General features: G+C 40.7%; 1 protein-coding gene across 2 annotated transcripts; it reads left to right on the top strand.

Annotated features, from left to right (window-relative positions):
* The first annotated feature begins 15,379 nt into the window (after positions 1–15,379).
* On the top strand, positions 15,380–60,723 carry MDFIC2 (MyoD family inhibitor domain containing 2). Of its 2 annotated transcripts, XM_059823555.1 has the most exons (5): positions 15,380–15,467; positions 41,858–41,896; positions 50,660–50,728; positions 55,746–55,967; positions 60,464–60,723. In XM_059823555.1, exons 1-5 carry the CDS (start codon positions 15,380–15,382, stop codon positions 60,721–60,723), a joined length of 678 nt encoding a protein of 225 aa, XP_059679538.1. The 2 variants fall into 2 exon arrangements, with proteins under 2 accessions (XP_059679538.1, XP_059679540.1); XM_059823557.1 differs by lacking the exon at positions 41,858–41,896.
* Positions 60,724–72,089: the final 11,366 nt, after the last annotated feature.

The following is a 72,089-nucleotide window of genomic DNA, read 5'->3' as shown; positions in this document are numbered from 1 at the left end:
CTAGCTATGGTTCATTTCTTTTCCAGTTATTGATCAAGTTGTAATTTACTAGTTCTTTGTGAAGGAGACAAGACCATTACTACGTATGTCTGAGAAATCAAAATATCACCAGCATATGAAGTAGTTGGATTTCCAGTTATGAAACACACATTTGACTCTTAAGAATGCTGGAGGCTGAATAAAGGTTAAAAACTCAGAAATAATATTGTTCCTGCAACTTTTGCAAAAATCTTTGAGAGATGAATTTAGCAATATGTGGCTTTTAATGGTGTTACATTAAACAGCAGGATTTCCATATGGCGTGAATCTGCTGAATTGTATCGAAGATGGGGATTTTGTTCCAAATTTCTATGGCATTCTGTGATTGTGTCATTAGATACCCGCAAGCCTTTGCTACAATGAAGAGTACAGAATGTGCCAAGTAAAACAATCTTGAGTGTGCCTTCCAAGGGAAAATACTGAGACTAACGTTTAAAATTTCCTAGCCCCATTTTCTTTGAAATGCAGTAAGTTCTTTTTGTTAGAAAAGGGTTAAATGGAAATGTGTCATTTTCATAATAATAATGTGTTTTATATTGAAATTTGTTCTTCGCGTCTTTTCTTTTCAGTATAAGTGTTGGTGTGTATGAGTGATATGAGGATAAGTTTGTGAGGGCAATTACCCATTATTGTTGAGTAGCTGAGTAGTCCCCTGAGCAAACTCATGCATAATTTGTTTGTTCATAAGATACTGTAGAGCTGAGGCTGCAGTATCTTCTATGCCCCAGCTTATGGGAAAATGGAAGCTTTTTCCCACTACTCTGCATTTCTTACCCTATTGTTTGAACTCTGATCATCCTTCTTGCCCCTCTATTATGGGCACCTTCACTGAATAGGAATCGCATATCAAGTGGGTTAAGGTCAGAAATACATCATATAAAAGGGGAAACAGTGAATTCCTTTTACAAGATTCATTATGATAATCATGTCCAAATACATTATTAGAAGCATTAAAGAAATCCTTTTCTAATTTATTTTTGTGCCTCTTACTATCCGCATATCCTTGTTATCTAAGAGAAACAGTGTGGTCTGCAAAGTTGAGGTTACAAACGTGCAGCGGTCTTGGGATAGACAGGACTGGCTTGAGATACAACTTCAATGTTAAATAATTTTCCACTTTTTAAAAATCTCTAATCTTCCCTTGCATGGTTTTCTCCACTTACAGCTCTCTTCCCTTATCTCTAAGAGGACTTGCCTTTTTCCTCAGGTAGCAGCATCCCTATTACCTCTTTCCCTTACACACACTAGAGCAGTGATTTCTTGCTTTACTGATCAGCTCTTCTGTAGCTTCACTCTGGAGAAGCCCCGCAATTTAAATGTTGCCGTCTGCAGCCCTTCTCCTCTAAAGAGCTGCACACATTTAACATCATGTTGTATGGGCAAAGTATTTTGTTATTAAAATTACTGTAATAGGAACGTGAGCATTTCAAAATGATTCATGTACACTAAGAGAACCGTATGCCTTCATTTGTAAGGGTTTTCCTCCCACCTTTTTTGGTTTTAAGCCAAGGCAGTTCTATGCTATACCACAAGGAGGGAAGCAGGCTGATAAACAGGATACCTGTATCAGGAGATACGGGTAACTGTATCAAGACATCACTTTCTTACATGAGTTAGTATTTACTGTTACCCAGAAAACACTTATTTTTGCACAGGGGTTCACAAATTTTTTTATGAGTAGTAGCTCAGAAGCTGGAGGCAGCACCAGAAGCAGTAACAGGGACATATCAATCTGTGTGCCTATCTGGTATGGCTGGCATGCCATATTCTGGAAACTTTTGTTTTAGGATATAGACATTTAAAGGGTTTCTCCCAAAGCTGTTAAGAGATTACATATAACAAACATACCTATAATTCTTGAGTAGATGACAATATTTCTGTAACCGATTTTTGGGTAAGAGTTTCACAAGAGATTAGCTTTACAAAGCCTGCAGAAAAGCTAACTCTAGTTTTATCCTTCCATAAGAGCAGTACTAGACCAACACAGGACATTAGACAATCCCAGCATTACAGTCTCATATTTGGACAAAGCATTATTATCTGGAATGAATCATATTTGTGTTCCACCTGTACCTAGCACATTTTTTATTGTGACAAACCGCTTCTTTCTGAAAGTAATGGTACAAATAGGAGGATGAAGCATTGATACCTAGTTGTCAAAAGTTTATATTTTTAATTTTTTTAATAAGGCAACTGTTTGAGGAAGATTCGTATTTCTTCTTTAGATACTTTCCATGTATTCTATCTTGTTGGTAAAGTAGGTAAGAATTTAGTTGAAGCACGATCGTAGGATAGTTCTAACGGAATTTTCATCAAGTCTTAATGCTTCAGTTTGGAAGAAATGCTAGACCAACATGTGCATCTGTTCCTATGTAGCTCTCCTTAGGGAACTCCAGCATAAAGCATTTGTAAAAGCAGTTCCCAAACTCACTCAATACCTGAACAGAATGAGTTGAACATTCAACAACATAACCCCATACAAGAAAGAAAAAACCCCAGAGTGCCTGAATTCAGGTACCAGCCTCTGCTCCACAGAAATTAAATATCCTAAGAAGTTCCAATGTAGGACTCTCAGACTAGCTTTTTCCTGATGAAGTTTTCCTAAAGAATAGATACATTAGGGTTCCAGGCTGATTTAAATTACAAAGCCAGTTATTAATTTTGGTACAAACTTTGGATGGGCCCTCCAATACTTTATGACACCTTCCTTCACACATGGAACTCTGCCACCAGTGCTTTTATCTTCTCTTTTTCTCTGGCTGATGTTATTAGTATCAGAAATGCTGTTTGGATGGAAAGAGGAAATGGAGGTACAGCTAATTTCTTAAAAGGTGGGGCCATTAATCCTGTCAGAGGAATATTTGGATGCTAAGGAAGTAGATACTGTCAAGCTGGTAGCTGTCAGTTATAGATGAGCCTGAACACACGGTCTCCAAAGCCAGTGCCATCACCTCAAAACCCTCAGGTGCAAGGTGAAGGCACAGTCTTTGTGGAAAGGATAAAAATATATCCTGGGAACACATGGCACACCCAGCGCTGGTGTAAGCGCAGCCTGCGCTGGAGAAGACTCTTTGACCACCATAAACGGGGAGGGAAATGGTTAAGAAAATAGCAGATTTTAGAACCTCATACATTTGAAGAAAGGTGTCAGTGGTAGTATGACCTCCTGGGGTCAGGATAGCCTGTCTGAGGCCCAAGAGGAACTGGGCTGCTTGTGAAGAACTGCCTCTCTTTGAGGTCTGCTTCACCAGCTGACGATGAGCTGCCAGTATCAAATGTAAATGTAGCTATAGGTGAGCAAATATTTATAAAATGCATTGATTACTTATAAGAAGGCAACTTGTGCCAAGAACTGAGAGATCTGTTGAGATCACAAGCAAGGAACAGGGAACTGGTGGAACAAACGGGCCTTAAATGGAGAAGTAAATACTGAGAAAATGGGCATTTTTGCCCAGCATCCTCTGGTGACCCTAAAATTATTCTGGGAAGGGACTGATGTGTTCTTCAAAAGAGAGTGAGTCTCAAAGAGCTGTGCTGCGCTTCATGTTTCTTGTGTCCATGGCTCTCTAGGACTTGGTATTACTTGCAACAGCCAAAATTTAGTGGCAGTAAGAACAAACCCTGAGGTGCATGAGACCTTTCCTGCTCTTGTTCACTGTCCTGTCATCTTTTCTTTTCACTCTCACACAGCTTTAATTTAAACAAATAAAATGTCCAACAGCCTGAAAACAGATATAGTACTAATTATAATAGTCCTAGGGTCTCTATAGATTTTTTTCCTAGCTAGATCACAATATATGATCGCTGTCTCTTTTAGAGATGGGGAAAATATGATGATTTACCTAGATCGCTCACCATGCAAATGGCAGAACAAGGAAATGACCTTGTATTTTCAAAGCCCTTAGCTGGTAGTTAGTATTTGCAATACCACAACTTAGCTCTAAATCATTATTAGATACTTGAATTTTTAGTGTGTTTTAGTACATTAGTGTATCTTTATGACCATGAATCCTGAAGAGTGAAAGGAACATGCTCCAAAAGATGTACCAGGAAGACTTGCTACTGAGGAAAAGAAAAATATTTAGATCACATCATACAAAGTCATATCTAAAGACTAGAAACTTCTGTGCTATGGCTATGCGGGCTAAACATCAACAAAAACACCCTGACATCTAAGATACTGTATCTGAAAACTTGAAAGTAGTTCTTGATGTCCAAGACAGTTCTGTTCCTCAGCAAGAACTCATAAGAGCTGAGAGGACACTGGGGAATCACTTGGAAAATATGACTTGCAGTTAAGCCCTTGATCAATCAGTATAGTGAAAGGAGCGGTATCACTCTTCGGAAGTTAATTAGACACTAAGAGTAATACTCTAGAAAGCTTTGAGAGCAGATTGTGTAAAGACAGCTCCCCATATAAATCATTACTATACCTCAACTCTGAATTTCCATTAATTATTAAAGCTTTCTAGGCAAGGCAAGCTAAGCAGATATTCTAAGATGCATATTTCAGAAATTTCCACATGTTAAAAATTAAGTACTGTTGAACAAGCCGGGCCAGGCAATGAGAGCCTTTGGAGGCCCCCATCGCAATGTACTCATGTCACTCATCATCTCAAGGGCTGCGTCAGGCTCCCTGCTGATACACGTGCAGCCCCAGACCTGGCCAGCTCCCTCCATGCATGTCACCACCCAATCCAACCGATGAGTTTGGGCTTCTTTTCCATGTATTTGGGACAGACCTGGTGGTACAGGTGTATCTGAGGATGTTCAGAAGTGGTCCTGGGTGCTTCAGTGTACTTTGTGTCAGCAGTGTTTTAGATCATGGCACAAACTAAAGGAAATGGGGGTGTGAAATAAAGGATTGGGCACAGGGAAGCTAGGGAGAGAAGCTTGTGTGAAGAACCAAGGCCTGGCTGTATGGTAGGAATGAGGCTCTTCCCCTCATTCTTCAAGTTTGCCTATGATGTTTTCCTTAGTTTTGTGATCAGACACGGAAAGAAACAGATCTGGACCAAAGATGTAATTTGAAGGGACTCTTGTGACATTCTCAGATGTAGAGAGAAGTCAGATTTCACTGACCCTTGGCTTTGTTTTGGAGTTTAATTAGAAACAGAAGTCCACTGAAGTGCTTTTATTTGGGATGACTGCATTAAGACCCCTCTAAGGTCAACTTCCCAATAAAGTACTGGGAGCAGGGGTCTTGTTGCTGTTTTCAATTATATAAATTATTTTCAATATTTCCAGCTAAGACTAAGAAAAGTGCAGCTTAAAATATTCTGAAATAGATCTACATCATATTCCTGCAGTAAAATAGAAGAAAATCAAGGGATCTTATTTAGTCATTGCAAAAACATGGGAAGACAATCCCCCCATTCTATTCTGTGGGTCATTTTTTTTACATTAAATGCAGGAGTTAACTTTATTTGTAAATAACATGCGGGCTTGTCCTTTTGTCAGAACAGACAAAGCAGAAAAAGATGGGCAATTAAAATGTTCAAAGGAATTGGAGGGAATGGCAGACTTTAGATTTGCAGGCAAATTTTTCAATATGATGAAATGTACCCAAATAAAGCGTCTCAATTTTCGATTATTCAAATCAAGATACTGCAATATTTTTGGACACTCAAGACTGAGCTGTTTATTTATTCATTTTCTTTCTTTACTGCCTTTGTCCCCTGAGAAACCTAACAACTGAAGTACAGCAACAGTGCAGAATATTTATCGGAGAAAACAAGCACTTAACAGGATTGCGAAATTCCAGGTTCTCAAGAAAAAGCAATAGACATTAAAACAAAAGCGGCTGATACTGTACTATTTTTTAGTGTTACAGATGAGAGACATCTTTTGCTTTCAAGAAGAAAACTAAGCATAGTTCAATAAGAGTGTTAGACTGCTTTTCGTCAAAACTGCACAGCAGAAGGAGACCTTTGCAAAAATACACAAATCCTATCTTTTACCACCTAGGTAATATTCGAAAACAGAGTCACTGTTGGATTAGCTAAGAACTAATGACTATTTAGGTAGAAAACCAGTTGCGAAAATAGAACAGCCATGGTGAGTGGTTTGAAACGTTTTAGGCAATGACTTCAACAGCATTTTCAATTGCAATTTTGACAAGGATAGATGGTGCTTTACAACTAAACCAAGATAAAGATTAAGAGCTGACCACTCCCCAGAAGTCAGTGGATACCTGTCTGGTCAGAAAGATGCTGCCCAATGCGAGAACCACAGCTAAAGAAACAGGTAACTGGGGCCATGGGTATAGAGGCTGGGCTGCCTGGGTAACCCTTGCGAGGGTAGAGGATCTCCATGCTGGGACCTCACAGACGAGCAGTTCTCAAACGAGATTTCACTCACATTTGACAGATTTTTCAGAATGGCCACATACCTCCCGCTCCTTGCGATTTCAGCAAAGCGTGCACAGTGTTTGAAAAGCACTCTGAAACCCTGTCCCCAGGCTTTCCACGGAAGGTCAAGCTGTCTAACACAAATCCTTCTCTAAACCCAAGATATGGCTTGAACTAAAAACTAGTAGCTTCAATTATATAATCACCTAGTATGCTAATGAATGAGGGAATAGAAACAAGGTTGCCTGAGCAACCTCATTTCTGGCATTGCTTATTATCAGAGTACTGGGCTAAGCAAGGAGAATAATTTTCTTTTACTACCAAGTGGGTTTCTTGGACAGATCTAGAGAGCACATTGCCTTCATACGCTACTAGGAGCAGCGATACAAACATATGTATCTCACTTCCACCACCACCTCGGCAAACTTGGAAAGGATCAGCCCAGCTTAGGGTCTGAGGTTGCCCACAGTGCAAAGCAGCACATCCAAAGCGCTGCCTGAGCTTGCACCAGGGCAAGTTCTTCCCCAGAATAGCTCCAAACCACATTTCCACTCTGCTCTTGCCTTTCCCTGGTTTGTCTCACCATGATCCACCTGAAACTCGTAGAGGATCGTAGCAGGCTTGGCCTATGAGAGATGAGTTGAAACTCCAGGGCAAATTTTAGTCTTCTTTGTATCGCTTGCATACTGTTAGGACTGATGACAATTTATTATCTATCTTCAGGTCTAGGGCTGATTACAGATATAATTTTGCTCTACTCTCATCTGCATGCTTTCTATATATAGCACTACTATTTTTTTTTCTTCCCTTCCAACAACTTTGACAAATTCTTTTCAAGCTCAAGCTGGAAAGAAATGCTGTCTTCAAAACAAAACAGGAAAAAAGAGCCCATTTCAAATAAAAATATGAATTTGATACTATTTCACCTGTGACACACCTTCCCCACCCTCCTCCAGCCTGTTACATATTTGGAAGAATTTGATACTTAAAAATACAATGAATACATACAAATAACTTTAAAGCCTATGATTGTTTTTGAAGTATCATGCTACATTGAATCAGACAATTCTCCTCTTTCATCTACACTCCAGAGAACTGCACTCTTTCTCTGAAATTCTCTAACATTTGAAAAGAAATGGTCCCGGTTCAGAGTGAGAGCGCTCCAAACAGTTCTTGTGTTTTCCATTAATTTTTGGTTGTATTGGTATTCTGTTCCAATTAGTCTCTGTTAGTGCTTCAAAGCTCTATCTTATCTGCAGATAACATCAAAGATGAGAGCTTCCAGTTTTAAATTTGGTTTGTAGTTATTTTAAAGATACAAAGGCATCATTTGTGAATAGCTGATCAAATAGAATAAATACTTTTTTGTTTTGGCTCCAAAAGGGCCAGAAAAATACTTTGCTGTTTGAAATTCAATTTCATTTAGACATCAGGCCTTATTTTCAGGGTGCTGAACTCCCAGAGCTCACGTTGACTTCAGCGGCAGTTGTATGTGCTCAGGCAGGAAACATATTTCCTCTTCCACAAAACTTTGAGACTTCACATTTTTTCCTCATTTCACTAGTCCAAATCACAGACCTTTACAAAGCAAGGTGTAGGTGTATTAGCAAGAAAGATCCCAAGTAACCCCCATAAGCACCAACCTATCGGTTCCTTTAGGACAAGTTCTTAATCTATCCTGTTAGAGCTGTTTTACTCCAGCTAGAAACTAACGTAATCATTCAGAAGGAGCTTGACCTGAGGTTTCTGGTACCCCAGGGAGATCCTACCCAAGAACTCACAAAGTTGCTGTTTTCTCTCTACTGCTGCCTTCTCTCTGGCCTGGTAAGGATTTAAACAAAGGCAAACAAACTTAGCAAAAAAACAAGAAACTTGTTTCAGTAGTGATTAGCTAAGAAATAGTAGTGTTGAGTACAAGGCAGCTACAAGTTCCCTTGACATATTCCTGAAATAAGACAGAGGTCTAATTTTGTCTTTTTCTTACAAGAGTAATTTAGACAAAACCCCTCCTCAGCTGTACTCAGCACCTCCGAGAAGGCAATCACATTTCAACCACTCTTGGGAAGCAGCTTATTTAAAAGCACAAAGGGAAAACACTTAAGTCAGTTTTCTCTCTGTTTACAAAGTGCAGTGCTTTCACTGACATCTTATCTGGGATGGTGCTGTTTAGGGAGGTGCTGTCAAGCTTTGCCAGTCAGCAAAGGAGTCCGTAAGTGCTCAGATTCCTCTTCATTAAATAAACTTGCCCCTGGCTTTTTACATACGATGGAAGACACAGCAAATCACTGTTGCGCCTACCTGGCTTGCAAATAACATTAAAGACAGTGTGATCTTGCTGTCAACAGTCCCAGTATGCACTCTGCACTTGCTGAAAACATGAGGGATTTTTCTCTATGGCCCCACATATGTACTTCTGCACACAGATGTGTCACATCGATACTCAACCAGCTGCCTCTGTAGTTCAAACCACGAAGAGCCAGACATTAAAGGTATTCATGAATTCCTGTGAGGGAACAAACTGTAGAGGCACATGTGCCATCCATGAAAGTGCAGTACGGGAAATGTAAAGCTTCATTTCTGACCTACTCCAAATGTCTATATTGCAGAGGCAAGTGACTTCCACAGGAATTCTGCAAACATCCACCAGCCCAAACACAAAAGGTTGGGGCTAACAAGCACTTCAGAGGACAGGAGGAGCATTTAAAATGGTCTTCACAAACCAGGGAAATAGTATGGAGAAGATTGAGATGAAGTTCAGGAAGCACAGCTGCACAATCCTATGCTTAGGTAGGAATAATCAGCTGTGTAAAAAAAAGAAAACAACTGGTTATATTGCTACACTGCAGAACAGAATCTGGGAAACAGGACAGATTATAAACCAAATGTAAGTCAACAATTTCATGCTGTCATGAAAAAGACAAACATCATGCCGGGATGTATAAACAAGAAGAAAGCTTGTAAAACATGTCAGTAACCTCACTGCTCTATCCAATGTGGGCAAAGTCTTAGGAGGAATGTGACCACTTTTGGACACCACGTTACCAAAAAGATCATAAGACTGACCATAAGCTAATGAATGTGATCTAAATGTAAGTGTTGAAAAAAGCTGAGGGAACGCGTGATAATATTCCTTTATCTGCTGAAAGGATTGTTGCAAAGGGATAGGAAACTCAGCTTTGCACAAGCAGAACGGAAAGGACTAGAAGTAATGGGTTGAATTTACAGCAAAGAAAGTTAGATTAGACATCAAGTTTTTGTATTTGTTATCAGGATAGAAAAGTGCTGGAGTAGACTGACTGGAAAGGACATGTACCTGGATGTCTTTGTGGGACTTCAACAACAGGTTGTCTGGGTATTGGCAATGAGACACACGTTGATCCTGCCTTGAGCTAAACAAGGAGTAAACGGTCTCCTGAGATTCTTTAAAACTCCTGTAAAAATATTCAACTAGGGGCCTTGCAATAATCCAAGATAGCCCGTTTCTAGACAGTGGTAATGAACTGTTGCAATGAAGACCTTCATTTTCTGCACCTGTTACACAAACTCCTGTATACTCCCATAAAAGTCTTGTTGATTACACCCATCTGCCAAAAGTCACATGCCCTCCATGAGACAGGCATGTTCCTGTCTTCCTTACACCAGCATACCCTTCCATAGGGCAGCAGTTACACCATTCAGCTTATTTTCTATCTCATCTTATCAAGTCTTTCTCAATTTTTGCTGTAATGCCCAAGAGGCTTTCAAATATTTGTCCAGAAAGGTCTCCTGCAGCAGTCGTCCCCTGGCCTGGAGGGCCCACCCAAGGGACCTGTTTCACCCACCTTTTCAAACGCACCAAACTGAGCCTTTAAAAGGGCAAATTGTCCCATAACACACTATGTATCAATTTTTTGAAAAGCTCTTAGGTTTAAGGTACTTTCAACCCAAACGCCTCCACCTAAATGCCAGAGCAATGCAGAAGCATCTATAAAGACAGTACACACAAGAGGTAATGGAGAACTTGGCTGGTGATGGACAAACCATGAAACAGCACGGAAGGATTTTCTGCTTGAAGCCAGGATATACAACAAAGGCACACACAGCTCATATTTTACTATAAAACCATTATAAAGCCTGGGCTTTAATTTTGAGTGGGGCCTCTAAGAGTTTGCTGCTGGTAGGAGGGAAAATGGCCAAAGCATACTGGTGCATTCAGAGGCCCTTCCCCAGCTTGGATGGGGCTTTCATCGCTTCAGGGTTAGAGGCTGGGTCCTTCTGCCTTCCCCACCCCAGCACCACACTATCATCCTCTCAACTTCATTTCACACTTGCCCTTCATCCTCTTTTCCTAACGTTGTCCCGATCATCACCTTTTAGCGCAGACACCAAATAACCCCCCTCTTGCCCTCTTGGAAGATGAAAGACATGCAGTCTCTCTCTTTTCTTTACTGTTCAGTAGAAATATGGAGAATTCTTAATCTTACTGGTTTGTGCTTCCTCTACGTTATTAGTGACCTCTATGCTAACCTGCCTTTGCAACCCTTTTGAAGCTTTTATCCCGTCCTCTAGTCTAAACATATTTGCAGACATTCATCGACCTACAGTGGCACTGAGTGGAAAAGTGAAATAAAGCCCCATGTCTCCCCTTGCAGGACACGGAGTTATTGAAAAATTATCTAGAGTGACTACGAGGCAGAGTGATGGGGAGTAAAACCCTACTGTCTTCGTACTGCTCAGAGCCTCTGCAGCATATAGATCATTTGTCAGTGCCAGTTTGAGGTAATCTCTATAAACAGGCTGTTTTGCATTTGAAGTACTCACAGGACATGATAGTTCGGCTAAAAACCATGCATTTTACATGTAATCACCAGGATAATTTGGCTGTATGTCATGTTCCCACAACTTAATATTCTACCTACAGATGCATGATCAAGAAGAGATTCCTTAACTTTGACAGGGCACATCACATTATATGCACTTTATTATTGGAAATGATCACCCCAGGGTGCAAAAGAAAGCAAAGGCATAGTTTCATCATATTTTTTTTTTAAACCAGATTTACGGCAGTGTGGGGTATTCCAAAGCTACAGAGCACCACTTGCCAGTGGACAAGTGGCAAAATTTTACCTGGGTTATGCAAAAAAAGAGAAATAACTGCTTAATCTACTGCTGTGCTGTGGAAAACTCATGCTGTTCTCTCTCCTGGAAATGAAACTTCTAGGCACACATTTCATATCCTCAAGTAAAAAGTCACTTTAGGTAGTGAAATACAGTGTTGTAAATGCTGTACCCACAAATGTAACCAAAAACTCTCCCGGCTACACGTCCTCCCTTAGACTCAGGACAGGATCTGATTCTGGACTCCTGACCTAACATTAAGTGCACAGGGAAACCTTGAAAATTTTGATGCTTGCTGGGACCAATAATGAGGTTTTTCCTCTGCTTTGCTAGTTATTACAACCTATTAAAGTTTCCTATTCTCCAACTCTGCAAAGACTTGAATGCACTCCCAGTTGAGCAGACCAGAAAAATATACTCTCGAATCTCAACAAGCACTTGATACAGTACATTTATTTGGCAACTGATTGATATCACATCTATTTTGGCATTATAATTTTTTTTTTTTTAATCCTCCATATAAATGCCCTATTTCACAATCTGGAAGGAAAAGGAACAAGTGATGGCCCATAGCTATCTAATAGCTATAAAATAAAACCTATAAAATAAAAGTGAAATGAATTATCAAACCATAAACTAAAGTTCGGTGTTTAAAATGGGCCATGGTTTAAAAAATTCAATTACAGCTTTAATAGAAACAAGTTTACTCAATATTTTAATGACCTTCTCTCATTGTATTTTTTTCCTCTTTTGTAAAGCCTGGCATTACAGAGGATGCATGGCAAGCCTACCTTTCCTCTAACTACTTTAAGATTGATTAGGAAACAGAAATATTGATGCATTTATCCAAAATAACTTAATTAAATGAGGCAAAAAATAGCACACAGAAACACATCTCAGTAGAAAACTAGAGTTGATTGAGATTAAGAAAGGTTACATTTAATGCTCCTGGATTCAAAACATTAGGACCATTAATTGAATGTCAGCCATGGAGAATACTCCAAATGGGAAACTCACTTAACATTTCCTTAACTTGCTGGTGGGCTGTTTCCTGAGGTTCAGGTTAGGTAACTTCTGCAGATTTGCATGCTGCCAACAGGCAGAGGGACCCTACAGGGCATCTCAGCTGAGAACAGCAGATGAAGAGATCATCTCAGAAGAGGAATCTGCATTATCTTCGTTGAAGCACAGATATAAAGTCAGGTTTACATTTACTTGGTTTTGTCAAATTGGTATTGCCATGGTTTGGGGGATACATTCAGCAATGGGCTGTCACGGTCCTGGTTTCTTGCACTCCTGGAGGCTGAGTCTGGACTCAGCCTTAGCTTCTGCTGGTTTCAAGGAGAGCTTAGCAGAGAAAAACCCTTAAGGACAAGACCTCAGGGCCAACAGCAGCTTTCAGGGCTGTGGTTTTGGAGGGGTTTTTGTCTGTTTTCCTTTCTTCAGGAGACATAAGAATTTTGACAAAATCTCTAGAAAAACAGGGAGGGGGTGCTGAATGAACTAGAGAGAAAGAATTTTCTCGCTAGTTTGTTTTGGAAACAACCCATATCTTCATTTTAAACAGAGCTTCTGAAATGCTCAGTAGCATCAGGTCCAAGTCACAATCAGATAGGTCTAGGCTGATCTGTGTGGAGCCCAGCTGATTTTATTAGGACCCACCAGGAGCTCTATAGCCTGCCCTGACAAATCCAGCTGAAGAATCAGCACCACTGATAGGTTTAAAACATTGCAGGTGCAACAACATGGAAAAAAATAGGTAAGCATTTCTAGAAGAAAGAGGGGAATTGCAATTGAAAAGACGTGATTCTCAAAGCTGCGTCCAAGGGGAATGGAACAAAGATCTTAAAATATTACCCCTACATGTTTCCCCCCCTGTGGTTGCAATTATTCCCAAAGTACCCTGCTTAAAATAGGCTTTCAAACCATGCAAGACTAATCATTGCAATTTGGAGATGTAAGTAGGCACTTACCATGCAGTTCACAATTAGCTAAAGATGGTAGAAGAATCTCAGTCATGTTGGCACAGGAGATTTAAAAAAAAGAAAGAAAACATTTTTTTCTTGTAAGAATGACATGTGATGGGAGAGTAGAGGAAGATAATTGTCATAACAAAGGGAATATGTTATTATTTATTGGCCACACTTAAGCACTGGGATCTTGGATTATAGTATCTGGTGACAAATGCGGCTTGAAATTTTGTAAATATCGCTTAAAAGGTAAGATAACTGAGTAATTCTGAATGTGTTGTGCAACCAACACTTTCAAAATTCAGTTCTGGGAAGCAGAGTGACATTTTCTTTTTGTCCTATAGAGAAAGTAAGGTGCAATACCTGAGCACCCTAAAATCTTGTTCTCTTTGGGCTTGACCGTGCTGCTACTAACGTTAAAGCAATATTGCTGGTAACTATGGCACAAGAATTTTTAAAGCCAACTAATAACCTTAAATTTTGAGTGCCTTCAAGGTCCGGGGTAGTCCAGACTGTCCCCCTGCCCTCTGTGCTGCTGCCGGTCAAGCCCACCCAGCACAAGAGCTGTCCCCACTTGAGCCCACTCAGCCTTGGTGCCACGGAGGTACCGACTGTTCATCTCTGCAGACCTGCCCTCCTGGGCGATGAGGGATTTCACCCTCCTGAGCTCAGGAGGGTCACAGTACTCAGCTCCCCACAGGATTAGACCATTCCTTTGCCAAAGTGGCAGCTGTAAACAGACATTTAGGGTCTAATTTCTACATCCTTCAGTATTTTAACTTACATTTACCCAAAACATTGACACATTTATCTGATGCGTCACTATTAATTTCCTGGTTCTCTTCATTTTCTTCCTCCTCTTGCAGATTCACTGGGTTATGAACTGCAGTAATAACCTTTCCAAACCAATTTTTCTTTTTGCAAACCTTTTGATTTTTTTATCACTCCACTAGTGCTGGGAAGGTCATTACCCCCCTTCCTTCCCTACCCTGCCCAGCTCTAGAAGTACATGCAAACAAAAAGAAAAAAAAAAAGAAAAAGCCCTCAGCACTAAGTTGGCTGATTCTGGCAGCAAGACAAACCCAGCACCACACAGCAGGCAGGCAGAGTGCACTGCTCATCCTTTCGCTTTTGTCAGTGTATGGGGATGCTGGACATCAACACACAGCGAGGGACTGGGCCGAAAACACTCCTCCTCGGCGTCTGAACCCTGCTGCTTTCACCCCCGGTTGGAAGATACAGGTAAAAAAAGAGAAATGCTTTAGCTAACTGGATTCAGTGAAAATATAAAGCAGTTAGAAGAAGCCCCGACAGCCTAATCTTATTCCTAGCAGGCAATGGAAGTAAACCACAGTGTACGGGCTGATAACTACTGTATACATAATACCCGCAGGTACTGTAACTTGCATGTGATTCTTCGCATTACAGCAAATAAATTGTCTCAAGTGTCAGTAAAGATTTTTTAATACACTTTTTTCAAGTTGCCTTTATAAATATTTAGCATTATTTACATAATTATACCTCTCTCTGACAGCAGGCTTTACAGCAACTTTGAACCACAATAAACAGGCAGACTGGATGCCTCCTTTTTAGCCAGACCGTATCTATTCTGTGTGTTATATGTATGTCTATTACCAGCATGCTATAAGCATATCACTCATTCTTTTCATAATGTAATTTATAGTTACATTACAAAAGAATCCATCTACAAACAGCTACTATGTAATATTGATAAAGCATTTAGGAACAGAACATAAATTTAAAGACTGAGATATTACATAGTATCAATAATCTGCAGAAAAAATGTGTCTGTGTAAGTAAGCACAATTTATTATAGCAGGAACCTAAACAGAGAACATATTTCTTTGCCAGAAACTTTCCTTAAAAGAACTTGACATCCCCAAATTCTTTTCTCCCCCACAGATGTCAAAAGCCAAGACAGACAAGGTAAAAATCAAACCAGCAGAAAGTTTTGAACATGACAAGCAAAATATTTCTTGGCTGAAGAAAGGTAAGTTACATTGCCGAGTTATTAGTTACTGGCTTGTGTTCAGAGATATTTCTCATTTATTAAAAATTCTGTTTTGAAGAAAAAGGCATAAGAATACCTTACAGGCTTAAATATGGCCAGAAATATCTACCACACAAATTCCATAGCTTGACTTCTATGAAACATGCATGTACGTTTTGCTTACGGTGCAGAAAGGCCTAGATTGCCAAATTTTAAAGTAACCTGAAAGCTCATTTTTCTAATATCCTTGCATTCCTGAAGAAGTTCTATTTGACCTGAAGCATAAGCCACTAAGAAGTATGGATCATCATCTTAATTCTGATGAAAAGTTTTTATTAACTCAAACTATTACTGAATTGGATTAATATTTGTTTGGTTTTCTCAAACACAAGTAAAGATAAACCCTGAATCTTTGGATTTGGCTGTGTGTTATCTTAGAATAAAGTAGCATCAGTTGTCAGCAGTTTATGAAATATAGACTCTCAGAAGTAGAGAAGTTATAAAAAGCAAGTACAGAAGACTTTTCCAGTTTTAAAGGCTGCAAAATAACATGTGTTAAGTAAATAATTTGTGGCAAATACTGGTATTTCAAATACTACATTCTATTAGTTAAACTATTTAGAAGGCAGACAAAGGTTTTATTGCATACGCCTGTACACCTAAAGAAGGAGGGTTCTTCGGAGATATTCCCTGCTGGAAAAATTGATTTGCCAAGTTAGTATATAGCTTATTAAGTCTTCATGTGTGTTTGTTGGTCGTATCAGAGTTACTTTATTGTATTTCATACACACACAAGAACAACATGAATTAGAGTCTCAAAGCAGAGACTTTCCAAATGCACGTGATACAAATTAAATATCTGTGCTTAGGTGCAAATTAAGATTTTTAGTGAGAATGGTTATATTCAAATCCTAAAAGTATTTTGGGAAGACTCAACAAGTGACCTCGTATTTTGAAAACATTAACTAGGAGGATATTGAGGAAAAGGCTTATTTATAGCCACTATTATGTCATCTGTAAAATGTGCATCACTATTTTAAGCTTGTAGTTAATTATACGTTAGACTGTGTAGCTGCAAGAGGGGCTGCAATAAAGTAGGCCTAAATTAATGTCTCTGCCTTGCAGTCTTCATTGTTTATGCAGCACTTCTGCAGAATGAAAATCGCACGCTCCAGCAGAGCTGACTGGCCAACAGACAGGCTTTGTTTGGCTGGAGACCCAAAATCCTCTGCTTGCAAGGTGTCAGCTAACTTCAGTAAAAACTCTGCAAGCAGAAGATTTGCAGTTTGAGCATCACAGAGAGCGATACAGCTGAGTGGGATCTGGGTCTGATCCTGCAAGGTAGCACTGCACTTCAGCTTGTGAACAGCAGACAAAACTGAATTGAATATTTATTCCATCAGAGTAGAGTAGAGCATGAGAGATTCACAACTTTACAAAAGGGGTATAAAGGTACAGTGTTTCTGTGGTCCGTGTCTCTGAGCAGGCTGAGACTGACGGCATGGGCTCCCAGAGTCCTGTAGAATTATTCATCCTCTGGTCCAGACCTACTCCAGTATGTTCCTGAGTTCATTTCACTTAAGTGATGCTAATCCAATGTTTTATTTCTCCAATTCCTAAGGAGAGGCACCATCCAGAGTTTCTAGATCATTAGTAATGTTTTCACTGTTTTGTACTTGGAGAAGCTAATCTCTTTCAGAAAGAGCCAAACGCTGTCTCTTGGCACCTCTTCTCTCTGAAGTGCCACAGAGCAGAATTGGGCCTTGAAGGTCTTGTACAGCAGCTGAGTCAATAAATAGCTGAAATGTGTCTCATAAGGAATGTAAATTTTCCTTGAGATGAGAATGTGGACATTATTTTATCTTATACTGAAGTTTGCTTTTTAAAATTTTTGTTATTGTTTCTTTGCTTGAAGCACTTCTGTGGTACACAATGGGTTTTTAGAATACGGTGAACCAAGTTGTCTGGAGCGGAAGCTTAATTTCTGTGTTTAAATGTTTTAAAAATACCTCATGTATAGATTTCAGGCATGCCAATAAACAATGAATTGTTGAGAATGGACTTGTACTGTTTCCGTCAGGCACAGTAAGAAGACTATATGTTCTTTTAGCATCCAGTTTTAAAGAGAAGTTATTTTTATTCATGGTTTTGTATTGATTATTTGTTCCTTCTAAAAGAAACAATCATGAACCACATAGTATCAGAAATGAACAAAAATACAAACTAGGCTGTGGCTTTAGTATCTTTCCTAGACTTCAGTTTTTTCCTAATGCTTTGCAAAGTAATAGCTCATGGACTGGTAGTGCAGTGGGTCAACATCAAAATAAAGTACCTATTACTTTTTTGTTGGCTTTCAGCATTAGAAGCTGTTTAATCAGGGCAGGGGCAAGGGGGATTTTAATCTGGCTGCCAGTTATCTTTTACTCTTTTTGGAAAAAGAAATTTTGTTTCTGTCTTTGAGCTCCTAAAAGTAGAAATCAAAGCCTCATTCTGAGGGAAAACTTGTTTTACAAAGCAAAACAGAAACTAAACCAGCCTTGTGAGAAGTATTATAGAAAAGCATTAGGCTGTACATATAGGATTGTATCTTATTGGATCAACAGGAAGAATATAATTGGTCCTACTCATACCTCTACCTCTCAGTAAGTCATTTGCACCCACTGCCGCACTCCTGCACCCCTGCCACAAATGCACCAGAAGAACGATGGGAGTTAAAGATGACATGGAAAAAAATAATGCTGCACAAGCCAGTACAGTTTTTAAGAGAAACATCTACATAATCATGGCCCTCAACTGTATTTTTAAAATGGATGTTGACACATTTGCCCTCTCCTTTTATTTCTTTGCTTATCCTACAAGCCTTTCTTTGGTGGAAGGCCTGAGGTACTCCGCAGCATCTAGCAGATTGTAGGGCTATAATGAAATAATAAAAAAGTAAACAGGGAAGCAGACTGGTAGATGCGTGCTCTAGGTTTGCTAGACTTTAAGAAGTCCTAAAACATCTCTGGACCTTGTAAGGCACTTAGCACTTAAGTCTGGATGAGGGCAACATGAGGGACTCCCTGGGTTGAGAGTGAGAACAAGGATGGTGAAATAATCACAGTCCTATCCCAAGATGTCTCAGGGAGAAGAATTTATACCAGCAATCTTTTCTGATAGTAGGTCATGTTCCTCAGGATTATTACTTCTAAGGATCACACAACAGATGAGAAAACCTGTCTTTGGAGGGTATGCATCAGATCATCACATGCAAATCAACCAGAATCGATATGACTGAGCACTGATAAAAGGCAGTTCTTGGCCTCTTTTCCTGCTTGTCTGACCTTAGCTCTGGAGAGAACCAACTCAAGGAAAGCCTAGGACATAGGAGTAAAGCCAGAAAATAACTACATCCACTCCTACACAAAATAGGAGTCATCTCTTCTTGCTTCTGGGAGGCAGTTTTGGATGGAGATAGAGAATTCCCCATGCCAACGCCTACAAAACATCAGGGCAGAATGAAACATGGGGTCATCTGCAAAAAAACATTTGCAGAGTTATCTGTATTTCTGCCCTGAAAAACTAAAGCAGAAATCCTCAGCACATGCATTATCTCCACTTACACACATTTTGCCCTGACATGCACAAAATTACATAAATGACTGTGTATAAAGTATGAATGTGCATGTATAAGTAAAGAACAACCAATGTAACTTGATGATAATATTAAATAAATGTCCTCCGCAAGGGCCTGCGTCCCCACCTGTTTCATGCACCCGCACTGTGTGACAAGCAGACCATCACATCCCAAGCAAGAAACATCTCTGTGGGCTTCTAATCACACAGTTAGAGGGCCCTGTGAAATCTGGAAGCTATGCAAGACATGCCTTTAGAAATGCAGTACTCAAGGATGAGTAACACTCCCAGGGGCTGAGTCAGGGATGCTCCCACCTTGCACAGCGCAGCCGCGACCACAGAGCTGCCTCTTCCACATGGAGCAGGGCTCTTTCCACCATGGTGGTGATTTAGTCCCAGATTAGCAGCCATCTGGTGGGAAGGGAGGTCAAAGCAGAGCTAAATTCACACCAGCCTCAGCATGTGGCTTTTGGAGTTCCTTACAAACATTTAATCTTTTGGTATCACTTGATGATTACAGCCATATGGATACGTGGGAGCAGGCAGGAGCTTATCTGACTGACATAAAGCTGTAAAAGGTGGCACTGATTTTGCACAGGGGCCAGCAGCGGTCTGTTCACTATTTCTGCATCCACTGCAAACGCAAGGGAAAATGCGTGAGGGCCTAATAGTGCCCTCCCACGGTTTCATCCAAAACTGGCCACGGCAGCCCAGGAACGCAGATCCAAGTTGCACAGAAACGAAATTTCATTTCAGGATATTTTCACACAAAGCCCTGCCTGTTTTATGCTGCCCAGCTGTGTACACAAATGCCCTCCATATATAACTTCCAGTGAAAAGTTAATGAAATGGCTTCCTTGCTCTCCTGCCAAAAATATAACTGAAATGCTAATCTCAAGACTTTCTCCAAAATAGCCCCTTTCTGCACTAAAATTCTCATAAATCAGAAACATTTTTGTCTAAAATAAGCCTGTTTTCATTGTCTTGCAAATAGTAAAAAGTCTAGCCCCAATTTCTTTAATCAGCTGCTCTAGCCAGCAGATTTTTGCTGTAGGGTGAAATTCAGCCCTGTACTGAGGGTCAGTACAAGGTCAGCACTTAAACCATAAAATAGGGCTTAAGTGGTAAATAGAGCCTCTGTTCAGGATTATATTTCACCCTTCCAAGGACTACAGTTCATATGAAAAGGGAGATTTACTCATATCATAGACCTGGCTGTAGTGACATTATTCAAATAATACCTTATTCCAGAAGTGATCCCATTGGGTGAGATTGTGCCACATTTTAGTGGTACACCCCAGAAATCCAATACAGGAACAGACTATTCCTACCTGCACCACACCAAAACATCCCGCAGCCTGGTCCTGGGCTTACAGTCCTGGGAGTAATAGCAAAACCTTCCTATATTGCAACACTCAAATGCCTTTTCCCCAGCACACCCCTCTCACTGGTTACTCATGGGCTGTAACAGACTTCTACAAGAAGTAATAAAGTGGGAAGGACATAAGGCCACGAGACTGGTTTTGCAGAAGGAGAGCTGTCCTGGAGACACTCCGGGAATTTCCCAGTTCTTCCACAACCTTCCAGTTTTTACCTGGTTCGCAGGGGCTGGAGTAACCATTACAAGGCTTGTACTTCGGTTTCAGGGAGATTATTCTCAGCAGAGTGTTCTGATCTGACATGCATCTCTGCATTTAGGGATCTAAATAGCATTTTTAGAATTTCTTTCTAAAAACTCAGAAAGTGAATGCAATTTTTCATACACACTTGGACACTTGTTTCCTGAATTTTGCTGACTTGGGTCCAGAAGCTTTTTTCACTCTCTTCTTCCAGCCTGAATTAAGTCATTGGATTGAAAAGCTTTATAGAAGACTGATAGCAAAGAAATACCTCTCAGTTTCATGTAACAGAAAATGCCAAATGCTTATAAGATGAATGCTGTAATCCAAGCAGACTGTTTCCAGATAAGAACACCACACAAAAAAAAGCACATTTAAAAACCGATGACAAGGATCCCAGGGGGCTCAAATTCCTGGAAGATGCCTTGTCAGCTTCAGGACTATGACCAAATGAATTAATCAACTTCCTTTAAGTTGTAAAATGGCAGATTTAAAGACTCTCTTCCAATGGAGAGGGAGTATATGAAGTCTGCAATGGTCCCAGCTCACCACTCCTAATTATAGTTTTATAAACTGAGTGGTCCTTGATCTTTGAACTGGAGGGTCCTCGGAGATGTAAGACTTAGAATACTACCACAAAAGTGGAATGAATGTACAATAAAGACAGTGGTACTTCTCTGGGTGATAGGGTTAAGTTTAAAGTCACACTCCTATGCTGGATATTGACTGTAAAAATGTAAGTGAAGGTTTATTTAGGTTTGATTGCCTTAAGTAAATTTGTGCCACAAAGGAAGAGAAAAGTCTATTTCGTTCAACTGCCAATGTTGGGGAAGACCTGAAGATGTTGTTTCATTCTCCTCTGGAAGTTTTCCAGACCAATTCTATTCTTTGCTGTACTTGGACAAAATATCCAGAATTTTGCCCTCAGTTGTTTCAGTAGAGTAAAACACGGAATAACAATATAGCCACTCATTAGTGGTTGATTTTCTTAGCACCATACATGTTAGAGCAGAATCCACATATCCGAGAGCCTCCGTAACGCTTCCTACTTAAGATGGCAAACTGTGGTGCACGGAAAATCTTAGCCTAAGGGTCAGTGTTAAAGCAACAAGCAATTCCACTAAAGCAACAGAGCTACATTGGCTTGCAAAAGATTTCATATTTCTCCGTAAGTTTAAGACAGGTACCTGTAATCATCCTGAGGCATCAGCGAGGCAGGAGGAATGAAGAAACAAGTCTCATTTTTACCACTGCAATTCATAGATGGAAGGGTCAAATGCCAAATGGGTCTCCTAGATCTAAGACTATACAAGGCAGAAAGATGCCTGTACTAAACAGAATTAAGTAACCTGGATGATAAAGAAAATTCATCAGTACTAATAAAAGCAATAAGTATTCCAGAAGCTTCATAATTTTTAGTGTTTGATTGTATATCTGCTCCCTATTAAGGATGTTGTTGACTTTAGATTCCAATACATGTATCACTTTCACAGAGTGGTTTGCTTCTCTTCAAGGTGGAAGTTGAGCCCAATGTCCGTTTCTTTAGTCAGCTTTGCCCTGCATTTCTGAAAGCTCAAAAAATTTATTATTTGTGTTCCTTTCACCCAGAGCAGTAATGCAGAAGTCCTCAGGGTTATTATCAGTTTCTTCTGGAGGGAGACAGTAAGACCTTTGATTCTAATTGGGTATTAGATGTTTAAGAGCTATGAAAACCAGACAGTTCAAACCTATTAATGAGCATTTAGTTAATTTATAGAACTTAATTCCTTGATGGAAATCCCATCAAAACAACCACTATGCAGGCCTGGTTTACTTTTACCCTGAGCTTGAAGGCAGGATAATCGTGGACATAAGCAGTTCAGTGCCAGTTTTCAGAAGGCATTTTACAGGCCTGCAAGATTACACACTGATATGTAGAGCCAGACTGACAGTCATATAGAGGTGTAACAAAATCCTTAGTATTGGAGGTGTTCAATGAAATATTTAAAGTTCATTAGATTATGAAAAAAATAGGCCTCCCTTCTTCTCACTGAAGATTTGCAATCATTCTCCAAAATACAACTGCTTCCAAGTACTGAAATCAAAATGCAGTAGATGGGCTAAATCCTAGGCATGTTGTTATTACCGCTTATGAAAGATACTACAGGAAAGTTTAGAGAAAGACTAAAAGTGGAATTAGTTTAAACATTCATTGTCTGCTGAGGTTCAAAAGAATTATTTTCACATCTATTTTTTAAATAACTATTTAGAACTAAATCCAAGTGGAAAGATACTTAGATATTAAGAGTGACTGCTCTAAATGTCCAATAATAAAATACTGGACATAAAGCCCTTATCAGAACAGCTTATGATTGGTTCTGGGACTTCAGATCTGGACTGAGAGCACACAATTGTATGAGAGGACTCAAATTCTCACCTTTCCGAAGAAAACTCTGGTCCCCAGCTATCAGATGCTCTATGCAATATCATGGTTTGGAGATTCCCAAGTGTCTATGGATGGATGGACTACTTAAAGCTCATTGCTCCGGAGAGAGAAGAAAGGACACCACAGCCCAGCATGTAGGACACCTGCCTGAAGGGCAGGAGATTGGCTCTAGTCCCTGCTAGAGAGAGTATTCAGCTTTCCAGTAAAACGTGGAAAGCCTTTGAGAGGTGGTCTCAGCACGCTGCTGAGAGCAGAGAGGGATTAGAGCCTGGGCCATGCCCCATCCACCAGCTGCCCTCACCAGCAGGGATCTCACTTGCATAGGTGGGAAGGGACTAGAGCATCTCCTCCAGCTCTGCCTCAGGAGCAGTAGCTGGCAGAGGGGCCCAATGCAATTGGAGCAGCCATAAGTATGTTGGAGTGGTCCTTCTCCCCATTCCTTCCGGTAGTTTTCCTACTTTAATTCCTCTTGTTTCCTCACCTCTCCCATCAGCTTATTGCTCCCAGTTACCTGATTCTCTGCGTGTGCTGTACAGAAGGTTGAATCTGGGACTCTGGTGCCTGCTGGGCAGAAGGGCACATGCAAAAATTAGGTGCTAAAACCCTCAGTGTCAACTGAGTTTCTTTATAGCTCTTACTACAACCGAGATTCATCTCTGAAGAGAATTGCACAAGGCCTCTTTACCACCTAAGCAATGTTTAAGTGGTACAGAGATCTTTGCTATCCCCCTAAACTAAATTAATTTATTTTATAGGAGTCAAACTGTCTCTTAGGGTCTCCTGATTATGTAGTCTCCTTCTAATTTCAGTCTTTAATCTGAATAAAGATGTTAGAAAAACCCAGACACAATTAATAATAAATTCAGATGGATTGTTTATTATCTGTCTACTTAATGTGTTTATGATTGCAGCAGTTCAACACGATAATGTTTTCTACTCTCACTTACAAATGAATATACACAGCACAGAAATATGTGCAGGAAGAAAGTCTTCTGCCTGAATATGTCAGTAGGCTCCAGAGATAGAGAAGTAGATGCACTGCTCACTGTTGCACTCTACAGAAAAACACAAACATTGCCATGATAGTGTTGAGACATGCGAGAACTGATTACTGACAAATTATGTTCTTGCTGAAATATGCCTACATGCAGTTTTAAAAGAAAGAAAAATGCTATTGCAGCAGCAAAGATGCAGATAAGAACACTATTTTGCTATAGCACTGCACCTGTAATGTAAAACCAGAGATGTAGATTTGGGGTAAATAAGATCACTTGAGTTCTTCGGAGTAAAATACAGGTCAAATCAGTATCTTCTTACTGAAGCAAACTTATCAGACATTGGATTTACAGAGAAAAGTTCTCTGCTGTATGATCTTCATAAAGATAGTTGTCTTAAAAAGGGGTTAAACCCTTTTAACACTGAATTATCTGTTTTGTTACAAGTCCATGGAAACTTACACATGTGCCAAAATGCTGTCACATATCCACAAATACTCAGATGCCAAAATTAAAGTTGGAATATGATTCTTCCTGTTCCCACAGCATATTGAAAGTAAAAATTATTTCAAGCATGCATTCAGTAAAATTAGTGATTATTACTTAGATAGGGTTTCTCTGTCATTAGATTAATTTTTTAATGGCCACATAGTATACCATAATGAAGTTCTATTTGGCTTGGAATATTTAAGTTTTAGCTAGATTTAAAACACACTACACTTTTTCCCCCCGAAACAAGAATCATTTATCACCTTTGTTGCTGCACTGTTGGTTCTTAGATAAAGCAGCCCCAACCGCATGTTCTTATTATGTATCACTAAAGCTAAATTCAGACTGTTATTTCCTATCTCTAGCCTTCCTAGGGTTTCTGACTTCTGCATGTTGACAGTCAGAAAAAGAGTCTTCAAGGTTAACTTCATTCTGTTAACCCATGCTTCATGCTGGCTCTCTGTGTGACACTCACTCTTACTACACAGACCTTAGAAATAAGTTGAGAGGAGTCTTAGAAAAACAGAGCGCATCCTCAGGTAATTACAATTTTGTAGGTCTGCTTCATGTAACACACTTCTATCAGATGCTGTTCTTTCAGCTTTCCACCATGCGAGCTGCCCTTGCTCTGTACACTCATTGAATACCAAAGTAGTCAATACTAAACTAAATCACAACTTCTCTCTTGTTGGTTAACAGAAGCCTAATATGCTGGGCAATCCACACTATTACATGTATAATTCTGAATTCTACTCAGACCAAGTTGAAATTTAGTGGCTTTAAGACTCTCATATAGACAGATCATGTATGTTGGCTGCTGGTCCTAAACCTACATCACGGTTGATAAATCAGTCACTATTTCTGACTGAAAAGAGCCCACTTTGGTAGTATGTGGGCAAAGGGGAAGATAAAAGAATGGAAACTCAAAAGTAAACGTAAGCCTCTTCACTTTCACTTTGCTGCTTCTTAACAATTTCTCTTGTATATAAATACTACAAAACCAAATAAAATTCCACGATAAACTTTTTCCCCTGATTAAAAGAAAAAGAGAAGTTGATGTTACTGGAACTTTAAGTCTCTGAAATCCATGCTTGTATTCCAGGAGTGGGCAAAACAATAGAAGAGATGGTGAGAGGCAGGAGAAGAAAGTCAAAAGAACCATAGGAAAAAGCAATTATGGCACCTGGTAGTCATTCTGGTTAGACAAAGCTGTGACCAAATGTATTGTCTTCAGACATTCTAAGTGTTTAATATTTTTAAAAATATTATTATAAAACAAGACATATAGAAAATCTAGCATAAAGCATTTGAAACATTTCAGCTTCCAGCTAAGCAGTAGGTTTTTTTCTAGTCTATTTATGATTTAAATAAATAGCCTGTGAGCTTCAGGTAGATTTTCACTTGACTCACACTCTTGGTCCCTAACTTTATCATCAGCCCTGTCCCATCAGAGATGGTAATCACTATGAACAAAAGTCCAAACAGGAGGAGAAACTTTCTTCATCTCTCACTTGGAGGGAATCACCAACAGTTGTAGAAGGATAGTACAGTCTCCATGCCTTAAAATTTTTTCATGAGAAATAAATAAAATATAAAACTAAGCAGTGGTTTTTACAGTATGACACAGCAGTATTACTTGCATTAGGCCAATTTACCACTTATGATAGCAGTAATAGCACTAAAAGCCAATAAAAGCGGTCTGTTCGTTCAGAGATTGGCTTTTATGGCTTATTCTAAATATTATCAAGTGAATCAAAAGCTGTCATTATAGTGTCTAAAAAGCCTTCATACCTTGTAAGCAAACAGTGTGATTTTGACAAATAATCATTAATATGCCTGTATGAGACCAGGGCTAAAAGAGAAAGAAAAAGGAAAACCCAATATTTCACTTTACATAAGTCATTAAGATTATTTCAGTTAAATTTCATCCAAAATAAAACAGTTTTACATATAAAATGCCATCATTTTCTCAAGTTGTTGGGGTTTTTTTAATCTGTGAATATACTTCTTCATAAAACAAAAACTTGTCAGAAAACTGAGCAGTGAATGATTTACTTATAGTGATATATTCTCATCAGCTTTGGGAAAACAAATGATACACGTGTGTAGGTTGTGCCTTTTGGGCCAGCACCTAACCTAACCTTCCCTTGGCTCCCATCCTGCCTGCCAGAAGCACTCTCTTCTTGCTTCACAACAGAAGGTATGTTTCCATAGCACTGAAGAGATGTAAAATAAATTATCTCCTGTCTCATGCCTGGCCAGTAACTCTTGCAAGAAGCTCAGGGGAGCAGAGCCAAGGCTCTGGCAGCTCTCAGCTACACTCCACCCACCTCCTGCCCACTTGGATGTGGAACAGGAGTGTCCAGAGAGAGAACTGTTCTTTCTGTTGTATGCAGGGCAGACATTGGATATATAGGGTTTCCTCTTTGCAGTATTCCTTGCTGCTGCCCAGCAATACTAGGGCAAGTCCTCTCCAAAGCTGCATAGCCCAAGTCACTACCATTTGCCATTTCTAGTCTTTGAACCTCTTGAATGGCACTGCCCAGCGTGCAGTCACCAGCAATGGTTCAGAGTGAAGATTTGAGCTTATTACTGGTGCCTAAGACAACTTTTACTGGCAACATTGCAGTGCTTTACATGTAACTTCTTGAAGTGTTTGAGTAAGGATGGAGGCAGAGACAGACAGGAGAAAACACCCTTATTACTGCCCTTGTACTGTCACATCAGTGTCCAACATTGCTTCTTCATGCTTTCCTGCTGCATAACCTGATAGACCTTACAGATGAGTTACTCAAGGTCACACATCCCCAACGGGGGAGCCCCACTGGTTCTATAGAAGTGCTCTCATCTGTTTTGGATCCCTGGGGGTAGGCATTACCTGGGCTACCTGGATACAGGGTAGGATGGACAAGGTGGAAACACAGCAGAAGCTTCAGGACATCACATGGGATGGGACACCACACATGTGGAATAGGTAAAGCACACCACCACATAAAGATGGTAGGTACTGGGAAGGTTAGGCATGGATTGTACAACAGTTCTGACTATATAATCAAGGCTTTTCTCAGTTAAAGAATTTGGACTGTTAAAACATTAACTGGACTAACAATAAAGTCTCAGCTGCATACAACACATGTGACCCTTCTGCCCATAGAAAGATTTTTCCAGTGTAACATCAGCAAGATGATTTGGGAGCCCCAATTATTGTCAGCACCCTACAAGAAGTTTGGCATTAGGTCTGCAGGCCACAGTGCTTCCTCAGCCCTCAAGAAGCCACGGCAACTTCTTAGACATGCTGGCAGACATCCAGGCTCTGGTCTCAAGACCAGGGAACACAGCTGTGGCAAGAGCCTGGGACAAACTAAGCGCCCTGAACCAGGCATGGCCACCTCTCAAGTCATATGCATTGAGTACAAGCCTTGGGCAGTTGGTTCAAGCATTTGTGCTCCCACAGCAAGTGCTGTGTCTCAGGGAGTTTTCTTGCCTATTGCTATTCACAGTTTTTGGGGCCCCACTGGAACAACAAGCTAGTGTGCTTGTAGTTGACAGCGTTATGTGATATGTTGTGCAGCTGCACAGAGTGCACGGGCTGGCAGAAACATGTGGCGCTGCACTGCCAGGGGAATTATTCCCCCAACACAGCCCTTTAAGGGCCACGTGTGTTTTGTAGACAATTTATGTGAGCAGAAAACCAAACAGACCTCCCATTCCAAGCTTCTAATTTCTTTGGCTATTTTTTCCAGAAATGCTACATTAACAGTGAAGTAGAAAGATCCCAGGTAGAAACTGATGCACCAGGTTTTACCCAAGGTACCCTGAACTGTGGTAGGAAATCTGTTAGGATCCTCTATATGCTTGAATTTATCCAAGAAAGGGTGTCTACAGTTCTATAAATTTATACCAAATAGAGCTTCTTCCCTAAAAGAACTCCCACTGAATTATGGGTTTGATTATTTCAACCAAGGAATGAAAGAGTAGGTAAGAGCTGTTTATCTACTTGCAAGAATAAAAGGACTTTGGTCCATTTGAAACTCCTCTTTCAGGCAGAGTGTCTAGCAACTACCAAGGCCCCTTCCAGACCCAGTACACAATCTGAACATCTGCTTTTCTGTACCCAGGCATAAGCTAGGTTCAGAGAGTCAATAACTGAGGCCTAGAGAGCATAAGCTGTTCATTGAAATTAGTAATGCCAATGTTACTCTTCCATTTCCACCAACAGTATTTTGCAGTACTGATTTCATTCTCAAGCATTCCTATAAAATAGTAAGAAAATATTTTATAAGCACAAAGGTTTGAGTGGTTTGGCCTGTTTGCTTTTCATGCCATGGGTCTGCAATGCATGTATTCATCACATACAGTTCTCCCATATTATTTCTCCCGAGGGTTCAAGCCCCCCATGCTTTAGCCCCACCTTCATCTTTTTGTCAAACACAAGTTCTTACTATTGCTGAAAAAAATCAGAGCACAGGACTCTACAGGTTGCTCTGAAACAACCTATGCAAAGCTGACAAAAATCACACATGGGATAGGACTCTCTTGACCAAGATTAAGAGCAAAGTCACTAGAATTACTCATATGCTTGAAGTTAGACTTGTGCTAAGGCATGTTGCAGAGTCTGCTTCTGATAGAAGGGGAAGATGAAGAATGCATTGGCCTAGATTAGAGGCCACATCTTGGATATAGTGTTGCCCTGTTTCTAATTGTTAGTGTAGCCAAGAAACTGTATCCTCCCTTCCACTTGAGACCACCTGGAGAAATACATCTTTCCCCTCAAACTTTGCACAAGAGCCCAAAACTTGCCTTTAATGTAATACATACTTCCCCTTTCTCCCCCCTCTAATGAGATGCATTGGTATTTTTACCTGCATGTACTGTTTTGTTAATGGGAAATGTTTCAAACACTGTGTGGTATTGGACTCTGGGATATGGGATTATATATTTATTAATCTCAAGAGCACTGTGTAAGCTGTACCAGTAAGTTACAAGCAGACTGTCAGAACAGGGTTTGAATTCCAGCAGATCTCTTCCAAGCTTACTCATTAGGCTGCATTTGGCTCTGCTTTAAAACTTTATGCAGATTGAGCTATGGTTGCTTTCGTCAACTGTGCTACAACTAGGCTGCATTGAGCGCTCTGCTTTGTGTCAGTTGTGTCAAAACTAGGGTGACCTGGTGACGAAGAAGATGCACTTTGAGCAGCTGACCACTATGGTTTGTTGTATAATATAGAAAACATTGCTATATCCTGAGATAACAGCAAGAAAATAGTCATGGTGTGCTTCTATTGACAGAAAAAAAGCTCTCTCTGCCCATGGAGACTGTATTTATACACAGTGATGTCTAAATCTACCCGTATGAGTTTACACATGCATGCTACAGTCAAATACACCCTCACCTTTTCTCCTGCCACAATAGGTCAGCCTAGATTATTCAGTGTCATGGCTTTTACAGAAATGAAAGGCATTTTTTGCACAACTAAAAGACTGTCATTTTAAGATAAAAAAGGCTGTTTTTCCCTCGGGGGGAAAGTTGGAAGTTTCATGGATTTGCCCTTTGTAATATTCTAGTTTGTCTGCAGCAAGAAGAGGAAATAAAAACTAATGGAAAGAGACATTTCTTCTTGGATCAAAACAGAATACTTCCAAGAATGCATTCTCAGACTGTACTCCTAACAACTTAGAAGAAACATTGTTAGGTCCAATGAGTCACAATGTCCAGCTTCACTGACGCACTTTGTAATTTTTCCTAATCAGGTAAAACACCTATGACAAATTTTTACTTTTCATTTGAGAGTCTCAAATCCTTTTCAGCCATTAACCACTAAAACAGCCTGTTTGCTCCAGAAAGGTGATTAATAGGAGCGGAGGTGAAGCAATTACTTAGATCTGTGAAATTCTTTCCTAGATTTGAACATGGGGACAGGAACATACTCTACAGCAAACCAAGTGAAAGCTTAGCCCAGAGCCTTTTTAAGCTTCAGAACAGTTCAGATCCCAACTTTGCAGGCTTGTTTCATCTTCCCCTATGCCACCACTTATCTTGAGGAACTGAGGCATCCTACAGATCGAGACAGTAACAAAGTAAACTAATGCTAAATTAGATATACACAATACTTAGGTATTCTAAGTATCCAGCTTTCTGGGTAGCTGAAACCCTTGACTGCCTTTGCCAAGGCCCAGCACTTCTCAATGAAGATGAGCTCTGCATGTTACCAAGAAATTAACAGAAATAATTGCAGCACTCAAAATTAGTAGCTGTAGATGAGGTAAAGATCACAAAGGACCCAAAACTGCCATTGACTTTAATGGCAAAGCTTGAGCCCTTAATAAAAAAGCCAATACTGAATTATTAGAACCTGGCTTTCCCTGATTCTCAGTCTCATTTTCAAGTATTTGTTTTATTACTTTTCCAATTCTCTTCCAAAAAACCAAGTGGCAGAACCTTCTTTTTGGACTGTGATAACCTAGTTTGTGCAATGCCAGCCTGCTCAAAATATTCCTTTTAATTTTATGAGGTCCGGGCTATGGCCCTAGAATTAGTTTTGAAACAACTAAACTTTTCCTCCAGAAAATACAACACTTTTGAGACAGCAGATACTAACGGCTTTGTACAAAAGTTTTAAGAGGTATCTTTCCAGGACTGGCCACGCTGACCTCCTTCTCCCTCCAGTGTCCCACTGGAACACAGGTTGCATGAAACATAACACATAAAATTAGAACTGGATCCTGTAGATTCCTTTTGATTGCCAAGTGACAGTAGTTGCCATCAGCCAGGTACAACACTGGAGTTATTGACATGGAGCTTGCCTTGCAATGTATGTAAATTTACCCTACTAAAGTTATTTAGACAGCTGATTTTCAACTACTTTATCTACATAGTCCATAATGTACATCATAAAAATCCCTATTCGTCCAATGACTATTGGAATTATTGTGTGATCTTTTTCACTTTTAATACATATTAATTTGTAATATACAAACCCACTCAAATAAATAATTGCGCAGACTGAATAAAAAAGCAATTTAAACTTTTTTCCTCTAACTGGAGACACTTTTTACAAATAGTTCTTTTAAGTAGTCTTAATAGTATCTCTTTAATATTGCCATTAAAATTCACCAGAGTTCAAGAGCAGAGCAAATTTACATCTGTTAAAATAATGGAATTGACACTGATATTACATCATTGCTATTTTAAATAATCATTCTTCATAATTCTAACCTACTTTCTTTAAGTTGCAAATAAAGGGCTTGTTCCTACTTTGATGAAAGTCGATGGCAAAACTCCCTTTGGCTTTCAGGGAGCAGCACCTAGCTTTAAAGATGGGGCCTCTGGTGATATGTGGTGATATTCTCTAATGCAGTGAAAAATAAATCCCTCTGAAGGAAAAGTTATGAGGACAGTTCTATGAGCTGCAGTCAGACAGGATAATTGTACTGGACTAGCCTGTTCCCCCAAAACCATGAAACTCTATAGACTACCCTGACTTTCAAGGGAGTTACAGTTCTTCCGCTTAGTTTCACAAGAAAGCGATGTTTTATAGGTGGTTTTTGCCATTTTAGTGCAATTTTGTGGTTTTCCTTCCTTAATGTTTTGGGAAAGATTGTTTTAAGAGAAGCATAATGGCAACCCTCACAAATTCACCTTCTCTTGGGAGAACATTAGAAGTTTCACTGAAATTACATAAGCGTTCTTCATAAAAGAATTCAAACTGAACCTAAAGGAACTAAAACAATACACTATACACAGCTGGAAAGCCACCTAGAAAGGGAATCAATGTAGTCTTCTCCTTGATTACAGAAGAAAGCAAAGCAAGGATTTTTAAGAAAGATAGAGGACAAAAGTTATAAGTAAGACTATTTTAAACTGGAGAAAAAATATGCTTTTTACTATCCATTTAACACTCAAAAGAACAAAGTTTGGTACCTGGCTATTCCTAGGCTGCCTTTGTGTTCTTCAGAAAAAAGAAAAATCAGTATCTACACAGCAGCTCATCACCTGTAAAATCATCATGATTCATTTACCTACATATATCAAGTTTTCAGGGACAGGAATGTTTCAACTGTATCTGCACTGAGCATCTAGTAGTTTGACAGATTTCTGGCCATGGCAAAAATCACCAGTCACTACAGTTAAGTTTCTACTAATGCACTACTAAAACATGTTGAACATTTACTGGACAATAAGCACCAGCTGAGTCTTGACCATAATTTTGCACTGCAGTATAGGGCCTGTTAGAAGTTATCTAGGAGCCAGAGAACTTTATTAGCACTATCATAAAAACTAAAGCAGAATCAATCCCTCGTTTTATCATCACTGACACTGCCTATTAGAAATAAAACATCTATCAAACCTCAGCAAATTTAGGTCCTAACTGAAATGGCAATTGCCTTGGTGTCTTTAAGAGTAATTCAGTTTAAAAAAACCACATGTGAGAGAACAAAATGTGACCCTCTACTGTGAAGAAAAGGATGAATAAGCAGCACCACCAAGACCAGGAAGGAAACAGAAAAATCAAGTTTTGAAGAACCTGCAGTGCTGACTGCTTTACTCCACTTGGAATTACTTCCCCCATTACATGCCTTTCCACTTCCACAGCAGGACACCTGCCCTCATGCTTATTTGGAAAGAGAAAAAACATAGCTTGGATAGTAGGGAAATATCTTCCAAGCAAGGAAGATTTTAGGCAATGTTCTCTCTCAGGAAGCATTTCAGGCACTGTCACATCACAATCTCTAAGAAGTGAGAGGGAAAACACCTAAGGGATTAGCCTACAGAGGTTTTCATGTCATGCAGGCTGGGACTAGCTGAACTAGGAGATCCTTTCCAGATGCATCATCCGTAATCTTTTTGGCACCATTCCTCAGCTTTAAAATATACCATCTTCCCCCGTGCCAGTGGCACTAACGCAACACGATGTCTAGCGCAACTCAGCCTTCAGGAGAGTCTTGAATCACACAAACCAGTGCTGTGCAATCAAGTTACAAATAAGGCTTTTGTAAGCCATTTACTGTTTTGTGGCTTTCCAACCACTTTAATAGGGAAAACAGCATGCACCTGACATGGAGGACCAGTTGTTGGCAGAACCCTCATCACTGAGGGGAGGAGGAATATTCAAATATGTATGTCTATGCCTATCTAATCAAACATTATAGTGACTATTTTTATATTATAAATATACAATCTAGATTCTTCATTCCAACACTATTCTTTTCTCTTCTAACTCTAAAATGTGCTTATCTGAAGACTTCACATAGCTGCAGAAATCTTCATGGGAAGAAATATGTTCTCATGTCATCTATTTTTGGCTTTCCATGCCGTGACAACGGAGGCTGGCCTGGTGTTTCTATATATGAACACTTCTCAGGTAGCAGAGCAGCTACGCAGATTGCCTGGCACCTGCTTGAGGATGAGGTGAACAGAAAGTAAAGCCAAAGTATTTTTGTTTCATCGAGAACATCTTGGCCAAACCATACTTGTAGCAGATAAAAACCTGAGGAAAGTGTAAACCAATGGGGAATGGAATTGTAATATTTTGGGAGCATGAAATGGTGAAATCAGAGTTCTGAACTTGAACAGCTTTAAGATGGAGTGGAACAAACATGGCAAGTGCTGGAGAGAAATACCATTCTCTAGATAAGCATTTTCAAAACCTGGTAGTTACATTTTGTTAGTTCTAACCTTCTTTTAATGAAAAAACTTCTGAAAAGGGAACAAAAATACAGAGCCCAAATGCCAATAGAAACATATTGTAAGTATGATACATCACCAACAAGTCTACCATTGCTGTGTTAAAACACCTAATGCACTTAAAAGGATCTTCTTTTGCTTTCTAATATATTTTTGAAAGATCTGTCTTTAATAGAGCAGCTATTAAGAGAAACTAATTATGATTTGATTTTTAAGGGCCTGGATTTTCTCTTACATGTATCATCCTAACTCAGGAGTAAGCCCATTCAAGCAAATGAGATGAGGTTGGTGTGAACAAATTTAAATGTGATCAAAAGCAAGCCCCAAGATATTTATGGATGGAGTGAGTCATTCTTGTTCTGGTTGGATAATTACATCAGTGGAGAATTAGTCTATCATCATGCAGGGCCTGAGCCTCCTTTCTCTTACATCACCCTACATCAGGAAACATTGTGTTGAGTTCGCCAATATTTCACTAGCCTAAACCCAACAAGATGGAAGAACTGAGCCCACAGCCCCAGTCCCCTATGTAGTTGTGCACTGACTACAAAGAAGCTGCCCCTGTCTAAATCAGCAGATCATCTGGTCTTTCTTCCCTAGCCTGTTTACCTACTACAACTTTCATATAAGTTATTTCAGACCTGTTTCTCATTTAAACTATTAAGTAACTGTGGTCATAAAAGAGCACATATTCTTTTTCTGGCATCACATTCAAGAAGTAACTTTTCTCCCATTGGTCTCTGGTGACACATCTACAGAGGTGGTAAGGAGAAATTGAATAGACAACGTAAATTTGACTACTCAAACTCCCTCTACACCAAATGCAGTTCTGAGAGAAATCTTTAGCAGTCCAAGTCACTGAGCATTTTGCAACAATTTCAGTGTCAAACAGCTATGCCAGACCCGACAGTATTATTCCCTTTTTAGGTTTGGTGGTGCTAGAATGACATGTGATCCATCCATCTTATCTCCAAGATTAGGCAATACCAGCTATTCAAGAAGCCAGCTCAGGAAATGTTGTGGTGGGCTGCTGTGTCCAAAATAGACTATGAGATGAGAAAAAGGCTGGAAAGTCTCCAGCAACTGTTGGAGTTCCTGAGAAGTTTTTCCCTCATGGCAATGACTTTAAGACTAATTAGAGGCAGAAAACCAAAATGGCAGGCTACAAATTGCCCAGACACCAGGTGTTTACCAGAAAAATCTGTTCCCCAGCCACACGCTCTCCCTGCTCAACGGTTTCCATGGGCCTCTCCCCTACCAGAGACAGGCAGCCTGCCTTCCCCGTACATCTGCATACTTCTCACTTCTGAGAAATGGGAAGGATTAAAACCACCTTCGAAGCGGAGAAGACCTGAGTGTGGTTGCTTCTTGGATGCAGCTCAGCAACCCCAGAAACTGTCTGAGAACCACGATGCTGTTTTACACCAGCTTCTTCATGCTATAGGCAACTACAGAGCATTGTGTTTTGCCACTATCCCATCCCTGGGCAGCCAGTGGTCCACCAAGGACACTGAGCTGGAGAACACTGGATTTGAATAATTTCCAGTACAGTTTTACTTCCTACCGTTACACCTTTTTCTCAAGATATTTAAGCACTAAGCATTGCAGGTATCATGGTTTCACATTCATGTTATACTTTGCTAATACCATGTAGAGTTTCTCTGCATTAAGTAGTGTATTTTATCTTTTCCCACAAAAAGAGAAGTCTGAACCATAACATATCCTATAGGCAGCTCTTTTCATATCTAAATACCAAGGATTTTTGGGAAAAAAGAAGATTATATATTTATTCAGAAATTAAATGAGATTAATAATTTTAAAAGCAATTTACAAATAGCAATCAGCCTCTGCAATGAAGGTCAAAAGAAAAAGGACACATTAGCAATTGAATATCTTCGCTTCCTTTAAAGTCTTAATACCTCATACCTGTTAATAATAGGAAATATCCTTCTTCAAGAGTAGCATTTTCAAAAATTGGTAGGATCCTTTTTCTAATTCTAATCTTCTTTTAATAAAATAATTTGTTAAAAAGGATTATAAAAAAGCATGAAAATGGAATGCCAATAGAAATGTACTGCCTATACAATAAATAGTTAATGTATTTTCTAAATGAATGATTTAAAATAGCTATTAAAGTAAAGAGAATGAGCTTATGTTTCTAGTAATGACTTCTCTGCCTCAGAATTAAATCTGTAAATCCCTGATTGCAATTTCACATCCCAAAAGAACAAGCAGTCCTGGGACCGATGCTTATTGCCTTTATCATTAATACTAGCATACCACATATGTGATTTTTATATCACTGGTTTGAATATTTAGATTTATACTTGTGTATGCTTTGTATTTTAAATCTCATACAGCTATTCTGTCACAAAAATAAAGCTCCCCTTCAACAAGGCTTTTTTGTATGTTCATGCATACATGTATACACAGACTTTCAGTATAACTACAATTTTATTCATAAGAGTGCATAATGATTCAGGCTGTGATTGTTAATAAAAATGCATTTCTAACCATCAAATTTGAGTCTATTATTCTAAGTTAATTGCATTTGCCCTAAAGAGACTTGCGACTGGCTGTCAGCCTATTTGTGTCAGTTCCATTTTATTCATCAGTCAATCTTGTCTCCTCTTTTTTCACATCCCATATATTGATCAAATAGATTTGTTAGCATGCCTCTGCAGCTTTAAAAAAGTTTTTGTTATTTGTCAGGTTTATTTGATTACTATATTAGTTTGTGTGTTATCTTAATTGTTATTTCAATAGAAAATAAATGCCCTTTGATAGTCCCACAAGACTCCCATTAAATATAATCCATATAACAAGTTAGTGGATGGAGTGAATGTGGTAAAAAAATAAACACATTAAACCTATTTTAAAAGGTGGTATTAATCTGCAGCTGTATTGTACTTGATCCAAAAGACAGGAATAGAAATAAGTACAGTGTGAAACAATTTTGATAAACATCAGTGCCATATCATTGCATATTATGCTTTGTATAAAATACTTTAAGAGAAAGACATGCAATATAAAATAAACTCAGGTCATATCTGGAAGAGTAGGTTTTGTGGTTAAGTGTGAAATGGAACGATATTATATATGGTTTTAGACACTAAAGATTAGGCTAGAGAGGCTGCAAGCAAAGGCAGGTGGAAATACTGTGTTACATGGGGCAGATTTTGGTAAGGAGAGAAAAATCAGCTTTTAGGAAAGCATTTATTAGAGAAAAAGACAAACCTCTAAGCAGGTAGCTTCTTCCTTTGTAAAGACAGATACAGTGTTTAGTGAAATAAATAGAGTTTAGCTAGATTGAAAAATTGAAACAGCATCTTGTGCACATTAGTCACTCAGTTTTGGTAATGACTTCATGAGAACACAATTTTTACCTCAATCTTCTCAAAGGGGAAGGTGACGCAACCAGTTTTTCCATATGAATGTCTCAGAAACCTGCTTCCGATACCTTCATTATCAGCAAGACTCCCTGAGCCTGGATCCTTGCTTAACCCGCTGGTACCTGAGCTTACACAATGTCAGAAATAAGTAATGATGTGTTTACCATCTCATTAAAAAAGATACGAGAAGTCCATGTGTCTTAAGATAGCCACTCAAGACATAGAAGCATTGATTTAATAAATATTTTAGGAAACAAAATCTTCCATTTTACCTGCACTCAAGTACATTCACTAACCCCATAACTTTCTGAAACTGAAGTGTGAAATCACAAGAAATTTGGAAAACTTTGGTAAAAAGCTACGTTCTTTCATTTCTTCGGCTGGGATTAGTTTTTGTATTATCCAACTTTAGTCACCTAAAAGTTTGTTTCTGGTCTGGGTAATTATCTGTACTTCATCTGTAGCCAGCTGCAGGGGGTGGGGTGAGAACAGGGACAAAACAATCTTTCAAAGAGCAATTTTTTCCTGACTTACTCTTCTGTCAAGAGGGGATGACTGGCCAGCAGGACAGGCTTGTCTCTTCCACTGATTATTGTACGAGTTTAGGCCAGACTGAACACCTACCATACCAGTTGTAGCTCATATGATGAACACCACCCTAAGGGGGAACCTCTCTCATTATAGCAGGAGCAATTTTAAATGCCTATGCCTAGATGCGGACACTCGAAGTGTCCAACTCTTAGATTATTATTTTTCATCTGGAACCCCTTTAACAGTATTTCATACCAAACAACCATACTAAAGCTTCAGATGCCCTAAAATAAAGCTCAAATTTGCAATTGTCCTAGAGCAGTTAGCAACACTCCTGCAATTCGGAAGCATGCGGCGTGATGATAATTTAGAGCTAAGCTGTTATGACCAGCTAGTATGGAATATAAACAGGAACAGATGAGAAGAATACAGCCCCAACATTTGAGACAACAAAGAAAGAGTGAAATGATTGCTACATAAAAGACATTTCAAAGACCTCCCAGAAAAGCAGGCATAAAAATCCCCAATAAAAAGACTCAGCAAGAAAACTGTCACACCCCCTAATCCTCAGCAGACTTTAACAAGATGTTCGCATGAACCAGAGATTGTCTCCTTCCCCAGAAAACAAAAGGCACAGAAAACAATACTGTCTAGCATAGGATTAGGAGGCAAGAGATAGATAAAAAGGATTCCTTAACCTTACAATGAGAAACCCCAACTCTCAAGCCAAAAGGATAATCAGAAGCAGACTGCAAACCTGTGTCACAATAATTGCAGCATCTTATTTACTCTTTGAAAACTGATACATTTTCTGAAGATTTTTTCTCATTTATTGCCACCCCAAGAAAGGTTCTGATGGCCGCTTAACTACAAGAAAACTGTTGCTACCAAATCACAGTTCAGCACACATGGCAATAGCCTTTTATTTCCCATTCTTTGTATTTCCACCACCTCCAACTAAACAAAAATTAGATTACCAATGTTCGTACCAACCTCCCAGTAAATTGTGCAACTAAAAGCAAAATTATATGTAATGCACTAGTCTTCTAACAACTGATCAGCTTACTGTGCCCTAAACCAGACACATACACAGATTCTTCATGCCAAACCTAGCATAAGCATGTGCTCTGATTAAAAAGGAAATAACTTAGTTGTTATAACAAGCATCTTTAGCTTTATTTGGTATTACTAATGCCTTTAAACAGAAGGCAGGGTACTGGCAAGAGGAGAAAACAGACTTGAAGGGGGAGGAAACCTACAGGCTGGAAAGAAACTACAGTTTCCAAAGTTTGACCCTCCTGCTGTAGCTAACTAGTGACCATAAGCTGTAATAGCTGTAGAAGTTTGCTACATAAAAATTTAAGACTCTTTCTAAAGCTGAACAAGGCAACTGCAAGACATTGACAACTGCATTTACAGGGCATATATTAACTTAGACATGACCTCAGCACCCAAACAATCATATATGATTAGGAACTATACATGTCCCTGCTTTGTAGGGGATTATTTGAGGCACACAAGAATTAAATGGTTAGTGGAAGCACTTACTGGGGGACAAGCAGGATTTCAGCAGTCACCACTTCCAATGAGCAGTTGATGTTGCTAGCCTTTCTGGTACTATCAAGAAAGGAAAAGTCAAGCAATTTCTTTTTTCTTCAGGTGCAGCACACTTGCAAGCTATTGCTCTACACACTTGTGATCCTACTGTCTATTGGACCTTAAATTTCCTGCCTTAAGCTAATGTTCAGGGGTCTTGTTCTGTGCAAGCTAAACACTACCTCAGAGCTGCCTCATATACTGTGGTAGTAAACTACTCGAAACCACTTAGAAAGAGGTTGCCCAAGATGCAACCTTAACCATTGTCATTTGTTATGGAAAGATGTAAACAAATCACAATTCCCAGAAGAATCATGGCTTGAAATAAACACATGGAAAAGGCATATGTTCCTGTTCTCCTTTTAGTAAAGCTCAAAGAGAGCCTAAAGCTTGGCTTACACATACCTGTAGAAGAAAAGGGAGAAAAGTTACCTACAGGCTTCTAAGTAAACTTCCTGGACCTTGGTCCACATGAGAGCAAGTAATTCACTGCGTATGTCCCCATAGCACATGGCTAGCAGCATACCAGGTGGAACAATACAGGATGTGAATCACTGCAGGGTAGGAGTGGAGAGTAGTGTGGTCTGCATGGTGGCATAAGCTAATTAACCTCTTCTCAGCCACACAGTGCCCCAGGGACTCCAGGTCTTGCTTGTGGCATAGCGTCCGAGACTCACAAGCCTTCTCCCACAAGCACGCTTGTCCCCATGCCACAAGGAGCTTTGCTGCTGTCCTGCTGAAAGGCCAGCTATGCTTGAATCAAGAGCCTGGAAGCAGGACCCATGGCACCCTGTCTGTTGTCTCAAAATTATTTCCAGATCATGTTTTCCTCATTTTGTAAGCAAGCAAGCTTCTGGTTGCCACTATTACAAGCAAAACTTCAGATTTACAAGGTAGGCTAGTATTTTTCACAATTAGCATTCAGACCCAGATTCACCGAAATAACTGCAGAACGTTATTTCTTTGAGTGACCCCTGCGTGGCACAAAATCCCACATCAAGTGGGATCGCAATGCCACACAAGTATTTGGTCGTTTAGATAAGACCTATGCTTTCCCCTCCAAGCAGAGGAGAAATGCACAGCACTACAAACACCTTGAAGTTTTCTGCTTTGCCATCATTATTAATACTCAGATACCACAGTGGTGAAAAGCACTACAAAGCCCTAATATACCTAAAAGCATAGGAAGCATTGCCACACCGAAACAGAAAAATAAAGATGAGGGAGCTAAACTTGAACCCCCACCATATCTTAAAACCATGGTTCAGAAAACTAGGCTGCATGTATTACAGTGGTTATGTTTAATATATTATTCCGCTAGCTTCAAAAACTGAAAGCCCATCATCTTCATATGTACCATTGGTAGCAACAGGGATGTGATGAAGCACACAGTGATGAGGTCTGTACTCAGGTTCATTACCAGTGTTTTCCTCGGCTGCGATTATTTTAATGAAGATTCTGTCTAATTAAGATTTTCACGATTTGGCATAGGAAGCAGATACAACACCTGATATAGTATGCCCTGAAACCAAACATTTCCATCAGCTTAATGGGCATTAGGATGGTCCCTTATGGATCAAGGCAGAGCCATTTCACTGGTCGGGTGCATGAAGACAACTCAGACATGAGCCACCAAAAAGACATAGCAAAAAAAGTCAATTGTACTCACTCAGAAACTCAGGGATGAATGCTGCGTTAGTGAGTCAGGATCCTTGGGGAGTCTGTTCTTCTGGGTAAGGCAAGTTGCATTGACCATATGAAAAGTGTCTGTGTCCCCTGAGGAAGAAAATAACCTCAGCCAGAGGACACTGCATCCTTAAAGAGAAGAGGCATCTCCCAGCTTCTATTAAGAGCTTTTTTCCATACTTGTGAAGTCATTAAGGGACTAAGTCTCCAGCCCCTGTAGCTTGACTTATCTCTTTCCTCTGATAACAATACACTTTTGAGGCATTTACAAAACACTGGTGCCTGTGTGGGATACAGAGCCACCTCACAAGCTTTTCCTGCTTAGTGAAGCCTTCCTCTCCCATTCTTGTTTTCCAGAACTGGACAGCCCCATCCCACAGCCCCTTGGAGACTCAGGTAAGTCCCCCCCCACCTTCCCAGCTCCTTCTCCGCACAGTACACAGGCCATAGTACTGCATCTTTGGGACTACTGAAGCAGCCCCTTTCACACAAGAAAACAAGCTCAATTATCCTAATCATGGAAAACATGAGCAACATTTTTTACCTTAATACCAACTCATTATCTGTTTCAGATTTCAGTCCATCTTTAAAATGAGACTATTATTTGTATTAACAACTTGAACATTTTAAGGTTTACTCAAAACAGCAGAACAAGCATAGAAGTGCTGTAGGCTAAACCTACAAGCTTTTGAGTATGAGGATAACAAGCTCTTAACCTCACAACCATTTTCTTATGAAAATTGAGTAAGAACCCAAAAGGGGCAGCCTAGGAGCCACACAAAACCCACTTCTTCCAATTTGCAGGATCTCAGGGGATTACTTTGAGATCAGGCAACCCCCAAACTGACACCTAGCCACCTTACAAGGGCTGTTATTCTGCACCTTACCTGGAGAACAGCCATGGTATTGCTCTCTTCCTCTTGCCTTTATTTATCTGCTGAAGAAGGAGGAAGGCCTATGGACTGCTCCCTCCCCAGCTGAGGATGTTTTCCTGAGTGAGGATTCTGGAATCAATTGGTGCCACCTGAAAGCCTTTAGAAGGGGGAGATATGCCCTTTTATCTGCTTCCTACTCAGCCACAGCAGAAGTGGGTGATGCTTATCTGCTCCCTTTACTTCTGATGATGTCCTTTAATTGAAGAGTCCCAGCTGGAGGCAAACCTCTCAGATTTTGGCAGTGGCCCTCAGCAGTCCTCACCATGACCATTAATTGGGGTGTCACTGATTAGAGGGTGAGCACACCAGGCTGTGCAGCACCCACAGGCTGGGCTCTTCCAGTAACAATGAGCTGGCTGTGTTTGAGACCATGCCATCCAAAAAAGTTTGGAAAGCATCATGCCCCCATAAGGACCTTTCTTAATGGGGCACCCCAAGATCCTGTTGTTGCAGGCAAAAAGCCTGCACCCAACAGCTCTGCATTGATTTGTAATACAAACACACACGATGCAAACTTTCTCTGCTAGTTAGAGGACACTGCTGGGGCTTTGGTAGGCAAGGTCAAGACAACGTTAGTCTGCTCTGATAAAGCGTGAGGAGGTAAATCATTCTGTGCAACTCAGAAGTCATTCAGATGGTACTTTTGGCATTTCCCCCCCCCCACCCCCCGCTTTTGTTCTGTCAGTCTGAAGAGAACAGCTCGTGTGATGTAATTTAGAATGGAGCTTTTTTAAAGCTTTCACTCAGGAAAAGCTTCAGGAGCTCTGGGGGTATAGCTTAGCTCCGAGAAATAGAAAGAAAGCAAGTTTGCATTGACAGCTTGATCCCAGAGAGAGGTGGCTGCCTGCTTGTCTAACAGGTCCTCTGGGTCTGGATGAGGCAGAGACAGAGGAGCAGTCATATTAAGTGAACGTGCGCTGCCAATGTTAAAGGAACAATTACCATTATTCTGCATAGTTCACTGTTTGCTACTGCTATTTCCTTCAATAAAACCTCTTTTCACTTGCCAATTGGAGCTTGTCATGTAACAATATTTCTTATGCACAATACACATACTAAAATGCCCCTGTGTTTTTAATACATTTATAGTTGTTAACAATAGCGGTATAGTGACAGAAAAAACGTACTTGCTTTGAATACAGAATAGATTGAAAAAAGAACCAACCAGAGGCCCTGCTCTGAAGGATTAATAGGGGTTAGATTTTGCCTAATCTCAGTGTTAAAACCGTGACACCTCTTCCATTTCATTGACACTCACTTTTTCCTCTCAGGGCGTGGGCTGTGACCTCCTTGCTTGGAAGGGGTTGTACACCCAAGCCTTGAGCAAAAGCTTCAGTGAAATTTTGATGTGAGGAAGTGTTGAGGAGAGGGTTGAGCTCTCACCCACCCCCGTGCCCAGGCAGCCCCGTGGGGGACAGACGAGGGGTGCCGCTCCTGGGGCTTTGGCAAGCTCAGAGCACTGAAGGTCGCCCAGCCAACGCTTTGATCCTTGTGCGTGGTCCACAGACGGGTGGGAGCATGCTGACCTACCGTCTAGCAACACCTGATACCTCTGGTGTCCACTGCTCACACTGGACACTAGCAAAACTCCTCAGGAGTGCAAGTCCTTGCAAAGCAGGACAAACAGCCGGCGTTGGGGAGAGGCTGGCATTTCACTGAGGCTGCAGGAGCTCTGCAGCTCTCCTCCGAAAGCTCGTACAATGAAGACATTGTGCTAGCACTGCACTTGCCAACATTACAAAACCAGGGGGAAATGACCACAGTGAAGGTGCCACGGTGAGAAGAAATTATGTGTTTGCGCTTGTGAGCAGGCTGAACCTAATATTTCATGCACCCAAATGAACAAGCAGCTGTTCGGAAACCTTTGTAGCACAGTCATGAAGGAAACTTTCTTCTGCCATAAGATTCATGTTTTCTAAGAATACTATTTTCTTCTGAACAAGTTAATATACACAGGAAAAGACATCTTGAGTGTTCCTGGACTCTCCTACACTATCCAGGAATAGTGATAGACTGCGAGTTTAAACACATCCTTCCACTGCACAGCGAGAAAAGTGTATTTAATACTGTGAGCAGAACAGTTACCATGTTTGCCTTTGCCAGAACCGGCAAGACTACACTGTCCTAAAAGTACTTATTACATAACTAAGAAACAATGGATGTCATCTGTGTGCCCCCAGAACAGATGTTCTGCATCTTCAGTTGTGTTTTGTGAAAAGATGTATAGCACGATACATCTTCTGCTTCAGATATTGCTAATTGCTTTGTCAACGACTCTTTCTGAGGAAAAGAGCAAAGAAACCCAGAGAAGGCTACCATATTGGAGGTTGTTTTGGAGCCTGGTCTGTTGAGGTCCCTGGAAGTCTTTCCATTGACATCTGCTGACAGTGGATCAGGCCCTTGCAGAGCTAACTAAATGGTTTTTCCATCATGGCCCAGCAAAGGCTGCTCAGCAGCACCCGGGGAGGTGCTCAGATGGTAATAAGCTTAATAATGTTTGCTACAGTGGACAAGTCCAGCTCCCAGTTGTGTTCCAGTATGGCATGCAGGTGAGAGGGAAAAAAAGTGTTTGCTAGGAAAGTCTCTAGAAGACATGGGACTCTCACAGATTGCCACTCATCATTGGATTTGAATCAAAGAAAAGCCTTTATAACTTATTAGAAGATATGGGGTTTTGTAGTCATGTATTATCACATGCCAATTTACCCTGTGTAGAGCTTTAAGGACCATCTATGAGAAATGCTGCATGTCCTGTGATTTGCAGCTCTATTTGACAGCGTTTAAAGTGTTTGGATATATGTTAAGAATATATGTGGTTTTGATGGTGTTTCCCCCCACCAAATCAAAATGCTGACAGCCTCAGAGCTCCTCTGGCATTAATGCTGTGCAAGGATATCTTTGTGACCATAACCGTGCGTAATACCTGCTTTGGGAATAAACTCTTGGCACATAACTTTGGTGTCATTCAGAAACTGTCACAGTTGCCAAAGACCTTGGGCCATGAAAGGAAGACACTGTGCTGTCTTTTCATTGGAAAGTTCACGAATTCTGCCTAGAGATCCCTCTGATATTTTCACTTTTCAATAGATGGTGGTTACCAAAAATAAAACTCAGAATTTTAAGTGCTTTCCAAATTTAATGACACAGAGTTTTAGGTGGAAAAAAAAATCCTTTGTAATAAACTCAGTATTTTCTGTTTTACATTATCTATAAATTTCCCAAACTAAACAGAGTGAGCAATTGCACAAGCATGTCCATGGGTGAGACCTACCTTCAGTTACTGTGCCAGCATATTAAATAAAGCCCTGTCCACTTCTGGCTACTCTGTTCTGGTTAGGATTTTGTTTCTGAAACTTGATCATTTTGGCAGAGAGTCTTTACCTCATTGATGGGACGAGTAATTAACCGTGAGAGGAAGGAAGGAAGACTGAATTAATGCAGCAGTGCTGTCAAGGCAAGGACTATAATAGTAATAATAACAATGTTTGTTTTTTCTTTAATTTGAAAACAACATGATCGGTTCAGATAGGATAATGCGTCAAAATCTCCAGCCTCATCCTCTGCAGTGAGGAATAAAGAGAATTTGAGAGATTTGAGTTATCCCTGCAATGCAAGCAGCAGCTGCCCGTGAGCCCTGGGACGGCCCTGCCCCAGCACCCAGTGCGGGCTGTCGGTGCAGCCCCATCAGGAGGGTGGCCTGGGTGGCTCTGCGTGGGGCTGTGCCTCCCAGATCCCTGCAGCCAGGGAGGGGACAGGGAGTGGCATGGCCCGATGGTGGCCGGGGTAACCTACTGGCATTAATAAAAGCAAATAGATGCTTCGCCCTCCACTTGGAGGGGGAAGGACAGGGCTGCGTGTTTTCAGTTCAGGTTCAGTTTGAGACTTGTTGTGAGCTTGTTTAATCAACCCTTTTAACAAAATGTCAGGAGAGTGCAGCCTTGAAACAGAAAGGAACAAAAGAATATGGAAAGAAGACTTTATTTTTCTTTACAAAAGCTTTTTAGGGCTGTTTCATGTGATAGAGCTGCCACAGCACCTACAAGATCCAAAAATCCAATCTGGGGCTTAAATTCAACTTCAGAAATAGCCACTCCTTCTTGGAGACTCCCAGAGGGGAATTATCTTTTTCAAGAGCTGCTGGAGTAACAACAGGGTGCCAGGATGCCCTGATCATAAACTGGAGGAAATTAATTCAAAACAGGCAAAAGAAAAAAAAATTACCTATCAGCAAGCAGTACGTGCGTGAAATGCCACAAGATCCTGCTGCTCTCTGGACTAACCCCAATTACTATAATGGATTTATTTCATGGAGGCCGTTTCATACAGTCACGACAGCCAGGACATAAATACAGACCTAAAGAAAAACTTGGTAGGAAAGAAAACAGTGGCTGAAGGAGAATTTGGAAGGCCCGATCTAGAAACCAACCCTGGGGGCCCCGGCACGGCTCTCCCGGAGGATGTACGGCCGTATCCCGTACCCTGGCCCGTGGGTTTCAGTGATTGCATTGCCTGTTGACCAGCTGAGGTTGTGTTTCTGCTGCAGTTAACACTTGATACCAAAGCTGTGAAGTTCCTGAGAAAATCCGGTGATTTATCTTGGTGCTTCTCAGCCGAGGGCTCCTGAGGACCTGGCGCCAAGCTCTGACACAGAGCGATGGAGAGTGCAGGTCTCTGGGTAGGCACCTGTAAACCATCCAGTGAGCATTCTACAAAAGCAGTTGTGAATTTTGCTATTGTGTTCGCATGAATTACGTCCGGTGTCTAATGCCGATGATGATGTCTGATGCAATAGAGACTTTTGAATTAGCACATAAAAACCTTTTCATAAAGTGTTTGGTCCCCCTTCTTGCAAAGTCCGTTACAACTCTAAAGCGTAAGCGAACAACATAAAATTCACACTGATCCCTTCAATTCTTTTTTAAGCATCCTTAAATTGAGCTTTTTTTTTCCTGCTGTACATCTTACTTTTTATAGTTAAAAGTAATTTTAAAGCAAAAAAGAACATAAACAATATACACTGACTCTTGACACTCCATTGCTTTTTTAAACTAGAATAATAAAAATTTGCAAATGAACAAAAGAGTGGGAGGAAGATATCTGATTTACAATGTTTTTGAGATAAAGAACACTATAAAAAAAGATCAATGTGAATAATAAAGCATTGTTAACTGAGTCATGACATTTCTATTCTCAGTGAAGATTTGAACAGTAGAGCTCTGCAAATGAGCACCTTGTGCCATTTTCAAAGTGGGAGGAAGACATATAATTATAATTTTTAAAGTGAAGAGAATTTTAAAAAAATTCTCTGTGAAAAAGTTTATTGAAAAACATATCGACATATCAATATGACATAAATTACTTTAATTTTATTAAACTAGGAGGGGGGAAAACCTCTTTTTGAAGACTGGCTGCAGAAAGCATTCCTTGAAAAGAATTTTCTTTATTAAAAACTCTTTCGCTAAGATGAAACAGCACTGAATGTCAGCACTACCGTATATTTATTCTGTAACTCTTCCAACAGCTGAGATCTATAAAAGAAACATATTTTCAAAACAGTTTTAACCTCCATTGTCTTGATCATTCGAATTAACATTTTTCATGTCACCTATTGAAATCCCTTAAAGGAATCTTTTATTCAGTCAAAATTAATGAAGCTATTTTCTTAAACAGGCTCCAAAAAGTAAAAAGGACATAATGTTGTGCATTTTATTTGACATACGTTTTCTGCCATTTCACTTATTTGTGTGATGAGAGTAAAACTTCATATTTATGCTATCAAATCTGCAGAGAAAAGTGATTTTGAGAGAGAAGAAAACTAACTCTTCTCTTGCTGTGTGTGCAATTTAAATCCACTGTGAAACTACAGCATTGATCAGGTTACTCCAATTGAGTCATTTAGTGCTTTGGCATTCCTGAAGTTAGGGCCCAGCTGTGAAATCATAGTTGGGGCCAAACTTTGCTGTTAGGTGAGTGCACATGGCTCCCATTTTCTTCAAAGGGAATGACACACATGGCCAATATTTAACTTTCACCTCTTCCATTCTTCAGCTAGCAAAGCCAGAACCAATGGACTATATGCAAGAGTTTAATAGAATTAAGAATATAATCAAGATTTTCCAGGACTTACTAGTGATTTGGGCTATATAATTCAATACACCTCAAAGCGCAGATGCTCAGCATATTCTGAAAATCAGGCCATCTCGAATATCTGTCTTTAAGCAGGTAAAATCATAAATCACTGAGTGTTTTGGCCATTAGATCCTAACAAATAGGGTGTAGGATACCTCTTCAAAATCAGAAGCTCCAATTTCTGGGTTGGCTGGGATGCCTGGGAGACTTCCCACATCCCAACCCATTTTGGGTACTGCATTTGCACACATTTCTCCCCTGCCATTACCATTATGGGACTTGAACACAGTGCAGACACCCTTCTGCAGCAGCCGTCCCCTCGAGAAAATCCAGGTTCTGGTTCTGCAGATCCCCTGGGATGGACTGGACTATGGGGATGGCCCACAAGACTTCTAGGTGCAAGTGCCGCAGAGAGAAAAAAGGATGCTTCCCAAAATCTAGCTGCCCCATGGTGTATTCAGATCTTCATTTCAACTCAAGGTCAAGTGGAAAACTTTCCTACCATCCTTGCTGACTCTCCCCTTCGCTTTCCCCCGACTCCATCTGTTCCTCACCCATCTCCTTCGTTCCGCACTCGCCTCCCTCTTCTTCCTGTGTCCATCTGTTCCCTCCTTCCTCAACGCAAGTTGGGGAAGGGAAGTATATTCAGTCATTCACTGAACAGATTTCAAGATTAACCCCCCTCCCTCTCCAGTTCTAACTTCATTCATCATGGTAAAAATTATAATGAATAGAAATGTTGAAGGTGAAAATTTATTAGGGATTGTGTTGCTTTCTTATATCAAAAGCAGTTAAAGCTGCATATAAACATTGGCTTCATTCATTTTTTTTAATATATGGTATAATTAGTGAGAAATATTAGTGGAAGTGCTTGCTATGCAGTCCATCAACACATGCCTGTCAGAGTTTAGGATCTGGGCCAAAATTTCTTGCCAGTCCTGTGATAGATTTATAATAAGCCTATAGAAGGCTTTACAGTCAGCTGGGTCACTAATTCATGAAGTTAAAACGTATGCAATGAGGTCAAAAATTCACTATTGATAAAATACCCCCTCCAGGGACTGCACCATTAGCTTCGTTACTGCAACAGCAAAAAAAAGTAAACCCAAAGTTCCTGTGAATTACCAGTCCATCATCATAAATCAGACGAGAAGCACTTGCACAGGTTCATGATGTCATATGAAGCCCAAAATATATTTATAGCCTTGTGTACTATTTCCTGTTTCCCTACGACAAAAATAAACAGTCTCTAAATCCCCTGTATCCTTATGCCTGAGCTCAGCAAAATGTAATGGGCACGAAACCATGAAAGCACCCATGATATATTAGTCTAGAGCAGGCTGCTTTGCGTCGGCTGTGACGCCTGCTCTCCCTCTGGCCTCTGCTACGTGGATGAGAGCAGTTCTCGTGGAGTTTGCTTCATCTGCTGCACTCGCTGTAGAGACAGTCCCACACCCCCACCTTCTACTTTGCCTCCCTGACCCTGGGAGAGGGAAGGAGGGGAGATTTAAGCCTCCAAGCCCTATACAGGGAGTGGATGGCCTGGCAAGCGTAGCAGAGGTGGAGGAGCTCAGCACCCATGTGGGGACCTGGGCTTGCCACCACGAGGACCTTGGGCATCTTGTCCACCAAGAAGGCTAAGCTGTAGAGGTTGGAGCTTGGGCGTGCAATTTCCTCTCTCCTCCTTTGCTGTTGATTTGGGAATCTCGTCTAAGGTTTCTGGGGTGTTTGGGCATGGATGATGCCCTGCATTGCATCGTAGACCTCCCAGCTCTCAAATTTTCTGTACCTACCTGAAACAGGAACTTCTGTGTTTGCCAGTGATCCTCTTCCCCTCTTCTCAGATGAAACTTTCTCTCTTAGCAATTTGTTTTCCTTGAGGCTTCCTTCCCAGAAATGAGACAGGGAGTAACAGAGAGAGTGCACCATCCCACGTAACCTCCCCCTGCAAGGAAGCACACTTGCTTCTATTTGCCCCCCAAAGCAACAACTCCTGAAGTCAATGACTGTCATTAAGTGGCTGGGGGTGATACATGTGCCAAACCACATTTATTTACAGCGTCCCTCTTCAATGTTGTTTTGTTTTTCCACCAAGACAGCTGCACCAGCTCCCTGCCCGCCCCGGCGCTCCCCGGGGTGACGCTGAGCAGTGAGGACCATCCAGGTAAGCTGCTGGCCCCGTGCATGTGTCACACCGAGCAGAGGTACCCCTGGCATCCCCTCCCATTGCTGCTGGCAGACAAATTATGTCCTTTAGACTGGCAAGAAAAAGTATTTTGATTTTCTTTTTCTTTTTTGAAACATGGCCATTGAAACCTGGAGTTTGGGTTTCCTTTTACTAAGAGTCTTTTCAAACCAAGTGAGTTCACTTCAAGCCTTTATACTTAAAAGTTATCATCCATCGGGTCGGGTGTAGCTCTGCCTGCTTCATCTCAGGACTGAATGGACATGGCATACAGCTCTTTCAGGGATGAGCATGTGATATATTAAATAGACAGGTAGCGACAGCGGTGCACGGGATAACGAATGGCAGGGAGATCAGCCAGGCGTTCCTTTGGTTCTTTCACTGCACTGATATACGAAGATGCCTCACGGTGAAATTAAGAAGTTATACATCCTAAACTGCTAGTGTTTTCCACGCAGTTCACCATTAACCCTTGGGACTCCTTGCCACAGGGGTGTGAGGCAAAGGGCCACTGCCAGGATGGATTGGGAACACCAGCGAGTAGAGCCACAGGCTCCCTTCTCCCTTGCTTGTAGGATGCGTATGAGCCCTACGTAGGGTGATAGATCAGTTCTCCTTCTTCTCTTTCAGTGGCAACTCCCCCTAACCAGTTGCTCCAAACAGCTTTTTGGCATTACCCATATTGCTGCAGTCCGCATCCAGCAGAATAGAGCACCTCTTATCACCCCTGTGGCTTGCCAAAAACAGACTTAGAGCCCTTACATGCCACTGTGTAAAAGCTAGTTTCAAAAGCGTGCTAGGAAACTCCAGCCTCCTGTTCTTCAAGACCCTGCTTTGTGCCTGAGCCAGTGAAGAGAAATAGGGGTCAGGGAACCTACTGTAAATGCCAGTCATGGTATCACTGCTTCTCACTATTAACCAGAGGGATCTCATGGGTGGCATCAGTGGAAAGTAAGTGATTTACTTTGTGCTTTCATGAATTTAGACACTGTAGTCAGCCACCTGAATCACCCAACTTAAAACAAAAAATAGAAATTTCACGTGAGTATTGAGACTATCTCTAATACAAACATGGGTGAACGATCCCGGTGTTCTACTGCAATACTCACGGCAAGCCCCAGCTTCCCCGGATGAGGAAGAAAGTTGCTACTTCATGGTACTATTTAAAAATGACACGTTGTGGGGGTTTACCTCTAGCTGCCTCTGCCTAACAGTCTAACACTGAATAATCTGAGCTTTCTTCATCACGATACACTTATATTTCCCTTTTAATTCACTTCAGTGGATGATTTCTACACGTTAAAAACAGACATTTGTAGATATCTGAAACTGAACACAGGCTCTTAAAAAACAGTAACAAACTTTGACCCTATGCCCATCTCTATTTATAAATTTTTTTTGCATTCTCATTTAATGGTAATCATAAATAATATTAGTTGTACATAATATATTTTTAAAGCCTATTTGGCTCCACTTATTTGTTCCATTCTCTCAACCTACTACCGTTCCATGCAGCAACAAACTATTAAAAAAAAAAAAAGATAACCTTTTTTTTTTATGCTGGTCTAGCATAATCTTTATTTCTTTAGACACTTTGTGCAAACATTAAATTGATAAAAGACGTAATGCAGATGGACCCAGAGCTGAACTGAAGGTAATTGCATAAAAATGAAATGGAGACCTATAATTGTACACTGCTTTAGCCTCTATCGCACTGTTTTCTGGAAGCAAGGATCTCGCTTGTCATAGCAAGTTGCTTGTTACGGTGATTGCATGAAGACTTGATCTAGCTGTACAAGACAAGTATAACATTACTTAAAGGGAGCTTTTCAAACTAAGAGTCTGACACTAAAATGTACTGTATTTTCAAAGATGTAGTGTGCTTTAACAAACAGAAGAGTCCTTGAATGACAGCTTTTGTTACCCTTTTGTTTGATGGTGCTGTATTGAAAAATTCAGGTTATGTCTATGCCTTTCTATTTCTGGTTTTGATTTCTCTTCAACAGCACTTCAAGAATAAAAATTGACTCGAAGCATGAATAGTAGAAGTCAGTGGATACAGTAAATGTTAGTCTGGCATTTACTGATTACTTCCGTCTGATTTTTTTCAGTCTCGTTTATTGAATGCTTAAATGCATTCTGTGGGCCATTGTATTGTTGCAGAAATGGAGAACGCAACAGATATATTGTGATTTAAAATGTATCTGGTTTAGACTTTTGGGCCAATTTTGAAAGTGGAAAATGATAGAAATCATCATTCTTGCCTAGACCTTTCAGTCTGATCTGTGCGTATTCAACTGCTCAGCCTGTGTATAGCTCTCAGCCTGGACAAACAAGACCCATTTGTAAGATTGGCACCCGAACAACAGGTGGGGCATGTGTCTTTTGGACTCACAAATCAATTATTATCCAATAAATCCAATGCATAAGCGGGACATCGCTTCCTCCAGAGCTCTGCTACTTCAATTAGCACAACTTTTCCTGGAGACAGTGTATTATTGAATGAAAGTGCACAACAAATTGTGGTATGTCACTGATTTATAAATACTGGAAAACAGTAGTTACTGTACATGTAAGTACGTTCAAAATGCATGAATTTTCACATTTTGGATTCCAGAGACTGACCAAGAAGTCAGAGAGGGGAAAAAAAGGCTGTATTTACTTGATCTAGGGGGAAAACCATCAACAAATTATCACAGATGGGCAAAATCAGGCATGCTTTGCCCAGGATGCTGGTTTCTTGCAACCAAGTGTACAACCTGCAGGCGAGCACCGCTGTGCTTTGCACTGCTGGTTCACAGCCGGAGGAGCCACCGCCTCTCCTGCCTTTCCCAAGTCTCGCCTGTGGCTTTCCTTCCTCCTAACGCTCACAAAACCTGACAGTTATAGGTTTCTGAGACTCCTCTCTGTGCCACTGCTGTTTTACTGTCTCCTTCCTTCCACTTCTCTCTATCCCACCAGTCGCTCTCTCCCTAAGGCCAACCTGTAAACTCTCCAGGACAGGGAAAATCCACATTTCCATCATAGTAGACTTTGTCGTTATTACAAATTCAAAATCAAGCCAAAACATCTGCCAACACACATTTTTAAAGCAGTGATTTAAAGTTAAAATGAAAATGATAGCTTAGTATTTCTTCTCATCCTCTCCCAGGGTCTTACTCTGCTAACCTCTACCCAGCTTTTCTGCTCCTACATATTTCACTACATGAAGACGATCTAAAACAGCATGAAATCTGACTATGAGTAAAAATTGAAATGAATTGCTCACTCATTCTGTAAGTAAACAGAATTATAGAAATCATAGAAAAATTAAACTTGGAAGGGACTTGTGGAAGTCACCTCGTCTGGCCTTTGCCACAAACCAGACCTAACTCCACAGTAAGAGCAGGTTGCTGGGGTCCGTGCCCAGCTAAGCTCTCCACACTTCCCCAGCCTCACCAGGGGCTGTCCCAGTGCTTTACACCTCCCATGCTGAAGAATCTGTCCCATATGCAATCCCAATTGTCCTTGCTGCAGCTTGTGACGGTGGCTTCTTGTCCTTCCACCTCTGTGCACTGCTGAGAGGAGTTTGTGGTCTGGCTTCTCCATAACCCTGGTTATGAAGTGGAAAACAGTATCTAGCACTGTCCTTTGCTTTCTCTCCTCCAGGCCAGGCAAGCCTAGCTCCATCAGCCTCTCCTCATACATCAGGTGCTCCAGACCCATCACCACCTTGGTGGCCTTCACTGGACTTGCTCCAGATACCAGTGAGACCTCAAATCTTTGCTTCCCTCCACTTCAAACCCGATGGTCCCAGTGGATTTTCACCTACCTTGCATCCCACCCATCCCATCCACATTTCCTCCTTTTGGCTGCAAGGATACTACAGGACACAACTGCAGTCTCATCAAGGTTTCACTGTCTATCAACCTTTTCTTGGCTCTTCTTTAATATATGTCAGGGCTCAAAGGTACCTGAAAAACAAGAGATATGCAGGGTCTCTCTTCTGGCTCCTTGCAGCAGAGAGCAGACCAACTGCTTTAGAGCACTTACTGTTCCTCTCTGAAAGTAATGTTTGCAAAACTGAGGTGTTTGTAAAGATTGATTTTCTGTATATAGCTCAAGAGCAAGCATATCACAAGATTTAAGTAAGATAAAAAGTGAGGCTGTGCTTGATGTGAGGTGCAGGAGTTAATCAGCTGTAGATAAGAATTGATGAGGTTTTATCATCCCAGTCATAGAGAGAATGACTGTGTTTCTTGGCCTCTTGATCACTTCAGAGAGTAAGTGAAACTATATATCAACCCATGTTTATCTGTGCCTGAGAAGTTCTTGAAGAATAAATTGAGCTCAGAACTCTTCTTAACCTTTCCCCTAGTTGGGGCTTAAAATTAAGCTCTCCCTCTGGTTTTTGAGCTGCCTCTCTGGCATGCTGACAGCATGTGAAGTATCCGATCTTCTAGTTGACTTCCAGGCCAACAACACAAGTGTGGATGAAGTTACAAAATAATGAATCTGGATGTTAAACAGAGACCATCTGGCTTTCTTTGCTACAAGATTATGAGCCGTGGTGAGCTGGCACATCTGCATCTAGGTACCACCTACACACACATTGTTGGCTGTAAATTTAGGGAAACAGAACTGCTGTTGAAAAATAACAAGATAATTGTTTTGCCTTCTTTTATATCACAAATTGAAGTTAGGATACCACACTTGAAATAGATGTCAACTGAGGCAATAGCTCTGTTTTCTCTCCTAACATGTTCCCACCCAGTGGAAGTGAATTATTACTTAGCCTCTAAGTCTACTGGATTTAAGAGAAAACCTTAGAATGCAAGTTCACAAATACTTATACTATGAATAAACTGCTTGCATAAAGAGACTGAAATCATTAGGTAAGTAGGGTGAGGCCTTGGAAGCAAGCAACTGTAGGCTTGGAAATTCTGCATATGTTATTCTTTCAGATCTTTTTCTCAGTATTGCAAACAAGTCTTTTCTTTTTTCCTAATCCCACCAGATAACCAGCTTACAAATGAAAAACATACAGATGAAAAGCCTATGAAAGGTATTGTTATGAGTTCTGTCGCAGAATTTAGCATCACAGACGCTTCATCAAAGGGTACCAAAAATGGGAAGAAATTGTCAGATGCGAGCACATCATCCATTGCTTCCCTGGAGAAATGCAGAGAATTCACTTACATTGAAGATGATGCATCAGTACATCAGAGAGACAGTGACGGTATGTTTTATAAAACAGATGACATTTAAGCTGATTTCTAAACAATGCCCAGTGCAAGAGCACTATGTGTATCTAACTTGAAATAAATGCTTACAGGCTGAACAGCAGGTTCAAGAACATAGCCAAAAACAGCATTAAGTTGCCCTGCAGACATTTTTGTGATAGATGAGAATCTGTAGAAGATGATCTTAAATTGTCAGTGATATTAAAGTCATAGAAGAGGAGCTTAGAGCCTATTGTGCAATGGAGCATTTGTACTTTTGTCATGAGTGTTTGCACAGAGGTGATAGTGTCGGTATCAGATAAACAGTATCTCACATGGACCCACTTTTCCCCGGTAGCAGAGGTTGTTGCTTGTGCCATTGGTACTGTAGTAGCTGCTGTGGTTGCTGAACAGATGCTGTGTTTGGTGGTCTGCACATTACTTCTATGGTCTTGTATGTGCAGTTCTTGTATGGATCATTACCTCCAGCCCCGCCATTCTGCTGACCCACCACCAAACCCTCCCTCTACTGCCTACGCTGCAAAACTCACGTAGGTCAGGATGAGCACTTCTCTTCATACTCTGCCTTGCTTCTGCAGAAAACTCTCTCTGATGACAGGGCCAGGTGCATACACGTGGATAGGAGTTTGGTTAGTTCAGCACGCTCTGCATCTTGAAAAAGCATATTTGAAAACAAAGCACTATGAAAGGTAGGTACAAACCAAAATTGCTGCAGAAGCCCAATAGTTCAGCGCATTTTTGCAAATGAACATTGCTAAAACATAACTTGCTCTGGGACTATTAATCAGAGCTGTCTTACCTTTTCGGAAAAGGAGCTGATTCTTTTTATTGTGTAAAAGCACAAGTTAAAGAAAGAGAATTGTTTTTTGTAAGAGCTTCTGAGGCAATAGTATAACCAAGAGTTAAGGAATAGAATGGGTTGTGAACACTCCTTACAGACCAAGGGGCATGACTCCTGCTAATCTAAATAATATAACACCCCTGATTTTAGTGGAATTACGCTGAGAACCAGCTATTCCTGTTTATTCCGATGGATATGAAAAAAGTGATTCTGTGAAGCATTTTTTAAGTTTCTTATGTGTGCCTTTTGTAATAATGGATTAGTGTGTTATATCCATTATAGTGTGGGATCTCACATATATCATAGTAACAATCCCAGAATTAAGAAATTCTAAATACAGATCAACACAATAAACCACAATGCTCTCCAGGAGCCATTACCATCTCCGTTGTATCACTGATCCTGTAATAAAAGGGATGTCCCTGATACATCTATTAGAATGAATGTAATTTCAGTGAAGGATCTGAAATATTTATTTCATTTAGGCGACTCATCCTCTAGTCCAGACACTCACTATCTCCTGAGTTTGTTGACTATCCGATCAGGTCCCTCAACTATTACTGGCACACAGGTGTGTACCATGTGATGCAAATAACAGATTTCATACTCCTTAAAAAAGCTAAAAGTGAAGGAAATTAACAGAAAAAACAATCTGTGCTCAATTAATAATGTTAAGGGCTGGATGGAAGCCAAGAAAACCAAAGGAAGCCAGATTTGTGGTTGTCACTGCATATTCTGCTCACTCTACTCTGACAAGTTACTGCTTATTCCACACACACGAAGCCAAATCCTGTTCGCTGGTGCATGGAGAACCTCTGAAGGCAGAGCTGTAGCTGAGGAAATTGGGGATTACTTTGTTCCCTGTGCTCAGAGAGGAGCAGATCCAAAGCTCATGGGTCTCACCAGGGGTGGCCATCGTGGCCTCAGCGAGCTTTGGACCAGGTTCGTTCAGAGCATCATCTGCGTCAGCTGACAGCCACCAGACAAGAGCAGGAAAATTTAGAGATGAGGCAGGCTAGCAAAATTATTAGAAGTTCTTCTTTTGTGGAAATTAATCTACCGATGTAGAGAATGAGAGCCGAGGTCGTTGTTCTCACTGAGATAAATGCAGTAATGCCGTTTCGCAAACAGCAGGGAAAACAGAGGAGAAAACAGGAGATTGCATCTTCTTTTATGCAGTTTGTGGCTAATTTATTCTCAAATATATAAATGAATGCATAGGAATGGATGTTTAATTGCTAATGTCTATTATTTATATACATTATCCCACTTAAAGCAGGACAAAAAAGCCTCACACATGCAGATTTTTCGAAATGTGTTACATCCATTATCACAGTTCATGGTGTGTGCTCTGATGGGAATTTAAAAGCATCTTTACTGCACATCACAGACTCTGTACTGAAACATTACTTTATTATTAAAATCTTGTGCTTTTTGTGTGCTCTCTTTCCTGGATGAAGCCCTAAGAATCATATCGATTCTCTCAAGATTACATAAGCACCATTATGGTTAACACATTCAGGAAAAAAACTGTTATTAGAAAACAGATCTTTGGAGAGAAAAAAAAAAATTGAAAGATCCTTATTTGATATATAATTCTGAATTTCATCTCTCATATCTATGTATAGGAGGGAAATTTCATAAACATAAGATATCTAAAAAGAATAGTCTTAATTACACCATGGACTACTGGATAAAATGATTACATTTTCTACACTGTAAATTTCATACAATTAAATGCAGTGGTGTCACCTTGTAAAATGTTTCAATTTTATAATTATTTCAGTTCATTTAGTTAGAAAAAAATATAAGCATGAATTTACTAAGTATCACCAAAATCTAGTCATTCTTATTCTACAGAACTGACTTAGAAGTTAGTTGTGCTTGTCTGAACTTAAATAGATCTTGACATATTTAAACAAGTATTAAAATTGATAACATTGGTGATGATATGCTACTTAGAAAGAAGTTCAATCACATGCTGTTTATTCTTGCTACCTGCTTCAACTGCTTTTTTGGTTTTTTTTTTTTATAAAGAAGCTGGAATGATTTTTTAATTTTGTTTTTCATCAAGAAAGCTTTCTTAAAAAGAAAAAAAAAAAAAAAAAGCATAATTCTGGAAACTTCCTGGCAGTGAACTTTATGTTACGTGAGATAGAAAATGCCACAACAGAACCAATGCAGTTGAATGAGTTCACAGTTAGTCATCCTAGGGCAAGAAATGTGGTTAGAACCATATGCTTTCCCGAAAGAACCAATGAAAAGGCATTCATATTGTTGAAGGCATTTTTCCTTTCCAAAAACAAGGAGGGAAAAAAAAAAACATTGAAAGGTCTGGGTCTTTGCGCTCCAACTGGATTCACACAGTCGGAATCTCACACCTGCTCCGAGCCCTGCTGCACCCGGAGGCAGCCTCCCAGATGCTGTAGTCTGAACGGTGGGGAGTTAATTAGTTGATTTTTGAGGGGAACAAATATAACACAAAGTTTTTGTCACCGTGACCAAGTTTTTAAGAATATTCACTGGCTCCAGACACACATCCTAGCTGATACTATTTTCCAAACTTTTGTCTCCTTTCAGAAATTAACAAGTCTGTGAGTGAAAAGGCAAGAAACCCGTTTCGGTGGGGAAGTGGAAGGACCCTGGGCTGAGAATCAATCATCACGCTGCCCTCTGTCAGTGCTGTTCTCCACACTTGCTTTTCCTCCCTGTCTTTGGTTAGGCAGTCTAGCTGTCCTTAAACATTTTTACTGAAACAGACTACTTACAGAAATCAAACTATAAGCAGATGACGAATCTGCACTCCTTTTTTCCCCCATGTGTGTGGATTTGGTCTTGTTCCCAAGATCGTCTCAGTCCTTATCCAGATGCCATATCAAATTCATGAGCCCAGGGCGCTCTACCCATCCCATGCATCCAGACTGGCCACGTAGAAAAGCAAGAACTAGACCTGGAGAGTCTGAGGGCCCAATCCACTCCCCACAAAAGCCTTGGGTGTTTGCGCACCGATTCCAGCAAGGATTGAATCAGACCATAACAGACTGACAGCCCAGAAAAGAATTGTTTAAATAAGAAGGGTTCAGTTCTGAACTCTTCATATGCAGGCAAAAATGCTCTGAAAGATTTGGGGAATTTTTTTTTTTTGTTGATTTTTTTTTTTTTTGCTGTCCTAGAAATAGCAGGAGCAGCCTGACGATTTTTATCTTTGATTGCAAATTCTTGTGAAAAAGAAAATAAACTCCAGTGTCACGCGTGTTGGTCAGGTAGCACATGTGGCATCACAAAGCAGCAGCACTTCCAATCTCCTGCAAGACTGCAAACCCCCCAGCAGAGCATCCCTGCTTGCGTGAGGTTTACTCCTGTGCTGAAGTTTATAGCTCGAACACTTTAAGAGCACTTGTTCCTCTGAACTTCACTGCCACAGAATATTTTCGTTCAAATTATTTTCATGACACTGTTGTTTTTTCCAGAACAAACAACATATACAAAATAAATCCTTTCATTTGACTTTATGGAAGTAGTTATCACCGATGTATTTTTACCTACCCTTGTGCTGTCTTGCGTCTCATTTCTGTGTAGTCACACTAGCCTAAACCTGGGTAATCAAGCACGCCCTTTTTCTTATGTCTTACTGCTTTTCCTTTTTCTTAGATGAATGCGCAACACTTATCCTGGCCTGCTTGTTCTGCCAATTTTGGGACTTTCTTATAATGCTGCCTGATACCTGTGAACATTGGCTGACAGATACCTGTTGTCCATCCAATAGATACTACCAGACCTCCAACGAAGACCATGCCAACAACGACTGCAACTGTGACTGTGACATTGACTGCAGCCTTTTTGAGTCCTGCCACGAGACTGGTGAATGCCTGGAACTTGCCATGGAGATTTCTGAAGTCTGCTATCGCTAATAGGAAAAGAACTGACAAAATTCCTCAAAACTGCCTGAAAGTGAACTGACAGAGTACAAAGGAGATTTTTTTTTTTTCTTCTTTAAAAGATAACAGTAATAACCAGAGTGTTTGCCAACCAGGACTATGTGCATCATGCTGCTCGCACCCTGGAGGTCTGTATATCTGTGCCATTCTCGTTGTATGATTTCACAAACTGTTGAAACCAATAAAGGGCAAAAAAGGGTCTTCTTGTTTGCCATAGACGTCAACAGAATTCCTAAGTGCCAAGTGTGCTCTGTTCTTTACCCATTGTCAGTCCGATGCTTTTATAAACTTCTCATTGCTTTAAACACAGTTTTCCCCCATTCATAAACACTGGACAAATTAGGACGTTATTTTAGGACTGATATATATATTCGTTCATCTTCCTAATGGATTCATACATAAACATGTATTACATATTGTTGGTTATTATTAATAATGTATGATATAGCATCATTTTATAATTAAAAATTTATTTATTCAGTCTCTTAAAACACACTTATATGCTCAGTTTAGGTAGAAAGGAAAATTAAATGAATTAGAAACCATGGTAGTGGTAATTACAGCAAACGTCTCTAGAAATCTCCAGTGAGTTTTGTAGAGGAAGCATTTTAACAGGGTAGTGCAATTCGACAGTGTATTAACGTGCGTGCCTATGGTTATGTAATAACAGGTTATGCCTATTGTTCATTAGTTAGAGGAAAGGGCTCCTTAAGTGTAATTAGCCTAAATGGGAATTGACTGCACACTTCCAGAGGAGAACTACCCCGTGGATAGCCAGTAACTCCTTTGCCAGGTTTTCATTTGTAAGATTTCTGCAAGCAGCAGAATATTGCCACCTATTCTAGTGGAAACAGGCATCTCCACCTGCACACAAAAGATTACAAAATGACAGTATCTATCCTGGCTGTGCTTTCAAACTCCCTCTATCTCTTTTCTGATGGCAGGTCTGATTAATAAGAAGGAAATACGTATTGCACATTACACGTATGACAACAAAAGCATGTAAATTCAGCTGCCTGAGGGTGCAGAACACACATATTAAGCACAGAGGAAAATACGGAGTTTCTTGCTCACATTAGATATTTATAGACTAACACCAAAGACAGTGTTTACTTTGTGTAGGCACTAAAACTTCTCCCAAAAACCCCACTGATCTCAGTGCAGAAATGCCTGGGGAATCCCAAACAAGAATCCTGGACAAGATGCTGGGATACTCATCATTGCTGAAGTCATTGAAGTCACTTTTTTAAATTATCAAATCTGTTTTAAAGTTTCAAATCTGCAGTCCTGACACATGAATATTTAATGGAAACAAAAATTCATGTGAATTTCTTTTTTTCCCCCACTTCTGGAAAATTCATGTTTTCAAAGAATTAGAAAGTAAGAAGTAGGTAGAACTGCTAATGATCTTTGTACAAGTATCTTACAAAGCTTAGCGACCTAAGGACAACAAACCTTAGAAATGCAACGAGCAGCCCAGCATACCTTGTTTCTGTGCTCCTTCCAGGACATCGGTGGGGAGTTAGAGAGGTTTGCTTATTTTAATTGCGACACCACATTGTGAGTTGTAGCCACCTAACAGAACAAAGTCATTAGTCCTTAATTGCCACACTTGCGCTAGCCTGCCGGCTGGGTCTGGACCCAAACCTGAAAAGCACTAACCACCGCCATCCAGGAGGCACTGGTTTTGCACACCCTGGGCAATGCTGAGTTTTAATGCTCCAGTTTGCACTCTCCCATAGATTTTTGATCTTATATTTCCTAATACTGAGCCTCACAACTAAACTCTCAGTGCAATGTATCGAGCCACAGAGGCTTGGATCACTCCACTTTCTACCATAGATTGTCCTCTACAAAGTGGCAAGTGGGCATGTGAGAATAAGACACTGACCCAAAGCATTTGTCAGAAAAGGCGAAAAGTTGCCCCATATACCATTTCTTAGAGAAGTACCAATAGAGATGCATGTTGTCAGTCCTCGCTCTTGATGCTGTCATCCAAAAGGGGAGATTTCACATGCAATGGCTGGAAGGAGCCCAAGAGAGGTAACCAGAGGATGGCATACCCCAGAATGCTGCCAGTGAGGGACCCAGAGATGGGGAACTTGCCTTGCAAGCCAGGATGTCTCATTCCAGCTCTGACCCTGCAAGGTAATACACATTGACCATACCGGGATCACCCATGGCAAGTGAGGTCTCCATGCATCATCTGTGGAGCGGAATTAAGGACTACTGGCACAAATATTTTTTTTTCAACTCTTTTCCTAGGAATCATTATTCAAAATAGCTTTTTTTCATGTTGTAATCCACAGGTTGGCAAACTGAGGTCATGTCTACTATAGGGCATGGGTAAGGTCAAAGACAGAATTACAATGGTCACGGCCATAACCGTGGCTAGACAGGATGTCCCAACAATATGAATTGAATCACACTGTGGGATATCTCGAGAGCTGCTGTTGTAGTGAATGGTGGTGTTTTAAATAATGCAGCAATATCTCCTTGCCTAAAGTGTACAATGGCACATTGCTTGGTTTCCTGTTTTAGGAAGTAGATTTTAAGAGGCCTTCTGTATGAGCATGAAACCTTGAAAAACGTGTTATTTCATGCAATGTCATAGAAGCAGCAGCTTATGATGACTTTGTTTTCTGTCATTGCAACATTGCGTTTACATGACACCCAGGAACCCTTTAATACGTTGACACCAGAGAAACTCAGTCAGACTTTTCCATTAACTATTCCAGAAACTGCGTTTCCTCTTTGGAGAGCCATCCTATTCCCACACTAAACTGACTTCCTAGGCCAGAGAAATACCCATTTATCAGATTTGAACATGGGTAGACATCCCAGTGAAACAGAAGTATTTGGAACAATTCAAGGCTCTCTCTGTATTTTTTATTTACTGGGAAGGAAGGTCTGAGCACTTGAGTAGGAGGCGTTTGGGTGGATGGCTGTTCTGAACATGTTGGACTCAGCTGTGCTCTCGGAGAGATGTCAGCTCCGCAGCGTGTGAAACCAGCTCCTCAGAACAACAAAAAGAAGTTACCATTTTGCAAACGGGAACATCGCTCCGACACGCCGCCTCTCCTCAGCACCATAAATGCACTGACAGATTGGTTGGGGGAACAGAGAGACAGAGATAATAACGAAGAGCTATATTGCTACCTTCTACAGGAAGGGACCATGGGATGCTCTCTAAGGATCTCCTCTTGGAAATGACCCAGCAGTCTCATCCTTGAGAGGAAAATGTCTTTTCACCTCCTTTCACTGTGTTCTCAGGACACACTACAGATTAGAACATAAACTCTTTACAGCAGAAATTGTAATTTGCTAAATATTGTACTGCACACAGAGGAGTGAACGTGAAAGGCCTCAGGGTGCTTCCAAAAGATTAAAGACCAGTTATCTCAAAGGAAATGAAATTCTCTAAGTGAACATGAGCCTCTCCATAATGTTGTTCTGGTGCCTTACTCTCCATGCACACTATGAGTCCCTTTAGATATGGGGCTAACAAAAATTAGCCCATGTACACCCCCCAAATACAGGGATGGAGCATATTATTTTAACTCCTTTGACTTTCCTCTGCTTCCTGGGGCATTTTGATCGTTCATACTCTCTTAAACAATCACAACCAGAATGACCAAATGTCAAGACAATGCACAACTCTGCCTTAACTCCAGTGCTGCTTAGGGATTCAGGCTGAGTGCTACAGCTGAGCTCTAGAAGACTGGTTCTCAGGAAGAAAGCAAAATACGGAACAATTAAGATGTTCGCAATTGTATTTCTCCTATTGTTATGCTTGTACGGTATTGAAAAACACTCAATAGTGTTGGACTAAGAAAGTACGTATCTATTAAATTTTTATTTTAATTACATGAAATGAGCGGTTCCTTTGCTTTAATATTCACCTATGTCAAGCTATATTTTAGGGCTCTTAAATTCAAGGCAAGTTTCCTATTATGCAAGAAAATAAGTTTACCAAACAGACGGGGATTTCCAGGCACTGCTCCACCATAATTCACAGTAACTGAGTATTAATCATGATTAATAATCTATCATTCCTGTGGTTTAAAAAAAAAAACAAACCAAGGGAGGGAATTATTGAGAAACTGCACTGACTCTTAGCATACTTCATATAATTGCACAATGGAACAATTCTATGGAATTCATTTTTCTGTTGGTAATGATCTAGATTTCCTTAACATTGCACATGAACAGGAATCGTTGCCATCTGATGCATGTTCCATGGCCTGTGCAAAATGAGTTGGTGGGTGCAAGCCAATTCATAGTGGATGTGTGCCCATATCACAAAAAACACCATTATAATTGGTACCCTTAGGAAAAATGCCAAGGACTGAGTGTAAACAGAGCACTTTCTGTCCCAAGAGCTAGCTCTTCCATGGTCAGAGTTGAAGCACAATAGAAAGAGCAATGCTGAACTGCATCTGCTGCCTCTGTAAAGGGCTTCACTCTCCCGAAGTAGCATTTGGCATCTCAGATCCCCTTTAAAATAAGGAGAAAATTCACTCTTAAGGGACACACTCATGGTGCCTCTTGCCCCCATACCCATTAAAGTCATCATAGAGGTTGCACAAGTATAAAATGAAACAGAGCCAGACGCTGTTACAGTATATACTTTGTCCTCTTTCTAGGTGTATCCAGAGAAAAGAGCTATTGTCACTAAATAAAAAGTGTCTATTCATCAATCCCCATTTGAAATCTAAGAAATCTACAAATCAGAAAATGCTGAAAGTCACTGACTTATCATCTGCTAGTGCTTTCCAGTGGTGAGCCACCATTCTCCTTGTATTGAAGAGGGACCATGGACTTTCAAGAGGCCAGTTCACAGGCCACTCGCTAGAGTATCTTGCTTATAAAATAAAGAGCAAAAATAGAAGATGTCTCATGGACATTCTGTTGATGGCCTGCCTGAGCAGAGCAGTTTAAGTGACAAAGTAATACTGGAAAAGTTTGCTTCCTTATTTGAGAAGCTTGCAACTGAAACAGTCATTCACATGCTCGTGCCACAGTATATTAAAATGGCCATGGTACAAAGAGAGAAAAAAACCCACCTTATACAAGCACACAAGAAAACCACCATCAATATCATTAAAATGCAGACTCAATTTATATTGCCAGTTTTGCTATGATTTCTACAAAGTAAAAAATAATGCCAGAGAGCAGTGAAGAAAATATTATTAGATCAACTGTATAAAAAGCATGAGTGATTCCATTAGCAAGCACAGCTGAGAAAAGACAGGATTTAAATCAAATCTAAATATGATAATATTATACAGCCAAAGTGACGTGTCCATTTTAGAAAGCATACAGGGCAGGGACAGACAAAGCAAAACAAGAGTGGAATTTGGGTTTTATGCTGTAAAACATGTTCTGTCTTACACAGCATTTCAAATCCTGATGGAAGCATCCTGTTAGCTCCTCGATTTTATACTGTACTTGTTCTAGCTAAGGTGTGCATTTAATCTACAGGGACACACTTTGTTCATTTTTATTGCAGTATATTTGCATCATCCATTCCCTCAGAGTGTCGGTGTGCCTTATCACTTGATACAGTCATCATACACACGAACTCTTCTGCTCAGGAAACAGCAAAGCTGCCCACAGAACCGCAGTTTCAGCTCCTAAAACTTTTGGGGGGTTGTGATGTGTCTTTGCTCCACATGCAGGGTGAAGCAAAATGTGCCAAAGGTTGGTGTTAAAAGGGACAGTAAATTGTTTAAAATAAAAGGATCAGGTTTTCTAATCTGTTCTCTTTTGGAACAGGAGACCTTACCCTGCATTTTATGAGACTTTTTATCAAAAATGTAGACATAAAAGTCTCTCTCCAAGAAGCGTTTTTTGGATAGTACAGTTTTCCACAAAGTCCAGTCTATATATATATAGAGAGAGAGACAGGTAAAGGATTAAGAAGCAGAAAGAGACGGGGTAGCTTTGGGTAATGTAACTGATAGCAGTTGTTACCAGCTCGTGGTCTTCAATTGCTCCCTGAAACAGTTTTCTCCTGTCAAGGCAATCTCCGTGATTTCTGCTGCACCAGAGGCAAATGAGCTGTGGTATGAAAGCAGGACAAGCATCAGCGGGCCTTTGCCCCAGCTCCTGGAGCTTTCTACTTCCTCACGTGCTGCCCACTCCTGTCCTCGTTTATATCCATATGATCTCTCTGAAGTAAGTTCCATTTGTAAGGGATTTCAACACAGTTCAAAATCAGGAGTGGAGAAGGACATGCATCAATATTCATCTTCTCAAAGATATAATTGAATATTAATCCATTTTAAAACCCTTGATTTTACTATGCATTTCAATTTTTTCTATAAACTATAACCCATACACACCATAAAGTCATCACTGAGAGGGGAAGCTGGAAAAATCCAGCTACCTTTCCAAATGGAAATCAGAAGATATATTTTTAGCTACATTAAGCCAACTGCATGCAGCTCTGCACACTTATGTAAGTCCAACATAAAAATAATCCATAATATTCCAGAGGAACAAATCCAATTCTTAGTCATATAAATTTTCGTATAAGTCCATCAAAACCCATTCCAAAAATGTCTCAGTCTCTCTGAGCGTTAGAGTTGGAACAAAAGAGCGAGTCCTTTAAAATGCCTTTGGAGCTTCCAGGGATGTTAAATCTAATTGCCCTTAGCATAGCACCAATCCACAAAGGTTTAAGTCATGGAAAATGTATTTTACCTTTATAGAAGATATACTACGCAAAGTTTATCATGGCACAGTAAAGTCAGATCTAACTTACTTCCTGCAAATTTCAGACAGAAAGAAATTAACCTTTGATGCTTCAATTTGACTAACCAGGCCAGAAAAATGTGTCTTCTCATTGCAGACACACATTATTATATTGTTATATGACACAGTATGGTGTGATATGATAAAATATCAATTTGTGCACTTGAGTGTATATGTGTATGTAGAAATCCATATTTATAATCATGGATATTTATAGCAATGCCTCTATGTTCCAAGAAGCCAGAAATTATGGAGAGTGGGCAAAGATTAATTGTGATAGAAACCTTCTTAAGACAAAGCCAGAAGCAGCATTATTTGTTAATACCTTTAGAAGCTGTATAATTATCAGAGCTAGAGTTGAGCTGAAATTTTCCAGTAAAATGGGTGCTCATGTCAGAGTGATCATTTGCTACAGCAGACCTTGCAGCATCACGGGCAAGGTAGCATTGGGAACTGCTCGTTTCCCTGGAGGGCTTCACGGAGCTTTGGCAGCCCACAGAAATAAGATCAACCCAGGTGCTTTCCTGGGAGCCTGGGAAGTCCTTGAGATTCAGGTCAACCATCTGTTCCATTTCATTAAAAGATAAAATAAGAACTAGTACAGAAACCTTCCTTTTTTCCAGAATAAGTTGTCTTTCGCGATCCTTCTATATGAGTTCTTTCATTTTCTAATGTCCATCTAAATCAGTATTTTCCCCCAAACTCTACAATCTTTGATGGAATAACAATCCTTAGCTTTGTTTGTAATGGCTTTGTCACGACCAGTGTTTTAGAGGCATGGGAGGAGAGTACGTCCGACCCAGAGAGCTCCTAAGTTTAAAGACAAAAGAGGGAGAAGTACAAGACTGTACGGTCTGTGAACAGGAAATCAGGACAAAGGGACCAAGGGTGGATTTTTTTCCTCTGAGAACTTTATTTCTCAGCTAGAAATCTGATCTGCAGCGAGGGGGCCCAAGGGACAAGCCGTGTTTATAACGCAGCCAAGGACGCTATTCCCTCGGTTCAGTCCCCCGGTACAACCAACGCTCCTAAGCTTCTTCTACTCCATAAAGGCCCAAGAAAACTCAAGCGGCCTTAAAAAAAAAAAAATTGCAGTGGCACGTCTTCTTAACCAGCATCATGGAAAAGTCACGCTGCTCTGCATATAGCCTTCAGGATTGAGTCTGTAACACTTGAAATCCTGCCCAAGTCTGGCTTCGCTCGCACTAACAGGTACTCTGTGTGCTTCTGCATCTTTTCCTACAAGCAAATGTTGCAACTTTCCTCTTGCGACAGCTGTAATAGGCATTCACTTTACTCTGTTTTTTCCTTAACACTCCCGATTCCTTTTATATCTAGTTGGGAATACACTCAAGTGCTAATGGCACTTGTTCAGCCATCCAGAGAAGGCACAACATCGCCTTTCTAGCTATTTGTGTTTTTTCATTTTGGAAATCTGAACTTTGCCAAGATCCAAACGCCTGATATTTAAATTAGATTCATCCCTCTTAAGGTCAGAAGGCACCATTAAAATTATCTGGCAACACAAGATCGACATCTACTTGGAGAAAGGAGGTTTTAAATCAGTCATTCCTTCCTCTTACTTCTGTTTGGGCAGTAAGAGGATTCCAGGTGCCAGATAATTAAGTCACCATTGACAGATGAGACAGGTGATAGACCTGCATCCATATGCTATCACTTCTAGTTTGGTAACCTTAAGGGATGTGGCTTCTGCTGCACGATAGCGATCTACAGCTGCTGGTGTTTGCTAGTCGGTCAGCACAGGCTCCTTCTGCTACCGCCTGATGGAAAAGTCCTCAGGGGCTGAGCAGAAATTTAAGGCTCCAAAGACATCATTTCATGGAAAAGGACCTGATCTGGGGTTTCAGACCGTAAGTGCTTTCCGCTGTCAGCCCTGTGGGGTGGCTCAAGGTGTAGGGAACAGCATCAGTGCAGTCCCGCGCAACGGCAAATAGCCTGAAGTGCTTTGCAAGCCACTTCCAAATCTTTGAATCCATGTGTGAAAAATGGCTTGCATGGTATAAGAAGAAATGGAATTAATAAGCCCTATGAAACCCATTGGTAAGGCAAAGCAAGGAGAGCTGCAGGGGAGCTGAGGGAGTGTGGTGACAGCCAAAAAATTCAGAAACTCCTTCAGCAAACAGGGAGAGAGACATACCACCACCCCGGCAGGTCTGACATAAGGGTTTTGAACAGGAGCCTTCAAAGTTTTATTACTAGGCTGCTTTTTGTAAGGCAGGGCACAGCAAATACTCCATTTAAGGCTTCTGTGGAGTAGAACCAGAAATATCCAGCCTTGCAAATATCCTCACCAGCCAAGCACGGAGCCGAGACATGCAAAATGAGCGCCCGTCAGCTCGGTGCCAGCACAACAGAAGGCAGAAGTGCTTCAAGGAACTTGTGACAGGTTCTCTGGATGCACCAATTCGAGATGGGCCAATCCCTGCTCGAAATGTGCAAACTCTCACACTCCTTGGCATGACCGCGCAGCCAAAATGCACATTTTTTTAAAGGATTCAGAGAAAACACAACCAAAGGGACAGGAACACAGAAGAATTTGGCAATGGGAAGCAGATGCTTCCTGGGGAGGAGACAGGACTTGGTTCGAAAAGGGTTTGAGGGAAAACTTTATATATAGCAATGAAGTTGCTGAAGTCTATTTTGTTGCAGAATATCTAACTTACAGGGAGGACTGTGCTCTAAACAGTCACACCTCGGAAAGCAACCCCGCAGAGGTTCACTCAGGGGAGTGAGGCAACTTAAGTGGTATAAACACCAGTGCTCCGGTTTACCTACAGCAGCCGCTGCTGGCAGCCGCTGCAGCCATCCGTCACAAGCCAGGTTACCCAGGTTTTGCCATTCACTGCTCTCTAACAACCCCTCTGAAACCCCCGAGGTGACGTACCAGGGATGCCTCCAGCGAGAGGGTGGGCTGGTGTGCAGGGCTGGAGTGGGAAAGAGAAAAAGAGGAGATCAAAACACATATAAGGCACAAAACAAAAGTACAGCGACTCAAGATGAACTCCAGAGTTGCTGGCAAGAAAGAGAAACATGACCCTCAGTTTTGAGGAGGGAGGTGGTGCAGTGCGGGCTTGTTCCTGGCTGGTGGGATACAGTGTTTTGTTGAACTTCTTCTGAGAATGTAACGGTGCTAAGCACTGAAACAGAAAGGAAATGAAGGACAAGCTGACTTGTGAGGGATGGAGTTACCTACCTGAAAGAGAGAGAAATGGCAGGTTTTAGGGGAAAGCACCCAGGACAGGGTAGAAAGTCCTACAAGAGAAGGAAGAGAAAGAACATCCCTATTCTCCTTTATTGGGCTAAAAAATGGCTTGCCTCCATTCAAAGGGATTTTACTTTACTTCCTTCTCATAGGCAAGTATGAAACACATTATTCCAAATGGACCTCAGTTACATCTTGAGCTGAGCCTTTGCATCCTTCATTATAAAAAAATAAGACACTTGTGGTTCTCTGGGCTTCAGTGCTTTTCATACTGGTGTTAATTTTATTTTTCAGGCTGAACAAGATCACTCCTCATTCACATCTTAGGGCCTCCTCATAAAAATAGCCTGGGAAAGCAAGACAATTGGACTGAAAATTTTTAGACTTGCCTTAGCTTTGGAACACTCCTAAAAAACCTCATGTTTCCTTGGAAATAGTCCCCCTTTGACCAAACTAAACCTGCTCTATTTCCACTAAGTGTCACAAGATCGTACTTCCCTCCAGCGGGACCAGAGACTTTCCTTCCTATAAAGCTGGGTTTAAAGGCCAGCTGCACTCCCAAGGCTTCAGCAACAGCCTGCAGTCTCCAGCACACCACATGCCAGAAACCAGCATCTATACGGGCTCACAAAGGCTGTAAAACATCTTGTGCAGAGTGGAGGAAAAAAAAAAAAAAAATGCCAGGGAGCTTTGCCAAACACTTTCTGCTTATTTGCACCTATGCCAAATGCTTTGCAGTCTTTTGCAGGGGGCATCAGAAAGTTACCCCGCAGCAGCCCCAGGAAGCAGGGATGTCCCTTCTGCCAGCGCCCTTGGAGGAGGGCTGGGGCAGAGCTCCTGCTCCCAAGGAACTGCAGTAGTTTTGAGATGTCTGCATAGACATTAGGCTGTCTGATGCCCCTGGGGAGAAAACTTTCATGTGAGGCACAATTTAATTCCAGTCCTGCCACAGAACCCATTTGCAACCCTGCTGACACACACAAGACTCCCGCCTCAGTTTCCCCATCTGGAAAAAATGTTAGTATGTCCTTTACACAGCTGTCTTGGGCACTGAAGGGACATCCACTTCTGAATCACATAGTCTGGAAACCAAGAAGTAGAGAAACAGGAAAATACAGGACATGAGCTATCTTCTTTTTGAAGAGGACTTGAGCTTCTGCAGCGGTTTGGCATTGCTGCCCACTCTGTCCTGTGGGGTCCTATGATACAAGCTCTTCCCAGACCTAATAAGAATCTTTGGCTTCAGGATAAGGAGATTTTCCCAATCTGGGATGTAGGAGGAGGGTCTTACAGGTAAGAACTTCCTTCATGCCCAGAAGGAACAAAGCCTGGAGAGAAAGTGAATCAAGGGGAGAGC

Source organism: Gavia stellata, chromosome 12 (genome assembly GCF_030936135.1).
Source record: "Gavia stellata isolate bGavSte3 chromosome 12, bGavSte3.hap2, whole genome shotgun sequence".
NCBI classification, from domain to species: domain Eukaryota; kingdom Metazoa; phylum Chordata; class Aves; order Gaviiformes; family Gaviidae; genus Gavia; species Gavia stellata.
Note: the sequence above shows the minus strand (reverse complement) of the source record. Positions and strands in the feature narration are given on the sequence as shown.

Bases quoted from the DNA above. Each gene is read 5' to 3' on its own strand.
- MDFIC2 (XM_059823555.1), top strand. From the start codon at position 15,380: ATGTCAAAAGCCAAGACAGACAAGGTAAAAATCAAACCAGCAGAAAGT. The intron at 41,897-50,659 runs GTAAGTCCCCCC...TTTTCCACCAAG, and splicing joins ACAGCCCCTTGGAGACTCAG to ACAGCTGCACCAGCTCCCTG. The intron at 55,968-60,463 runs GTATGTTTTATA...CCTTTTTCTTAG, and splicing joins ACATCAGAGAGACAGTGACG to ATGAATGCGCAACACTTATC.